The 72,089-nt window shown below is 36.1% G+C and overlaps 1 protein-coding gene across 1 annotated transcript; it reads left to right on the top strand.

Annotated features, from left to right (window-relative positions):
• Positions 1-39,182: 39,182 nt before the first annotated feature.
• Positions 39,183-40,490, top strand: LOC131033498 (phospholipase A1-Igamma1, chloroplastic-like). The gene has a single exon (XM_057964728.2). It carries the CDS (start codon positions 39,183-39,185, stop codon positions 40,488-40,490), a length of 1,308 nt encoding a protein of 435 aa, XP_057820711.2.
• The last annotated feature ends 31,599 nt before the right edge of the window (positions 40,491-72,089 follow it).

The following is a 72,089-nucleotide window of genomic DNA, read 5'->3' on the forward strand; positions in this document are numbered from 1 at the left end:
TTGGTGCTTCGTTGGGATATAGGCCTCAATTGCACTTGCGCAACTATGAAGGGTAGCTCCTCACGGGAAGACTTACTAAACACCTTGTTCATAGTGGCCAAAAACCTTCTAGTCATTGGTGTAGGAGGTCGAACCTCCGAAGCCACCCATATTTTTACGGCCCTTAGTAGAGACACAAAGTTCTCCATTAGGAGTTTTCATGGGAATTGATGCTTGGCTGCCCCAGAGAAGTGAGTGCCATGGAGGGGAGCTAGTGGGGTCAAGCATCTAAGTGTCTACTCTGGGTAAGCATAGCTGGGAAACCAATTGGGATCCAATGACTATTGTCCTTGCTAGCCCTAAGAGTGTTGTACATGAGCACTAGTGTCTTTGAGATAATATGCATTTGATCATTGTGTTTTCTTTGTTTGATACATACTTGCCAAGAGTAGACTAAAAACGCCTCACTATTCCCAAACACTTTGCAAAAACACTTGTCAAGACACAAACAATTATCCAAGTCCCTACCCACCAAGTCCAAAATTGCGTCAAAACTTTGTCCATTCCATGTCTCATAAGCCCAAGTGAGAAACTAAGATTCATCCTTTAAAACACCAATTATCATCAAAATCAAGGTGGTCGTGTCCCTTCATACAACTTGCCATTTGAATCGATCCTCTATTGAGTCATGTTCATGCCAAGAACAACCTAGTCATCAAGTTTGTTCTAAATCATCACTATCACACCTCCTCAAAATTCCTAAGGACTTAGCACATCAAATCAATCTCCCACCACTATCAAATCAATTATCAAAATTCAAATCCAATCATCCTTTAATCCAATTAAACCTCACATTAAGGTTGCATACCTTGTGAAGTTCCATCTAGACCTCATCGCTAATCAATTGGCTCTTGTGCTTGAAGAAGAATCCTCTCCAAGTATCTTTTGCCTAATTCTTTTTGAGTCGATCAAGACTGTTAACTCACACCTTTACTTTGCTTAGGGTCATTAGTCAACCCTTGGTGGAAGAGAGGCTTTTTAATCATCATTCCAAGATCTAAATTCTACCCAACTTGGTCAATACTTTGCTTGTGGTTTCATCCACCACTTGAAATCCTCATCAAAGGACTAAGGTGTTAATTATAATCAAATCCAGGCTCTAATCCAAGAACCCCACCAATCAACAAAATCTCTTGCCATCAAAGACAAAATCCAAACAAATTCCACAAACATCTTGCTAAGTCCTTTCATCAAAGATTTCCTCCCCCGAGCCTTTCTAAGGTTATTCATGTATGGTGACAACTCGATCCCAAAAGAAAAAGATGGTTGAACAACAATATGGCATGCTGGACATTAGTGTCCTATATGAAGATCCCACGTAAGATCCTACACAAAGTGGGCAACCTAGCAATCAAGATCAAAGACAAAATCCTAACATGGTTAGCCAAGATGAACTCTCCCCAGAAGTGCAAACTTTCCTAGCAGACTCTTATAACCAAGAGATGATTGAAAAGTTCATCCAACACAATCGTACTACACTTCTAAAGACTCTCCTTGAAAATGGAGCTCAACTTCCACCTGAATTTGATAAATCCACTCTCGGCCAACAACCACAAGGAGACCTTGCTCCCACACAAAATGCTGCACCTATTATTCAAACTCAATCAATTGCAACCCCACAAATCATCCAGACTCAATCAATGCCACCCATGGCACCTCCCACCGTAGTCTCCATCCAACCTCCTTCCTCTTTACCATCTATAACACTGTCAAATCCAATCTCATCTATTCTCCAATACGCTTCTATACCACCTCCTTCCATTCAACTACATATTTCTATTCCACAAACTTCCCTTCCTGTCAACAATGTCGCAAATTTTATCTGAGCCATACTCAATCCCATCACAACAGTTTGTGGACCACAACCAACTATCACCCAAGTCCCTGCCACATCGGTCATCACATCTCATGTTCTGCCTCCTCATCATATAAATACATTGGTGGTGGTGCACCTTCCTTGACTCATCCAATTCTTGGGGCAAATACAATTCATCATTATCAAAATGCACAACAAGACCTCATCAAGGAAATTCAAGACATGATAAATATCATCAAGGGCATGAAAGAAGAGACTAACAAGAGGAAACCTTACTCATTTGAGGAATTTTGTCCTTGTCCTTACGACCTGTCTATATTAGTTGCACCTTACCCTCTAGGATTTGAGATCCCTAAATTCACCAAGTATGAGGGAAATGGAGACCCCCGTGACCATGTCTGGGAATTTCACATCTTATGTCAAGAAGTCTCCTATAGTGACCTATATCTTCGCAGACTCTTTCCCAAGAGTCTCACAGGAGATGCCTTGGCATGGTTCTCATCTCTACCATGAGGCTCCATTGTCTCCTCTCCGAACTTGGTCAAAAAATTTGTAGCTCACTATGCCTACAACATGGCTAATGACGTTTCCATGATGGACCTATGTAACACAAAACAAAGGCTCGAAAAGACTTTTGCCAACTTCTTACAAAGATGGTGACATCTTATAAAGAAATTCCAGTGGGACATGTCAGAGCAACATCAAATTGAATTATTTCAAAAGAACTTGGTACCCAAACTTTCAAGACCTTTGATGTCCCAATGTATTAAATCCTTCCAAAAATTGACTGATAAGGGCCTCGCTCTCAAACGTGCCTTGTTGGAGGAAGGAACCTTGAAACATTACTAGAAATCAACACAAAGTTCTTCCTCTTATCATAATGACAAGCCAAAATTCTGGTCTAAAAACAAAAATGTGGTCAATGATGGTGTAACTGATGCAAAGTGGGTCTAAACCGTGGCTGCTCCCCCAAAATCCACCACCAGTAATCATCAATTCAATAATCAAAACAATCAAAATCAATCCCAAAAGCCTCACAACAATGTCTCAGTCCAGGGATAACACCCCGATCAAATAATAGGACTCCAAGAAATTTCACTCCTCTTACTAAGCCTATTGAAATGGTATTTCAAAAACTTGTCCAAGCAGGTGCAATGGTTTTTCTGATCACTCACCCGTTCGACCCCAATCAACCCAAAACTAGATGGTATAATGAGAATGAGTATTGCGAGTATCATCGTATCAAGGTACATGACACACGAAAGTGCATGAAGCTAAAAATCTACATACAAGATCTCATTGATAGGGGTGAGATTGAAGTAGCAAATGCAAAACCTGGTAATAATAATGAAAAACTTAAAATGTACCAGGAACCCTTCCCAAAGCATGATAAAGGAAAAGGCTCATCATCTAATGCAATGGGTTATGACTACACCAATCACATAACCAACTTTGACTCTTTAGTAGGTTGCATCGAGCCCGCAGACAACCATGTTAATGTCATAACTATCCAAGGAGTTAACCCTACCCCTCCCCAAAGTAGAACAAATCCAGCTAGGATAGTCATTCAAGGTGCCATGCCTTCTACCTCCCATCCCCAAAATGACTGTAATGTAACCACACGCCAAGGTAAAGTCACTATCCAAGGAGTTCCTCCCCCACCAAACCCCCCACCCATGTCTTCCACCTGCCAATATGAACTCCTCGACCAACTTGGGAAGACCCTTGCATAGATTTCCATTCTTGAACTTCTCAAGACTTCCCTTGTACATAAGAAAATTTTCAAACAAGCCCTCCTTGAGTCCCACGTTCCTGATAACATCAATGCTACTCAATTCCAAGCTCTCATTGGAAACCTTGCTGCCCAACAACACCTTGTATTTACCTCGAAAAATGCTCCTACAGATGAAGATCACAACAAACCTTTGTACATTGAAGCCCTTATCCAAAAACACAAGGTTAAACATATTTTGATAGATGGTAGATCCAAACTTAATCTATGTACATACAAATTAATAAAACAATTAGAACTTTCTAAGGACTTGGTAGACACATCAGAAAGGATCACCATAAAAGCATATGATGATGCAGAAAGAGTTTTGAAGGGCATGATCACCTTACCTCTTCAAGTGGGCCCGATCACTGTTGAAACCCCTTTCCAAGTACTAGATCTTGATCTCCCCTATAACATTCTACTTGGATGACCATGGATTCACTCCTTGCAGGACGTGCCCTCCACCTATCACCAATGCATCAAATTCCCTTGTAATGGAGGAGAGATCACTATCAAAGGTGATCCCCAACCTTTTCAATATTGCAAACTCTTAGAGGGGAAGCATCCATATCATTGCCCACTAAATAGACCCTTGCCAATGCCTCCATCTGACACATCAAATGTTGCCTCCACTTCATCCCAATCAGATACCCAAATCAAAATCTTGGATAATGGTTGTGGAGAGTACAAATTGGAGGACGCCTTATTAATAGGCAACCTCCCCCTCTCTCCTAAGTCATTTGGCAAACTGAAAGAGCTCAAAAATGACCCAAAACCAGTCATGCACTGCCAAAACACTACCTTCCAACAATGGGGTGCACTTGATGAGGAGAGCCTTGAAGCAGATGTCTCTTCATGGTTGTACTAGGAATAAGATGAAGATCCAACAAAAATATCCAAAACGATGTACCCAAAAGTATCAGCCATAGTTGAAAAAATGGGTTACAAAGGGCACAACCTAGGACTAGAGGAGAAAGGAAGAAAAGCACCCGTAAATCCTATCTCCTACAAATACAACAGAGGCTTGGGGTACACTCTTTAGATATCGAAAGTGCTAACAAAGATGAGTTCCACAAAATTCCTTATGAATACGAAAATGATATCTTCTTTGAAAATCACATCAATACCATTACCCCCATAACCCCTTCCACTTCACACGAGCTACATCTTGTCCATCCCAAACTCATAGACTGGGCCCAACAAGATAAATGCATGTTAGACAGCTACGCCGATGATAATGCTCTCATTACTCTCCCGATGGTGTGAAATCTTGAAGATTGTAATAGAGGAGAGGATATTCAACTTCATGAAAAAGGATACTTTGGTAGTCAGGTCAATTCCCTTAGCTGCAAAAAACATGACTCCTTAGGTGAAAACCTCTCTGAGGCACCTTTGGATGAGCAAAAAATAAAAACAAAGGGCGTATCTGAAAGTGAAAACCTAGAAAAGGCACTTGATGATGAGGGACTTGACCTCCCTACCATTGGCTACCTTCCACAGGATAGATCGAATTTACTGATAGAAGAAACAAATAGCATCAACATGAGCACCGAAGTCATCCCACAAAATGTGCTCATTGCTAAGTCCCTCATGAAAAAGGAGAAACAAGATTTCATCAACTTCCTTATAGAGGTAAAAATCAATTTTGAATGGTCCTATGCTGATATGCCAGGGCTGGATCCTGCCTTGGTGGTTCACAAACTTGCTATCCGCCCATATGCAAAACCTGTAAAACAAAAATTACACAAAATGCACCCGCATATTGCTCTCTTGGTCAAGGTGGAACTCTAGAAGATGTTAGATGTAGAATTCATCAAACCAATAGACTATGCTAAATGGGTCTCCAACATTGTACCTGTGGACAAACCCACCGGGGGCATCCATATCTGCATAGATTTCCGAGATCTAAATAAAGCTTGTCTCAAAGATGATTTCCCGCTCCCCAATATAGATATGATTGTGGACCTTATAGCAGGACATGAGATGCTATTGCTTATGGATGGATTTTCCGGATACAACCAAATCAGGATCACAGATGAGGATTAGCATAAAACTGCATTCAGAACACCATGGGGTACCCTTTGTTACTGAGTCATACCTTTTGCCCTAAAAAATGCGAGAACTACATATCAACATGCCATGACAACAACTTTTCATGATCTCTTACATAAAATTATGGAGGACTATATGGATGATCAGCTAGGAAAATCTAAGACAAGGCAAGAACACATCCCCATCCTAAAGAAGATCTTTAAAAGACTAGAAAAATACAAATTATGCCTGAATCCCAAAAAGTGTATGTTTGGAGTCACATTGGGAAAACTATTAGGATTCATTGTTTCCCGCAGAGGCATCGAGGTTGATCCTGCAAAGGTAAAAGCTATCATGGAAATGCCTCCCCCAAAAACTCTCAGACAACTATGCAGTCTCCAAGGGAAACTCCAATCTATTAGATGCTTTATTTCACAACTAGCAAATAAGTGCCATCCATTTGCACAACTCCTGCGCAAGGACATGAAATTCAAATGGGACTGCTTATGCCAAAAGGCCTTTGAGAAACTAAAAGAATACCTAGCATCACCTCCAGTGTTGATGCCTCCTACTCCTAGAAAACCCCTTATTTTGTATATATGTGCTACTGCAGTGGCACTAGGGGCATTACTGGCGCAAACAGATCATCAAGGGAAGGAGCATGCCAACCACTACATCAGTCAGACGCTAGTGGGGTATGAATTAAATTATACCCCCATTGAAAGAGCATGCTTGGCATTGGTGTTTAGCACACAGAAGCTCCAACACTATATGCTAAACAACAAAACAAAACTAATTGCTAAGATTGATCCACTTAAATATCTCTTTTCAAAAGCTGCTCTCACTGGCGGAACCGCTAAATGGGTCATGCTCTTAAGAGAGTTTGACATTGAATATATGGATAGAAAGGAAATCAAGGGACAAGTCATCGTAGATCAATTGGCTGAAGTTCCACTTCCAGGTGACCATCCTCTTCTCACAGAATTACTAGATGGGTTCATTATGACGGTTACTACATCCTCCACATGGCAATTGTACTTTGATGGCCCTTGCACCCAAAATGGATCTGAGGCAGGATTATTATTGATCACACCTCAAGGAGATGGTATTCCAAAATCATATAAGATAGCCTTTGCATGTACCAACAACATAGCAGAATACGAGGCACTCATCACAAGTTTGTGCTTGGCTATCTAGTGGAAAATAAAGGAATTACAAGTATATGGCGATTCCCAGCTCATCATAAAACAAGTCAATGATTAGTACCAGACAAAAGATGATAAACTCCTTCCCTACCATACCATGGTCGAAGATCTTAAACAACATTTCAGGACAATCAAGTTTGATCAAATCCCACGAACAAACAACAGGGCTGCAGATGCAATGGCCACCATTGGGTCCCTCCTTCAAATGCCAGCACACAGTCAGAAGTGCGAGTTCTTGGTTGAGAAATTGTTTATACCAGCATATGACCTACCAGATTCTAAAATGGTGTGTGTTTTCATTGGTCCCGAGTCACTTGGTACCAAAAAACCTTCGTTTTCCTCAAACACAACACCATTCCCCCACATCTCACCATAACACAACAACAAACATTCATTCACCGATGTGCTTTTTACACCATTCTTGGAGACACCCTATTCAGAAGGCATTTTGACGGTTCCCTCCTAAGGTGTTTAGATAAACAAGAAGAATAATGGGCATTACATGAAGTACATGAGGGCATCTGTGGGGCACACTCAAGTGGGCTCACATTGGCTAAATTTTTTTTGAGAACAGGATACTATTGGCCTAAAATTGAAGTAGATGCATATAAGTATGTGAAGAAATGCATCCCTTTCCAACAAAATGGCGACAATATTCATGTACCATCACAAGAATTGCAGCCATTTATTACACCATGGCCCTTCTTGCAGTGGGGGCTCGATCTCATTGGGAAAATTTACCCTCCATCTTCCAACGGACATAAATTCATTATCACCACCATCGAGTATTTCACCAAGTGGGTAGAGGCTATCCCTCTTATTTTTACCATTGGCAAGCCAATATCTAAATTCATCCTGAACTACCTAATCTGCCGATATGACATCCCAAAAGTTATCATTACAGATAATGGCAGACAATTTAAAAACTAGGATGTTAAAGAACACTGCCTCGCAGTGGGGGCTCGATCTCATTGGGAAAATTCACCCTCCATCTTCCAACGGACATAAATTCATTATCACCACCATCAAGTATTTCACCAAGTGGGTAGAGGCTATCCCTCTTATTTTTACCACTGGCAAGCAAATATCTAAATTCATCCTGAACTACCTAATCTACCGATATGGCATCCCAAAAGTTATCATTATAGATAATGGCAGACAATTTAAAAACTAGGATGTCAAAGAACTCTGCCAAAAATTCAACATCCAACATCGCTTTTCCACTCCATATTACCCCCAAGGCAATGGCCAAGCTGAGGCTTCTAATAAAACCCTAATAAAAATCCTCAAAAAGATAGTCAATGAAGCTAGTTGTGATTGGCATCTCTAACTCCATCCCTCTTTGTGGGCATACTGCACCTCCAACCACACCCCCACAGGCGCAACCCGTTATTCCTTGGTCTTCGGCTCCGAAGCCATCCTTCCCCTTGAGATCAAGATCCCCTCTCTAAGGGTATCACTACAAAATATCTTACCAGATGAAGAATACAGAATTGGCCACTTACAAGAGCTAGAATTGTTAGATGAAAGGCACCTCAAGGCCTTGAATCATCTTCGGGTATATCAAAACCATCTGTGCATGAGTTATCACAAAAAAGTCAGAACCCGAGAATTCCAAATTGGTGATCTTGTCCTCATGGAGAATCAAAAAAATCTACAAGAAAGAGAAAAGAAAGGCATGTTTGAGCCTAATTGGCTCAGACCATATATAATCATAACAAAATATGGATCTTATCAGTTGCCTACTCCTGAAGGCGATCCTTTGTATGATCCACTGAATATCATGCACCTCAAAATATTTTATGCCTAGTCCTTAGAAAGTCTTCAATTGTGAAAAATATAAAAAAAAAACAAAAAAAAAACAATTCATCCATAAGTGAAAACCACTTTGTGGTGCTATGGACAATTAACTTGGTGAAAACCTCCATGCAAGCACCAAGGTAAATAACCGAATCCATTGTCTATCAGGTCGACACTGCAAATTACTTGCCATCTAGTCCTCCCATTTGCAACATTCCTTCTCTTCCGCCTCCCAATAAAACACGCGTATGATGATGAGTCTTTGCTTGAGTCATGAACAAGGAATGGCCCATTAAATTGAGCTTCTATGTCTTTCTGTGAGCTTCAAGATGTCTTGAGAAACAATCCCAAGTCTGCAAGTCACTCTTCAAAAAACCATAAAATCACTTGCCTAAATCCACAAGTCCACTTTGCCCTAGGGATGATTCCTTCCCTTGCCTAGCAATCTAGTCCTTCATCCTAGTCCTACTCTTGGAAAGAGGTATTATTTGGTCAACAAAGAAGTGATTGTTAGATTTTGTTGGATCTTTTCATTTAGACTTGCATCTTTTGCCCTATGGCTGCAACTATTTACAACTGCCTGGATTTGCCATATCCAGGTATGTTACAAATAGGCACATATTGGGGCATATTTTTCATAGAATGGCATGATTTGGATCTCTCTTCTATAAACCGACAACCTACTATTAGTTTTTTTCAACACTTACCTTCTCATGTACAAGAGCTATCGGTGTGTTTGAGGGTCTCCTTGCACATACCCACAACTTCGTACTAGTGTTTCTTAACACTTGCATAGCTGTGTGTAAGGAATTCCCATTTATCTGAGAGTCATTCCACGCCTTGGGTTTCTCATGGCATCCCTATAATCAGTGGTGCAAGTCACCCAAGGCAATATCAAACTAGGTTAGCTCTCCACATTTATTGTGCACAAAATCTCACCATCATTCCATAAAAATCCTAAACTCAATAATCCCATGGAGTTTTCAATTTCCCCTATTTCCCATTTATTCCATATTCTTCTATCTAAGATCATTGTGTTATTATTTGCATATTTTCTCTTTGTATTATCCATTGACATCATATAGAGTGCATTACTTATTTCATTTAGATAGTCATTTTTTTTCACAAAATTTTTTAGATTGCATCATAAATCATTTCACATCTAGGAATCCATCACACATTTCCATATATACATAAAGCATAAAAAATCACTCCTCCTGCATCCAAAAACATGTCAGCAACACAATCATAAACATACATGTATAAAAAATCCACGGGCATCACAAATAAGTTAGCATAACACATCCATAATTGCATCCATATTGACATCATAAGAAAAATAAAAAGAATCCATCACAATAAAGGCTACACATCATCTATCACCAATCAAATCATGTATATATATATAAAGAGGACAATGTGTCTATCATGATACAATGATTGCCCCGAAGGGTCAAAATATAATACACAAGAAAAATAAGGAGCTAGCTCTCCCCTCCCATCTCTCCCCCCCCCCCCCCTCTGTTGTACCTCCCCCACTTGATCCTCCTTCTCCCCTTGATGGTGGCTGAAAACCCACTGATCCCCTTATCTATTGACTATGGGTCCTGTGAGACTGCACACTCTTAATGTGTGAGACTGCTCGATGTCCTGTAGGCACTGCTCCTTGATATAGCCCCCTATAATACTACACCTCTCGGGATGACCTCTCCACCCTCTCCTGCTACTGCATACTAGCAGAAAATATCTGCGCCAATTCTGCATGAACCAATGCCTAGCAGGCTGCATCCCTCTCCCCCCACTGCCATGTCGCATCCGCCTCTACCCTCTGCACTCTGGTCTGTAACCCCTCTAACTCAACATCTTGCCGACAAAGAGAATCTTGTAGTCTTGCTATGGTTGTCCCTGTCTGGGCCTCCTCTAGCATCCTCTTTGCCTCCTCCCCCTTCACCCTCAAGGCATCCACCTCTGTCCTGGCATTATGGAGACTCTCTATCAGATCAACTATCTCCCATCTCAACCACTCCACCTCTGCCCCCGTGCTCTCCATCTGAGCCCTCTCTACTTGTAGCTCATCCTCCACTGAATGAAGCCTCGCTCTATAGGTATCCCGCTCCTGCTGAACACGGTCAAAATTCACCTGCAACACTCCTCCCCTCTCCTCTACCTTTGTCTCAAGGATATCCATAGGAACAACCTCCTCTCCCTCACCAACTGCAGCCTCCTCTCTCTCGCTAACTGCGACCTCCACAACCTCTCCATCTCTCTCCCTCTGCTCCTAATCCCTCCTCCGCACAACCCAGACTCTCCTCTGCTGTCTGCCCACACCATGCTCTACGTGAACCACAACTCTCTCTCCTGGGCCATCATCCTCCCCACCCACCACCTGATCAACCCTTGGCTGTAACTCCTCATCATCCAAAAATCTAGGAATGGTAAGCTACACTGGCAAGTATCCCTCCCACCAGCTCTTGTAACAACCTGTCATGCCTGGATCCTCCCCTGCCCCCATCCGCTCATCCCAGACTGTGAAATTTTGTCTGAAAGCTCGTCCGCCCCTCCAAGGGACTCCCTGTAGGCCCCCAATACCTCACCTCTTGTGTAATCCGGGGATACACTGGAATATCCCTGACTATATCCTATATCTATTCAAGTTGCCGAGCCACCCTGAATGGAGCATAATGCTCCATGATATACACAGATATCCCAAAAATCCACATCTCGACTCCTACCTAGTGTAGCTGCCAGTCATCCCTCCACCACTCACATCCCAAAAATGGTCTCCACGTGAACTACACCAGCTCATCCGAGATCCTCCTCCAATACCACATGGATGCTATCTATGTGTAGTGTAGTAGTCCTCTATACCTGTCTACAAATGACCATCATGGCCACCTATCTTGTACCCCCAGTGGTTGAGTCACTGCAATATGCTCCCAAGCCCAGATGTGTAAGAGTGTGACCCTAGCAGATAAATTGACATACTCCGTGTAAACCACTAGATGCATGTCATGATACAACTAGGATATCATCGCCGACTCCCATGCATACTGCTGACCATCATGCAGCATGAAGTACAAACATCTGCTCCACCCAAGAGGAAATCCATGGCTGCCCAAATCTAGAATGGTCCACCCACTCAGGAATCCGCAAATCACCAAAACCAATCAAGGAATATGCCGAACACCCATCGCCCGACCTAAGTGCATCCTGCTCCTGTCTAACATAAATGGCATCTCAAACTCGCACACCTCTTGCAGATAAAAATCAGCTACATCCAACTGATACTCAAGGATCACACCAAGAACGGGGATCTTCAAGATCCTCCAAACATCTAACAAAGTGACTATGGCCTCTCTAGTCGACAAACAAAAGGTGTTATACTGGCTATCCCACCTATCCACCAATGCTATCATCATTGCAGTTTGTGCTCATATCTTCGGCCACTTGCCTACGTAATGCAACCCTAGCACAGCTAGCACCTCCAGTTCATCACAGGCTAACTCATGATATAGACTCATCGTGGCAGGCCAATGGTCTCTCGAAGCTAGTGGTCCCCTCTCCACCTACGTCCATTACACCAAATCATTAATTTCACTTCTCAAAACCCCCTTGACCTCTGGAGCCAACCATACCCTTCCCCCCATTCCAAAATTCTAAGCTAAAATTGCATTTTCACTCATCTCAGATGCACACGCTGATTTACCAGGGGCTCACGCCAAGACCATGACGTTCACGCTATTTTGCAGGCGCTTGCACCAGCAGAGAAACCCCTTCCCTCTTTTGCCCCCCTCCTGGGCCCATTAATACAAGCACCTGCATAATCCCTTGGGCACCCGCGCTGAAGTGCGAGTGCCCATGTCAAAGCGAAACCGCTCATGCAGAAGCGTGAGTAGCCGCATTGATTTCCCAATTCCCCTCTCAAAAACCCCTATTCTAACGAACCCTATGTAAGCGCCTGCGCTTATCACTAGTGCTCGTGTTGGCCTATGGTCATGCACACTGAAACAACGATCAGCGTGAGAGCCTCACCTAATCTTGACCCCTATTTTTATCCCTAAAACTTACTCAAAATTAAAAATTTCAAAAGAGGGATAGTCCTACTCACCGGTGGTCCATAGTGTGTTGGTCGGTCGAATCGTCGGATCCTCTCAGCGCGATGATCATGAACTGGAATGCAGTCCATCTCTCCTTCTCCTCTTCTTCGCTCTTAGTGGCTCCAAGGCTTGTGTGTAACAATGACCCCTCATTGGGCCTGTTGTGGCTTATATGGGTCCCCGTGAGGGCCCATTTTCCTCCGCGGTCTCACATCTCCTATTCTTCTCTCCAAATTCTTCATGACTGCTTCATATTTCTTCCTCGCCTATCTCTTCCACCAAAAATTCTTCTTCCTTTTTTTTTTTGAGAATTTATCATCCCTTTAATAAATTTTTTTTCGAGGGGGCATACACCTCCCATGCTTTACGCAGGGGCATTGTTTTCATCTTCTATCTTCTACACATCGCCAAAATTGCCACTGCGTAAAAGAGGAGCAAAATGTAGACACTTAAATATAATTATTTTAATTATTTTTAGTTCCTCACATAATTAATTAATTAATTATGTTAATTCAAATTCTCCTCAATATTAATTAATTACAATTAATATTGTCACTATAGTATGTAATTGATTTATTTAATAAATCAATCTCTCTTTATTCTTCTAAAAATTAAATCCTCACAAATCTTCCTCTTAGCTAATTAATTTCAATTCATTAGTTAACCTACATGATTCCTACAAGTCATCTTCCCAATTCATCATTAACCTAATAAAGTCTTCTAGAAATTCCCTAAACTCACTTAACCTTATTCTTCTAATTTTTAATTCCCTCCACTCATTCTCTCTCCTAGTCAATTCCTCCTACAATTTCTATCCCACCTAATCTTTTCTCTAATCCCCCTCCTTATGAGTTGCTAGTGGCTAATCATCATGATTAGCCACAAAGTCAACTCCTTGTCGCTTCCATCCAACCACTAGTTTTAAATGCTCTTTTCGTAGGTGAATGTGAGATTTTCAAAATCCCACATTCCTCTAGGCATCTCCTCTCTCAAGGAATTTTTAATTCCTTCTTATTCCTCCAATCCCCATAATCATCCCTTTTTGGAGAATTTAGAATTCCTTCTCCCCATTCTTCAAGGAATGTCACATCCCTTGCTCTTCTCAAGGCACATTGGGAAGTCTTCCCAATGCACCTTGAGGAGTGTGGAGAAAAGAAATGTCTTTAAGGCATATCTCTTGGTCTCCACACCCTCTCTTGGGCCTTGTGTGTTCTCACAAGAAATCCTAGCCCTTCATCTAGAATCCATCTTAGCCATCCATTCTTCCTCTCCTCTTCCTATAAATTGAGGACTCCATCCCTTCATTTTTCATCTCCAAGTTTAGTAATCTTATGCTGCTAATTTGAGCCTAGAAAATTCATCTTAGTACCCTTATCATGTAAAAATCATCTCCCATCCATACTTGATCATCTCATCTTTATCATCCTCAAGATCCATCTCATTTGTGCACAACTTTGGAGAGCCATCCACATCAAGCTAGAAAATAGGAGCACATCAAGTGGAGCATTATTAAGGGGTGCCTTCACTTCATCAAGCTCAATCCGAAGGAGAAGTTATAAGGTTTGTGAGGTATATGCATCTCATTCTTGTTTTTGTGTGATTCAAATTACATCGTTTGATTTCATATGTTTTTATGATTGATTTGCATGATTTGCTAACTATTCTACCTCATCAATCTTTTCCCCTCTTCAGATTTATTTCAAATTTTGATCAAGTAGATGGAAAATAATGGATTATGTTAATTCAAAGTGATTACCTAGCAAGCTTATCATTATTTAAGGGCCCATCCAAAAACTATTAGTCATTTCTTGTGTTCTCAAACGTAAAAGTCTACTAAAATGAACGTTTCTTTGTATTAACTTCTTCACTGACTTGGGAGATCCATTGGATGTGTTAGAGGAGCGGATTATTTATTATTTCTCTTTGGTTTCATCCATTTTCATTCATTTTTTACAAAGTTAGAGAAGTTTTAGTAAAAACTGCCAATACCCTAAACTAGGGTAACCCGAGACAGTAAGAAAATTGTTTGGGGGTCATTCCCACGTTGAAAATCCTTGTCAAGAAGTTGTAAGAACTGAAATTTGGGTGTCTCAGTTTGTCAGGATAGTATTTTGATGGTAAGTTGAGTTGTGAATGAAAAGATTAGGCTTTGGAAGGTTGGAGAAGGGATAGTGGGGTGTGTGAAGATAACCCAAACTTGTTCCTAGCTCTGCACCCAAATTAGAAAGTTTCCTTCTTTCTACAAGCATTTCAACTTCTTCCTCAACATACATGAAATCGAACTTCAATGTACACAAAGTATAAAGGAAAGTGTGAGTTGTCTAAAATTCCTCACGCAAATATTATGCAAATCTGAAGATCCAATGAATGAATTAAGGTGAAGATTCAACAATTCCTCACTATGCAAATCCGAAATTAAGGTGAAGAATCTACCTCCAATGGTGAGTGTGCCCTTTGATCTTTCTAGGCGTTGAACTCGACACGGACACCTGTGTGGGATTGAATGCAAAAATGACTTTCCCTTTTTTTTTTTTTAAAGTAATGCCTATTATCGTCGGAATTTCGATGAATGTGGGCACTGTTTTGAAAAAAAATAAAAAATTTCATTACTAATGCCTTCTCTGTCAAAACCAATAGTAAAATTACCATCGGAATTCCGACGAATTCGGGCATTTTTTCAAAAAAAAATCAAATCTGGTCACAATATACCTTCTCCACCAGAAACCTCCATCGGAATTCTAGACCAAATGTATTAGTGAAAGCCAAGATGGGCTACCATTGACTTCTGCCTCATTTGCCTATGCTCCCTATTTTGAATCTCAAGTGACATTTGTAGTCTTCATAGTGTAGATGGAATCACAAATTTCTTACCTTCTCGACTGCTATTTCTGAGTCTAAAGTGGCTTATTTTTCTTGGTGTATTCTTTTCCAAGGCTTTCCCTTGGGTTCTCATCTCAAGCATATGGGGGTGCCAAACACTCATTGTCCCTTTTGTGGGTTTCCTGAGACCCATATGCATCTCTTCTAGTTCTACAGAAGAGATCAACAACTGTAGACCCAGATCTATGATATTTTTGAGGCCTCTTTGACCTGAGCCTTTCTCTTGTCATATGGTTCTATTGGGAGATTTCCCTCGGCTTCCTTTCAAATTCTCAAAAATATGGCATGCCTTCAGGATGGAAATCCTCTTCTGTTTATGGAAAGGTAGAAATGTTATTTTATTTTCTCACAACTCTCTTGATATTCATGTTCCTTTGCATGATAAAGCTTGTATATGTAATAATATGATGTTATAGATTCAAGTGCAAGATAATAAAGTGGCTATTGAAGTGGACCACTTGCAATTGCTTCTAGAGCATTGGGGTAATGCCCTTTGTACAATTTCTAGGATTCTGCCAAACTCTTCTACCTCTGGCAATTGTTCACTGACCTGTAGTCATTGGTGAAGTCACGACTCTTCCATTTGTGGTTCTTACACACCTCGCTCTCAGTATTCTCACCGCCACTCTGGCGAAGGGAGAGAATTTTTGTGTCACTGCTCTGCCTCTCCATCTTGGTGTGGCTCTTATTCTGGGTGGCCTATAGGTGATGGAGCTTCTTTGGCTCTAGGTGGTTCTAGTTGGTGAGAGTCTAATTAGCCCAATTCTTCTAAAGGGTTTCCCCGACTTGCTCTTGCAATTTCTCAAGTGAGAGAAGATAAAGATTAAAAAGAAGAGGATTCTGAGGATGGGTGGTCTCTTCTAGACTCGCCCTCTGACGCCACTGATGTATGGGGTAAAGAAGATGACATGGATCCGCCTCCTCCTTCTGCAGCTACTACTTTATCCGCTTTGGCTATTTTGAATGTTTCTAGATTTCTGGGCTAGGCTTTTTTTTTTGCTATTTCCGGGCTATGCCCATGTGACTCTCGGGGAGTGACTCTTTCCTCCCACCTTTTTTGTGAATAGTTTACTCTCTTATACTTATTTTAATGGAATTCCCAATTCATCAAAAAAAGTTATGATACAAATTTATTACACAAAATACTTGTATGTAGAAGAAGAAATATTTCTCTTTTGTGATCCCTTTTGAAATCATATTCCCCTAATGAGGTGATTTATTATTTTTATTACATTTAGTAGTAAAGGTCCATTATTTACTACATCACATTTTTAAAGAAAAAATGAATTTTGTAAACTAAAGTCATTTTGAATGTTATAATCTTGAGCCAAGACCATATGAAGAATGTCATGGTTTTGTAATTTTACATTCAAAAATATAAAAGGAGAAAGTATATCCATTACTTAGTTTATGTCATTTTTTTATCTTTTTATGCGTATGATTTCCCATTCACAAGGTTGGGGAATTTTCTTTGAAGTCCTACACCTATAATAATCTAGAGTTACATGTGAAAATTTGTGAGAAAGTTATTGTGTTTAATTATTATTTTAGGAAATGAACATTATTTAAAGTTAATTACTTATGTAGTATAGGGTTCATATATCCAAAAATGTATCTTAGATGTTCGTCAAATAAGTAAATGGATTAGTGAAATGGCCACTAGCAAAACCCTATATGTGTACAAAGAAATGGAGACATTGATGGGAAAGACATTAAATTGAATCATGTAAAAATATGCCTCATATTTAACCTATATGGTTGAGTACATGAGGAAATATGTGCAAAATAGGAATGTATTGAGAGAGTGAGAGTAGAAAGAGGTGAAAGTGTGAGAAATATTTTGCATGAGGGAAACTTAGGGATTTAGGAATGAAAATCTAAGTATAAAGATACAAAAATGTCCAAACCTATGTTGGATATTATTGTAAGTATTCTTCAAATATGTGCTTGAGATATAATTGAGAGATATGTTATCATTGATGTTGACATATTTCTTTGTCTTTCATAGTGATGCAGTGAAGTTTAGTGAGTTGGTTTGTTTAGCATGTTGATGATCAGAGTTTGTGAATTAAAGGGTTTTTAGAGGGATGTCTGTAGTTGACTCAGTTCAATATGTAGAGGTCTGCATGAAGATTTGAGTGAGTTATGAGTATCTGTGTTGTGGCTAGTTTTTTTGTTGATCAGTGATGATAGAGTGTTACTATTTTGATGTGGATTTCTCTATGTTATAATAACTTTATCTATGGATTTGGAGATATGTTTGGGACAATGATTTGTGTCCTCAACTCAAGTGGTTCATGGTTTGAAGCTCCACAAGTGATGTCTTCAGGTTGACAGTCATTACAGTTTGTGTTCTTGAGATTCGATATAGAGATAACAATGATTCTAGTAATCAAAGGTGGTATGGATGTTTCTATGGCAACTCATAATTCTTGTGGATGTTTGTAGATCACCTCCCTTTTGTGTTGGTGGTCCGCATTGATCGCTATGCTCATAATTGATCATTTTTCTCTGGCATGTTTGTGTTCTTCATATTTATGGCCGACCTAATACTTGTAGTGTGTTGCCGATGTTCGATGCATAATTATTGTAGGTATAGTATGTTTGAAGTGGTAGAGTTGGGTCCATTATATATTTCTTAGCCGACATTGCTTGGTCGGCATGTGATATTGTAGTGTGTGTGATTATATTTTTGTAATTAGGTGGTGAGTGCTAAGTTGACCTTGATGACCTTCACAAGGTTGATGCCATGTATAAATAAATATAATATCTTTGTAATTGATTGTGTGTATGGATGAGAATCATAATGTATGTGCAGAAAATGCATACATCTTTTGGATGAAGAGAAGTAGTGTGAGAAGAAGTGAGCTTTTATTTGCTTAACTGAAACTCTACCAAGCATTAAGGAGATGTTATTTACCAGTTCATGATCTTCTAGATGCGATCTGAATCTGTTTGTAAGATAGTGATTCTTCCTTGGGTTGTAGTGTTGCAAGGTGTGCACTCTTGGTTTCCTTGTGTTGTGCAATGGAGTTCTTGGGTTTGTGACATGGCTTAACTACCTCCTATTGATTCTATAAATTTAGTTGTTGTATTGGGAATTAACAAGTTTACATTTGGTGCAATGACATCCACACTTGTAACAAGTGGTATCAGAGCTTGGTCATAGGTTCAAACCCCTCTCTTGCACTAGGGGGATTATAGCAAGGTGTGTGCCCTTGGTCTCCTTGTGTTGTGAAACACAACGCTTGGGTTTGTGACATGGCTTAACCACCTCATGTGGATTGTATAAGTCTAGTGGTTGTATCAGGAATTAATAGGTTGATCTTTTGGTGCAACGAAAACCACACTTGTACCATGTAGCCCTTGTTGTTTTAGAATAGTGAACTCTAGGAAGTGTGCCTAAATGCATGTGCATTCCCCATTGTGATATTTCTAATACTTCTAACAAAGTATCTTCATATTGTGGGTAGGTTCCCACCGTAGTGTTTTTGCTTGAGCAGGTTTTCCACATTAAAAATATTTGTGTTATGTGTGTTATTGATCTGTTTTTGATCTATCCTTTCATGCTAAATTATCAGATCCGAGAATAAGTTTAAATTGTATAAGTTTGTGACACAACTGATTCACCTCATTCCCTCTTAGTTGTCTTCCTAGAATCAGAGCTATTTCATCAACCTGTATATTATAGGCTGGTAAAATAGTATTTGGATGAGTTAAATTGCTACTATAAATTCCCAAGATATGCAAAATGATATCACCACATTAATTTTTAAATAATTAAATTTAATCATGTCAAACATATCACCTATTTCACCTGAATGGTTAGGTGCATGAGGGGATAAGTGACAATTAGGAATTTATTGATAGTGCATGAGTAGAAAGAGGAGAAAAATGTCATAAATTTAACACGTGAGGGATACATATGGATTTAAAGATCAATGTCTAAGTAGATGGATGGAAAATATTTATAGCCTTGGCTGAAGAGAATTGGTAGGATGGTGAGATTAATTATCTCAAACTGTGAAGGGAAAGGAAGAAGAAATTAGAAGAAATTTCAATGGTCAAGAGGGGACACGACAGTTAGGAAGAAGAATATGGAGAGTGTGTTGGTAGGGTCTTGAGCAAGATAAGTAGAAAAATCCATAATTTTACAAAATATAATAAAAAGAAGAAAATAAGCATGGGGAATTAAGCTTCAATACTAGGTAAGTGAATAGGAATAAGATAAAAATTTAAACTTATTGAATATGACATCATGAATGATAAAAAATTAATATTATAATAGTGAAGGATAAAGATTCTTGGATGCCTAATACAAAATCGAGTTAGGATTTCAATTTCTCTTGGGTGATCCCAAAATAATGGGTTAAACTATTTGACCAAAATTGACATTGAAATTAGTATTTTGTAGTAGGTCTTCACTTTCTAACACTTCTAGTAGATAAACCATTAAGAATTTGAAGATGAATAAAATGCTAATCTCTAAGATTTTTTGTTTGGATTCTATAATTTTTTTTTTTTAAATTAGAAATAAATTGTGCATATTTTTCTGTAACTTTTAAAAACTTATTTTTTAATTAGAACTTTTATTAACTTACTTTTTTATAGTAATCAACATTTTTAGTAGTGATGTTTATGACGTCATGCATAACATTTTTTATAGAAAGAAGACAATTATAATTTTTAAAATATAGACTTGTAACACCAATATCTAGTGTGTGTATATGCTTTCATATTTTTTTTAATATTGCATTTTTTTTTAAAGTTAATTTTGGAGAGTCAGAGTAATTATAGTTTGGATAGAGGTGTATGTTTTCATGTATAAATTTTTTGTATGCATTTGAATTGACTTGTATATCTATTGAAATGATGATATTAATATCAAGTCAAATGATATTTTTTTACATTTTTATCTCATTTTTCCTATTTTTCCATATGTGTGAAACAAGGGCATTAATGTTTGATAAAAAACATACAATTCAAAAGAAATAAAAGATAAATATAATTTAGTCCTTATTATACTATTTCCAAACAATAAAATTTTGAATATATATAGAGGAGACTCTATTGCAGGTATGACTTAAGACTAGACAGGTTCTATGCAAGGGGTTTTGATCTAAACGGATTTAAGGTAACTCTCTTCAATTATTTCCTTCAAATGGGACCACTTAAGACTTAAATCATTGTAGTTTCTTTAAAAATATGTGATTTTAGGAAATAATCAAGATGTATCAAGTTTGTAACCTTTTATTTTGGGATTACCCTCCAATTTATATATGATTTCTAAAGGAATGCAAGGATTAGGCTCTCAATATGTATGATAATATTTTATTGATTAAGATGATATCGTAAATTCTTATAATAGTTTAGGCTTCATGAGTGCAACATAATATCAAGACAAAGATGAAGGACAAGAATTTTTTTTTATTAAAGGATCAAACACGTTTTGAAGGGAACTTAAACACTATATGCAAAATGTTACCTTCATAAAAACATTAGTATAATAGAGCTAGAATGGCAACCAACCAAAAGACGGAGGAAAGAGACCAAACAACAAACAAGGCACCAAGCCACGACTAGAAAAATCACAAGAAAAAAGGTTACTTAAGGTTGTTTAAACATTCAAAACCCTCAGCCTCGTGCTCAGATACCTCTTGAGAAAGATGGACTCTGCTATAGGTACATGGCCCTCTACCCTCTTCAACACTAGTATAGTTACTTTTGTCCTCCAAATTGATGAACTAAGGATTACATTGGTGTTGAAGGAACACAAATGGATCACTAAGAGGAGGGATGAATTGATGGTAACTCAAAAACTTGAACTTTCTAAAAATTAAATCTCTAATAACAAAGATCAAGCAACTATGAGTAAAGATACTAAATAAATCTACACACATACATAGAAGGAAAATCCATAACACCAAATATACGAGAAAAATGCAATGTGGGAAAAACCTCAGTGAGAAATGCTACTAGACTCTTCTACTCTAATCCAATCTCACAATGGAAATAATTTGATTACAAATTTTATCGGCACCAACCTATAGGAGCACCAACACTTGAAGTTTATGGGCACCTACCCTTAATCTGAGCACCCACTCATATTATTATAGTAAATTAATAACAACAAAAATTTGAATAGCTCATTACAAATGATGTTTTTAAATACGCTATATTTTCCACACCTGAAATTGAATCTTCTCTTTCCTTCTTACAAGATTTGTCTTCTACTTTTTGATCTTCTACAACAACTCACTTCACTCTATCTTGTCTTTGCACCTACTCTGATCTGATCTTTTCTCTCTAACTCATTATCTTCTATTCTCTGCACACAACATTCCTAATATCTTCTCTGATTAGAATTCTTTCTCTGCACACTCTCTGTGTACATCCCTCTGTGTTATCTACAGTGATCTTTTATCCTACACTTAAGTCTCTTTCTCTGTTTGATTTGAGGTCTCTGCTCTCTATTTCACTTGATGTGAATTACACACAGTGATGTCTAGACATACTCTCTCTATTCTTCACAATTTGATCTCATTTTCAAATTTATTAACACTCCTTACAAAACATTACTTTTTGCTAACATGTATCCTCTTTTTATATTTTTCATTCACCTCCATAAGGCCAACTCAAAGATAGATCATCACAAATCAATAAGAAATAGTTTGCATAGATTTTACTAAACATGATCTGCACAATTTCTGAGGTTGTGTTAGAATCATTCATACAGTATGTTTATACTTTGATCTTATCATCTATCAATCTATATTTTTATGAAAATGAATCAACCAATTGTCAAATCAAGTCCCAAGACATTTCGTTAATGCGCCAACCTAAGACTTCTACAATTTGGATTGTTTCTGAGTTGGTCTTGTGACCTTCTTTTGTATCGATATTTGGTGCAATACATAATTCTTTCTCAACCAATCAACCGACACCTGCAAAATGTTTAGACTACACACCTTCTTCCTCCTTATCATCCAGTGAGATCATCTCTCTTCAAACTTTTTTGCTGCGGGTTGATGAAGCATTGTGAAAAACACACAGTTTTATCTACTACGCAAGAAATATCATTTTTACGAAGACATCTCATGTGTTATAAGAAAAATATTCATATCTCTATAACACCAAGGGTTAGCAAGAACAGAAATGCATTTTTCCGAAAACAAAGTCACATCAAAAAAAAAACTTTATCGATGTCACCCAAGGGTGTCGAGGAGACTTGCTAGATCTATCACCAAAATTCAAACTCACACTAAAACCCTTGGTGATAAACATGATGTGATTTGCAATTACTGTTATATTGGTGTGACCCAAAGGTTTCAAGGAGACTTGTTGGATCTCTCACCAAAATACAAAGTCACACTGAAATTCTTGGTGATAAACATGATGTGATTTGCAATTACTGTTATACTTCGTCAGAGTCAAGCCAGTTCACCTAGTGAACACTCCATACTTATCCAACTTACTTGCATTGTTCTCACTATTCTTTAGTGGTTCTTTACTCAACCCGTGCCAACCAAAATAACAACAATTTTGTCATTTTGACCTTCATCTAGACTCCATCATCATGCATCTCTATCTAGTGTATTACTTCAATTGCAGATAATACGATGGGATTATTGTACAACAACATACAACACCTTGCCTTTCTCCTCTACTTCCTCTGAGACACTCAGCACCCTGCATCTCCATCCCATGCATTACTTCAATTGTTGACATCAATGACAATCTAATGCCAATAATATTCCCCTTTGACAACAAGGGCAAAGGGCGGGGCAACCAACTAGACACCTCACTAACCATGCATCTTCTCTCCCTTTTGATTTCTTGTCTCAACTGATGACATGCCCCCTATGACAATTTGCATTGTGCATATGGTTGCAATCACAACAATTTTATTATATAAAATTTTGTTGCACCTATGCATTTGAAACACCTACTATCATTTTGTTGATCCTGTTAATGATCATCTCCCATTGAGAACCATACTACCACACAGGTTCAAGTAAATATAATTTGAAGCTATGAACTCCTCCTTAACCAAAAACCTCTATGAGCCTTTAAGTGCTAAAGGAGGGAGGGACAACAACCAACCTCAGTCTTAGATATTCAAAAGTGTCCTTGAGCAGAGGTTTTGTAAATATATTAGCCACTTTCTCACCCATGCTTACATATTCAACATTGACTTCCTTGACAACTATCTTCTTCCTCAAGAAATGATACTTAATTTCTATATGTTTTGTCCTTGATTGCATGACAGGGTTCTTGGAGATGTTGCTTGCACTTGAACTGTCACATTTCATGGATATTGGATCTGCATACTCTACCTGGATGTCCTTGAGTGTTTTCTTCATCCATAGAACTTGTGAACAACATGTAGTAGCATCTATGCACTCTGATTCAGCAGTAGATAAAGTGATGGATTCTTTTTTCTTATTGTGCCATGAGACTATTCTACCACCATGGAAGAAAGAACCACCACTAGTGATCTTCCGCTCATCAATACATCCTGCCTAATCAGCATGTATGTATGATTCTAAGCTGAAATCACCATTCTTTGGATACCATAGACCATAATCAAGTGTACCCTGCAGATATTTGAATATTCTTCTAACAACATTTACATCAGATTGTTTTGGAGCAGCTTGAAATCTAGCTACCATGCACACATCTTGCACTATATCAGGTCTAGAGGTAGTTAGATACAATAAAGTTCCAATCATTGATCTATATAGAGTTTGATCTCCACTAGCTGACTCATCATTTTTACTTAGTTTGCATCCTGTAAGCATTGGCACATTTACTAGTTTCCAATCATCCATTTGAAATCTTCTCAACATGTCTTTTGCATACTTATTTTGGGAAATGAATATACCTTTATTCAACTGTGATATTTCCAGTCCAAGGAAGTAGGACAACTCTTCAAGAATTGACATCTCAAATTCTGATTGCATTTGATCAAAAAATTCTTTGCACAAACTATCTTTATTTCCAGTGAAGATAATATCATCTACATAAAAAACAACTTTAATCATGAGATTACCTTCAGTTTTAATGTATAAGTTGTTGTCAACACATCCCTTCTTGAAACATTGCTTATATAAATACTTGTCTAGCTTACAATACCATTCTCTAGGTGCCTACTTAATCCCATACAAATATTTTCTCAACCTACATACAAAGTCTTCATTCTCATATAATTGAAAACCTTTAGGTTTTTCTATGTACACCTCTTCTTCAAGATAAGCATTTAAGAAGGCAGATTTTACATCCATTTGATATACCTTATATCCCTTATATGCTGAGAATGATAAGAACATTATGTTGGCAATTGACAGTCTATTGGTTGGTTTCATTATGTTGTCATTGATGGCAACATGATTTTGGGTTCCAGCTTCATATGGTGTACCGATAGGCACTTCATAGACTCTACACTGACACTGACCCTAGCACTGACAAGATAGAAGATTTCTTTAGTCACCAACAATAAAGGCTGACATGGTATAATAAAGGATATTAGTATTACACCTTGGATCCAACATCCTCAACTTGGTTTAATGCTTATTCATCTATGTTATATGGTTGACATGTAATATGATATTTTATATATCCTTGTAAGCCAACATAAGGCAAAAATTTGTATAGGGTATACAGGGGAGATTGATTAGATAACTTTTGATAGGGATGGATGAGATTATGGATGTAATATAATATGAAACATATCAGAGAGACTGTATGGGAGGAATTCATTGTAAGTGTTATTCCAGTATTGAGGTTTCGGGTTTTAACTGGAACAAACAGATCTTAAACCAGAACTGCATTCTGGCATAGGAGATGCTATACTAAGCAGTTCACACTTCTCTAAATTGTTGTTTGAATCATTATGTAGTCAGTGAGGCTCCTATTGTGATGAGTAGTGTGCTCTAGATTGTAAGCCTTCCTGTAAGTGCAGGACCATCTTATATTGTAATATCTCTTCATATGGCCAGTGAATTGATATTGTGGGTCACAAATCCTGTCGCGATTTTTCCTCATTGAGGTTTTCCACGTATAAATCTGTGTGTTATGGTTCTCATTTATGTGTTTGGATTATTGGTTGCATTACTTCTTTCAATTCTATTTATACAGGTATACCAATTGGTGTATGAATGTTTTGTTAAGGCTAAAATCTTCTATTCTGGTATAACACTAATTCACCCCCCCCTCTTAGTGTTATTGGTTTCCAACAATTGTTATCAAAGACTTGTGTCTCAGAGGAAGTTTAACAGCTTGAGGAAGATCCTGAAACCGAAATCATTGAATATGGCTTTGGAGAAGTAGCTTGAGATGGCACTTGAAGATTATGATACTGAAAGATTAACAAACTTAAAGCTACAAGATCAGTTGAATTTTGCTAAAGAATTTATTCTTGTTCTATAAGAGAGACTATCATTTGTTCAAGCTAGGAGGAAGGAAGTTTTGCAAAATCAGGATGATGAAGAGAAAAATGCACTTAAGGAACAATGTAAGAAATTGAGTCAGGAGAACATGGTTATCAAGAAAGAAATGCAAACTGTGACTATGAGGTTGTTCAAAGATATTGAGGGTCGAAAGAAAAAGGAAGAAATCTTGATGTATCCCTAAAGAACAAATTTGAAGAATGTGGTAGGTTGACTCATGAAAATGAGTTATTAAGGTCTAATCTGGTACAATCCTGGAGCAATGAGAAAGAGGTTGAGAGACAAATGACAATACTAAGAGATGACTTAACTGTTGGAAGTGAGTACAAAGAAAAATTCAAGATCAGCTCAACACAACTTGATGAGTTAGTGAAGAGATAAAGGCAGATTGGAGATTCTAGTGGACTTGGATTTGAGCAAGGACAGAGTTTTGGTACTGCTAATGAAGATCAAAACCATAAGGCACCGGTAAGGGAATTCAATGCTTATAAATTCAATGGTAGATGTTTTGTTTGGAATAAATTTGGTCACATGGCTAGGCAATGTAGAAACAGAGCAAATCAGAACCCTGATTCTACTCCTGGTAAATGTTCAAAATTCAATAATATTGGTCATAAGATAAAAGATTATGAAATGAATGTAAAATGCTATGCTTGTGGAAAATTTGGACATATGGCTAATAAGTGCAAGTCAAGAAATTTCACCGGTTTTAGCAAGGCAATTCAAAAGAACAATGTTACATGTTATGCATGCAATGAAGCTGGACATATTGCTAAGTTTTGCAGAAGCAGAAATCCACCGGTTGGCAATGGAGGATCAAATGATAAAGGCAAAGAGAAGGTTAGTGAAATCCAACAAGATCATTCTAAGAGATGGGTTAGGAAGCCTGAAGAGCAATCATCAAATGGGAATGTCCTATTTACCTATCTGACAAAAGAGGTTGCTCCTGCACCGATAGTGAGCTCATCTAGTAACTAAGGCAGATGCCTTAGAGGTAGGCAAATTTGATGGAAGATGATACATATGCCCCTAGAGAAGATTCTGGAAGATGTTCCAGATATTGGAGTGGATTATCTGTAATTGATATATTCAAAGTGAGATCTAGTATCATTCATCGGCAATCATTTATGTCAACAGAAAATTAGGGTTTTCTCAATGGATAAAAGGTCGATTACACTTCATTATTATTCACCCAAAATTTAGAGTGATCTTAGAGAGATTCAAAGTGACTTAGTGTAATTAGAAGCTATTCAAAGGTGATCAGATTTCTTCTTGAGCGATCACACCAACATCTGGAAGGATTTGTTAGAGGTTTTCACCGACAACGTTTTAAAGGAAGATTCAGTGGGAGCATTTTCTTGCATCTCGGAGGGAGTGGTATATGTGGAAGATGTTAGGTCCTATATTTATTATCATATAGCTGACGTAGGCACTTCGAATATCAAGGGGATGTATATGAATGAACTCATGGGAGAATCTGGTAAAATCAAACTGGAATATAAACACATCGAAGATCTAGGGTTCACTGGTATTCTAGATATTCTGAAGTTTGAGGATGAGATTATTAGATATGTATTGAGTAGAGTACATGGAGAATTAATATGGCTATACCGACCCTATAAAATCGCTAAGGAAGCCATTCAGGAAATTACTATTTTGCCATCGGTAGGGCAACATCTAGATAAGAAAGTATCAAATGACTTTGTAAGGAAGATCATAGGTGCCACATCAGACAAGAGACCGATGAAGATGAGTACCATCATCAACATCGATATCATATTTGGAGGCATGGTTATAGGCTACAAGGTAACTCAGTCTAACCGAATAAATTTAGTTTCAATTTCATGTATTTTGGCCGCTTATAGGATGATGAGAGAAAGTATCAAGTTTGATCTTCATGACTAGATGCTTGAGGAGTTATTGATCAATTCAGGGAATATTAAAGGTGAGAAGAAGGGCACCTTCCGATATGGAAATTTGTTAGTATGCTTAATATTATACTCTTTGAATGATACCCCTAGTTCTGGAAGGAAGCAATGGGGTTTTGACATTCCGGTAGGAAGAAAACTTAAACAATCAATTGCTACATTGGGAAGTCTTAGAGATGATAAGGTATGGGGTTACTTCAAATCTTTTCAGAAAGCTATGAGGTCTAGAATAAGGATACCTGATCAAATAGTAGAGAAATACTCTACCGACATTTGTTTTATGATCAAGAAGGATGTGACTCTCATGGAGGCAATCAAGCCCCAAAAGATTTGGATAGAGGAAATGGGATATGAGGTTGATGCATTAATTCTGGATGCATATGCAAAAATTATGATAGATGCAGAAATAGATGAAGCAGAAAAACCCTGTGGAACAACACAACAAAAGACTTTTGAGGTTGAAACTGAGTTCAACTGGAAGAAGAGGGAGAAAAATGAAGGTAAGGCAAGCAATTTTGTATAGGAAGTTTCTAAGGACATTAAGGCACTCATTTATGTTGTCCTAGAGAAAGGGAGAAAGAGGAAGGATCTGGTAGTTCACATTGAACCTGTGACTGAAGATTCTAAGACTGATGATGAGACACCATTAGCATTCTAAAGGGTTGTGAGGAAGATACCGAAAGAACCTAAAGTGGAAGGAAAGATTCAACCGGTTAGGAAAGTCACCGTAAAATTACCGGCATAGAAGCAGGCACCCAAGGCTACACAATCAGCTACATCTAGTACTACTATAAGGAGGAAGAAGAGTGACACTGATCTCGCACCAGAGACTAGTAATGCAACAATTATTTTTCCTAAGACTTGAGCTAAAATTGTAGATATTGTAGATGAAATAACTAAGGATGGGATGCTAAATAATGTCAAGTGTTATTATGATATATTTGAATATGATGAACAACGAGAGGCAGAGGAAGAAATTCTTCTATATCTAGATATCTATAAGAAAGCATTAATTGAAATAGACAATCAAATACCGACAGAGCTATACAACATGTTAGATGCTTGAAGGTTATCTACAATGCAAGAAGACAAACACATTAATATGCAAGAATTTTTATCTATTTGTGTTTCTATAACTCCAGATGATATGGAGAAGACAATTGAGGCTACAGATAGGAAAGTATTCAACAACAAGCATAGAATAACTAGCCTGATGTTAGGAAGGATGAATGAGATAATAAAGGAAGCACATAAGGGTTGGATAAAATTTTTGGGAGAGCATAGAGGATTCTTCACTTCACCAAAGACAAAGAATTATACTATAGATACACTGGTTGAAGGGAAAGGTGAAGAAATTATGGGTACTCCATCCTCAGTTTTGAAGAATATCAAGATAGTGGACATTGAACCATCGGTTAACACAAATGCATAGACAAATACACAAACACTGGTTACTACATAGAACATTATACAGGATACTAACATTAAGGATAGTTGTCCTCTGGATACTGATGTACAGGTTGAGGATACTATTCCTCTAGAGGAACCGATAGTTGCACAGACTGCACCAAGTGGCGAAGCCACCGGTGCAAGTGAGGAGGTAATAAAAGTTAAATCACTAGAGAAAATAGGGAAATATGGTAAAGAACCAGTTGTTGGAACATCATTATTGACAATTGACACTTCTCTAGTGGAAAAGAAAAACATCACAAAGATGAGTCCCACAGAACTGATGAAGGAGGGAACCACAAACAAAGGGATTATAGTTCAATCCATAATTGTTTTGCACAAATTGGTCCTGGAATGTAAGATTGAGAATGAAGTGATCCCTTTCGGTAAGCTTAAGATAATAATAAAACAAATCTCTAAATATTTTCAATCATTACAGCAGATCTCTAACCAACTAGCATTTGAAAAATTCACTTTGGCTAAGAGAGCCGCTTTTGATCAGATCATTGATAGAGAGAAGAAATATATTAAGGAGAAGTTAATTCTGATAGAAAATTCTTTGAAGCAAGGTACTAACATATTCAAGGTATATTGCAATACAAATATTCTTACAACAAAAGTAGATGAAAAGATAAAAGAGGTATGACACAAAATTGCTAATATTGCTAACTCTTTTGATGAACTAGTTTCATTGACAACATCTATTGATGGACAAATTGTGACTTTGGAGAATCAAATTTCTTCTCTTGAAAAGGAAAGAGATAAGATCATTCGGAGATCCAGAAGTCTCAGAGGTTTGGTAAGTCCAATATTGGATTCACTTGGTGTTCTTAAGAGGGAATGCATGGATATGCTTGGTAAGCCCACACTGACAAAAGTTAATGAGAAGGAATCACTTGCATATTTATTGAGTGGACTTGTATTTATCTCTGACACATTCAAAACTTGTTGGGATACTTATGTGGAGTTATTGGAGAAAGCTTACCCGAAAATCTTTAAATTGGTCAAGCTGTGGTAAGACATTTTTGGAGGTATTCAGTGTACAGTTATCATTCTTTGACATTACTTTTACATTTTTTTTAGGCAGTAATGTCAAAGGGGGAGTAGTATACATGTGAAATAGAATGAAGGGTTGCATACATTAGGGGGAGTTATAGATTTTTCAGAGTATTGGAGCATTTTGCATATTCAGCTCAAAGGGAGCAGGGCAGGATGAAACTGACAGTTGAAACCATGACCATTTTTCACACAAGTGTCGTTATCAATGCCAAAGGAGGAGATTTTTTGCAATTGATACTCTATTGGTTGGTTTCATTATTTTTTCATTGATGGCAAAATGATTTTGGGTTTCGGCTTCATATGGTGTACTGACAGGCACTTCACAGACTCTACACCGACACCGGCAGGATAGAAGATTTCTTTAGTCACCAACAATGTAGGACAACATGGTATAGTAAAGGATATCATTATTACATCTTGGATCTGACATTGGCAACTTGGTTTAATTCTTATTCATTTATGTTATATGGCCGACATGTAATATAATATTTTATATATCCTTGTAAGTCGACATAAGGCATAAATTTGTATAGGGTATATAGGGGAGATTGATTAGATCACTTTTGATAAGGATGGATGAGGTTATGGATGTAATGTAATATGAAACATATCAGAGAAACTATATATGCGAGGAATTCATTGTAAGGGTCATTCTGGTATTCAGGTTTAGGGTTTTAACCAGAACAGATAGAGCTTACACCAGAACTGTATTCTAGAATAGGAGATGCTATACTAAGTAGTTCACACTTCTCTGGATTGTTGTTTCAATTATTATGCAGTCAGTGAGGCTCCTATTGTGATTAGTAGTGTTCTCTAGGTTGTAAGCCTTCCTGCAAGTGCATGCCTATCATATATTGTAATATCTCTTCATATGGCCAATGAATTGATATTGTGGGTAACAAATCCCATCATGGTTTTTCCTCATTGAGATTTTCCACGTATAAATTTGTGTGGTATGGTTCTCATTTATGTGTTTGGCTTATTGGTTGCATTACTTCTTTCAATTTTATTTATACCAGTATACCGGTTGGTGTATGAATGTTTTGTTAAGGCTAAAATCTTCTATTCTGATATAACACTGATTCACCCCCCTCTCAGTGTTATTGGTTTCCAAAACATTCTAATTGCTTCAAGTCTTGTAACTGGTGCAAATGTCACTTCAAAACCTATTCCTTCAAATTGAGAATTTCCCTTGCATACCAATATGGCTTTGTTTCTTATGAGCTTATCTTCCTCATTCATCTTGTTCCTACACACCCATTTATTCCCAATTGCATTCTTATTAGCAGTTATAGGAACCAGTTCCCATGTCTTGTTCTTTTCTATCTGCTGCAGGTCTTCTTTCATATATTTTATCCACTTCTCATTGTTACTGGCTTCAACATAATTCTTTGGTTCCATTTTAGTCACCAGGTATAAATTTACTTGCTTATTGAAGGGCATTTCTTTATTGGATAAGTATTCACCATTAGAGCATTGACCAACATCAAATCCAACACCCTATATATCCTTGGAGTGCTTCTATTTGTTCAACATTTTATCCGATTCATCAGTGTTGCCTTCATACTTGATTCTTACCTTAAGTTTATCTTTGCACTTTTCAAGTTCCTTTCTAAGATTCATAATTTCTTCTTGCATCTTTTGATACTCCTTTTCCTTACTCTCTAAATCTGATTTGGATACCTTATACATTTTATTAGCTTCATCTAATTATGTTCTCAAATCTGAAATGTTTTTCTCAAACTCCTCAAGACATTTGTTTAATCTATCTTATTCTTCAGTAGCAACATGCTTAACCTTTTCGTATTCTTTCCTTACCATTTTGAGTTCTTCAAGTGCAGTCATAAGTTCACCTTCAATATCTATGCCAACTTCTTTTTCCTCTTCTTCATCACACAACTCTTCTCGTCCCATGAAAAGATTGACGTCTTTTTCATATTCACTGTAGCATTCATTAGAGACACTTTCTTCATCTGTAGCATCATCCTCAAATGTGTAAAGATTGTTCATCCTTCTTAAATTTCTTCTCTTTGGTTTGTAGGATTTCTTCATCTTCTCTGTACCAAAAGCTTTCATATTTTGCTTCTCATCTTCTCCTTTGTTTCATATGGACATTTAGAAGCAAAGTGTCCTATCTTACAATTGAAACACTTGAAGGGGAGCTTACCTTTGTATTTTCCTGATTGTTGGCTATAGAAGCATCTGAGTCATCTTCCTCCACATTGATAATGTCTTATTTTCCTTTCTTTGTAGTATTGAAAGAAGCTTCTCTTTTTGAGATTTTCACTGCCAATTATCCTCATCTCATAGGATGATAAGGAACCAAATAAATCATCCATGGATATTTTATTAGATCTTTAGCTTCTTCTATTACAGAGACCTTTGTGTCACATGATCTTAGCACCTTTTTGATAGTGACTTCATCTTTGACTTCCTCTCCAAGTCCTCTTATAACACTCATAATCTCATCCACTCTTTGTAGATAATCTGCTATCTTTTCCTCTTGTTTCCTTTATAAGCTTTCAAATTGAGCCCTTAGATTCTACAATTTGGCTTCTTTGACTTTGGTATCTCCTTCATATACTTTTTGTATCTAATCCCATGTTTCCTTTATTGAAGTTTAGTGCAATACTTTGACAAACTCTGTATCAGACAAATGACTTAAGATTGCATTCTTAGCTTTGGCATTGTTCTCATGTTTCGTTTTAGCATCAAGGTTGGTAGGAGGAACTTGAAGAACAATATAACCATTTTTTACTGACATACAGACATCAAAGCCTAGAGAGGATAAGTAAGTTTCCATTCTTATGCTCCAGAAGGGATAGTTAGTGCCATCAAACATAGGTGCTTTAGAGGAGGATTCATTCCTAGCCATTGTGTTCACAAGACAGGATCTACCCAAGCTAGAGAAATATTTACTACAAGGGAACCTAGGGCTTTGATACCAATTGAAGGAACACAAATGCATCACGAAGAGCGGGGGACGAATTAGTGGTATCTCAAAAACTTGAAATTTCTAAAAATTAAATCTGTAATAATGAAGATCAAGAAACTATGAGTAAAGATACTAAATAAATTTCCACACACACATAGAAAGAAAACCCAATGTGAGAAAAACCTCGGTGAGAAATGTTGCTAGAGTTTTTTTCTCTAATCTAGCCTCACAATGGAAAGAGTTTGATTACAAAGTTTATGGGAACCAACCCCTGAATTTTATGGGCACCAACCCAAAGCAGCACCTACCTCTGATCTGAGCAACCACTCAGATGATTATACTAAAGTAATAATAGCTACAAATTGAATAGCTCATTACAAATGATGTTTTGTAACACGACGTATTTTCCACACCTGAAACTAAATCTTCTTTTTTCTTCTTACAAGGTTGTCTTCTACTTTCTGATATTCTGCAACAACTCACTCCACTCTATCTTGTCTTTGCACCTGCTCTTCTGATATCTATTCTAATCAGATCTCTTCTCTTTGACTCATTCTCTTCTATTATCTGTACACAACATTCCTGATCTTTGCTCTAATTAGACTTCTTTCTTTACACACTCTGATCTCTATACTCTGCACTTTGATAATTTATCCTGCACTTAAGTCTCTCTTTCCTTGTTCCCAGGTCTCCACTCTCCATTTCACTTCATGTGAATTACACGTACTGATGTCTACACATAGTCTTTGTTCTTCATGCTCTAATCTCATTTCTGAATTCATTAACACTCCTTGCAATAACATTACTTATTTCCAACATGTATCCTCTTTTTATAATTTTCATTCACCTCCATAAGGTCATCTCAAAGATAGATTATCACAGATCAACAAGAAATAATTTGTAGCGATTTTACAAAACATGATATGCACAATTTTCTAGGCTGTGTTAGAATCATTCATACAATCTCTTTATACTTTTATCTTATCATCTAAATCTTTATTTTGACCAAAATGAGTTAGCCATTTTTCAAATCAAGTCCCAAGAGATTCTGTTAATGCACCAACCTTTGACTTCCAAAATCTGGATCATTTTTAGTCGATATTGTGACCTGCTTCTATGTCAGTATTTGGTGCAATACACATCACTTTCTCAACCGATCAACCAAAACCTACGTGATGGTGGGACTATGCACCTTCTTCCTCCTTATTATCCCACGAGATCATGTCTTTCTTCAGAATTTCTTGTTGCAGGTTGATGGGGCATTGTCCAAAACATGTTGTTTAATCTACTATGCAAGAAATATCATTTTCACCAACACATCTCATGTGTTATAGAGAAAAGATTCATATAGCTATAACAGCAAGGGTCAACAAGAACATAAATGTGTTTTGCTGAAAAGCAAAGTCACATCAAAAAGGAAATCTTTATCGGTGTTACCGAAGGGTGTCGAGCAAACTTGTTGGATATCTTGCCGGAATACAAAGTCACACCAAAATCCTTGGTGATAAACATGACGTGATTTGCAATTACTATTATATTGGTGTGACCCAAGGGTGTTGATGAGTCTTGCTGGATCTCTCATCGAAATACAAAGTCACACTCAAAATATTTGGTGATAAACATGATGTGATTTGCAATTACTGTTATACTTCATCAGAGTCAAGCGAGTTTGTCCAATGAACACTCCATACTTATCCAACTTAGTTGCATTGTTCTCACTATTCTTTACTCAATCTGTACCAACCAAAAACAACAATAATTCTATTATTTTGACCCTCATATGGAGTATTCATCATCACGCATATCTATCTAGTCCATTACTTCAATTGTGGATAACATGATATGATTATTGTACATCAACATACAACACCTTTCCTTTGTCCTCTACTTCCTCTAAGACACTCATCACCCTGCATCTTTGTCCCATGCATTACTTAAATTTTTGATATCAATGACAATCTAATGCCAACAGGTGTACCTGCTAGTGTATGTAGAAATCTATTGCTGGTGCCGGTAACTGCTGGTTGGTTGCCAGATGGTTGCCAGTTGGTTGCCATCAATGACAACATCAACTATTCTCATAAGAGTGTAGAATGCCAACATCTCTTTCACTTAGCAATATGAGGAAGGTAGGCATTCTTGTTCTCCTTCCCTTCTTTTGGTAGAAGATGTTATGTTTGTTCAAAAGACTTCTCTTGGAGGTAGATTTATTTGAGAAAAGATCTCTTATTCTCCAAGGATTCACATTACACTTATTGCAAGATATCTCTTTTTATACTATCTTATCATTTCTTGGAAGAGTATTTCCTCTTTAGCTTGGATGTATGAACATTGTTTCCTAGAAGGATATCTCCTTGGTGATGAAGGTGGGTATCCCTGTTTCTAGTTTCCTTAAGACATCAGCATAGAGCTATGTTGACATCTTAAGGGGGGCATACATATCACACTCTTTGTACTATATTGTACTACATTTTCTCATGTCTTAAATAGGGTGTTCATTCTCCACACTAGAGAAAATAAACTCTTACAGATGATGCTTCATGACCTAAAATAGATTCAGTATTTATATATTCCTTATATGAGCTGCACATTCTTGAAACTAGAGCAAACAAACGCTTGCACAAGATGTCCTCAAAAGAAGTAATATATTTGTCTTACACGGGGTTACACATTCTTGAAACTAGAGTAAACAAACTCATACACAAGATGTTCCCGATACTAGACACACATTTGTATTTTCATTTCATGTCTTATAGAAGTTGTTGCATGCTCGAAACCAGAAAAAACAAACTCTTGTATAGGATGCTTAACACCTAAAACCAGACAATTGCATATACATCAAGATGAGTGGAACTTGCAAAACACAGATAGACTATTCCTACTCTCCTCCCTAACATGGATCACCTATCAAATCACATCTAGCCGATGACATCCATGTCCTCTCTCACTCTTCTTCTCATGGATCACCTAAAAAAACATAACTAGAGTGTGATATCCATGTCTTCCCTTTCTTCTCATCATGAGCTCATAGCTTTTCTATTTTTAGTTCATGGTTTAATACACGATCTTTCTCTTTTATGTGATCACTTTATGTTCTTGTGATGGCCTTTCGACAATTATATTGGGGTTGACACATTTTGATTTTTGAGATCTCTTTGGCTTGTTCACCTCAGGTGTTGTTTTGGTTTTTAGCTTTCCTATTGTGTCCCTTTTTCCTTTGTTCCTCATTTGCCTTTTTCTTTGCCTTGTTGTGTGTTTTCTTGCATGCGATTGTGTGAGATAAGATCCTAAAATTTGGGGCTTGGTTCCTCAAAATTAGTGATGTCTTATACTCCTTGTGATCTCACTCCTAATTGCTCCTCTTTTTCATCTTTCATCTACTTTAGCATGAGTATATGCATAGCTCATACTCTAATTAAAGTGGGGCCTAAAAGTAGCATCGTAAATTATCATTGATCCAATTTACACCTCACGTTTTTGCCCCTACTTTAGTATGTCCTATACTGATCTTGTTTCTAGGTCCATTTGTGCCTATTCTCTAGCTTTGTGGCCATGAACAACCTTTTGTGGGTTCTACCATGGGATACCTGCACTATTTTGGCATTGTTTTGGTCCTGATTGTGGTTGGACTAGGACACGGAACACCCTAGTCTAAACCATGGTGCCCCAAAATGCCATCACCCCACTCAATCTGACCCAATTTGAAATGGGGTGGGGGCTATATCTCATCGGTAAGATTTGATCCTTGTGGCTCCACATAACCATTAGAGTTCAGCCTCATTGATAATTTACCTAGAATCCCTATATAAAGACATTATATCAATTCATTTTAAATCTAAGTGTCTGTCTACAAGAAATATAATATTTGTTCATCCATGAAGCATTCATTATCAACCATTTTTAGAGATCTTCAAGGCTACATATTCTTCCTTCAACCATCGTGGATCAAAATTACATCAATCTTATGCAAGCATGTGGATGATTAAGCTTTTGTGTTTGTCATGCCATTTCATACAAAAGTTGTGATTACATTCAAAGAGAAAATCATCATCATCAACAATTGTAGATCTGACGAAAATCTATTCAACATTTATTTCAGTATTTACATTATTTCATTCAAGGTTATTTTCTAAACTAGGGTTTTAGTTAGGCAAACCCCTATTCCTAACAATTTCCCCTTTCCTTTTATGTTAAGGAAATAGGTATAGAGTTGCATTCTAGAGGGTTGACATTATTCACAGAGACAAATAGGTTTAGCTTTCGGTGACAAGAAATTTAGAGGACCATGGCAAATTGATGCTACCCGGTCCTATAAAATCAAGTCAAAATTTTAAGAACAGATTCGTTTTATCTTATTTTTCTTAGATCGAGGTTGTTTTCTCTTGACGACATATGTAACTCACTGTTTCCATCAAATCACTTCAATTATTACCTATTTTGCCCTAATCAAAAGAGTCTAGAATCTGATCAAAATCTTGGTGTATTAAAGCTAGATCTATTAGATTCCTCTCCTCCTTAATGTAATGGTTAATTAGGTAATTAAGTGGTTTATTATCTTAATTTAACCCTTACCCTAATTTTCCACCATTACATTATCCAAGGCCATAAATAGGTCCAGACACATTCATAAATATAAATTTTTACTATTTTTAGTTCAACATTAGTTAACAATCTTTCTCTTTTGGTTACTAGAGTTCAACATTGGTCTTCTAGAGGTAATCGAAGATAAACAAGAATTGGTGGTATTGGTCATGATAGCGATGGATAAGATCAATTCTTTTTCTCTATGAATATAGGATCTAGTAGAAACAATGAAATGGAAGCATGTGCTCTTCTTTTTGCCTTGTTGAAAGCTTTTGAATAGCGTTGGAATTTTTTTATTTATGAAATAGATTCTAGGATTTTAGTTTCTCTCTTGATCAACAAGAATCACAAGGGTTCTTGGCATTTGGCCTCTTTGGTTAATCAAATTCACTATATTTCTTCGAACATCGTTTCAATCTCCTTTATTCCTATTCCTTGTAAATAGAATGTTAATATAGATTCTTCTACTAAATAGACATTAAAGGCTACGAGACGATGGGAGGTTTTTTTATTGGACTTTCCCATCTAGTAATCAGATTACTTAGTTTGTGCATCTTATCCAAGATGATAAAGGTTGATCTTTGTAATAATTATACTAGAATTGTGATTTTTCTTTGTTTTGAAGTTTTTCGTGGTCGTAATGTAAGAACCCTTATTGAAACTTCTTTATCTTACTTGATAGCCATGACTGTTTCAAAATCCCTTATAATTCTTTTGAACATCTTATTTAATATATTTTAGTCCTTCGACGTCACTCGGTCATTAGTCACCTAGAGGACGAAAGTAATTTCCGGGAACCATCATTTATACTAGAATACCAAGTAACGCGCGAGCGGAGAATTTTTCCGTATTACTCGGCTGGATAATCCCGTAAGTATAGAAGGCAGGTCAAACTTTTAGATTTTGCCTAGTCATAAAGTGCATTCCTGGGACAACAACAGATTCAATTTCCCTTCTGTTGATTGATTTCACCACCATCACTTCACTGTCTATATATACGCTACTTTTCTTGCAACATTTTATCGTCTAAGTTCCATCTCCCTCAATCAAATCTATTTCCAACCCTAAACAATTTTATCCTATAAAGCAAACGCTTCCATTCCTGACAAACTGTTCATTGTGCTCTTTTGAGAAAATATGGCCCCATTTCCTTTACCCACCCTAACAGTCACCAATAGCAGCATAGAAAGAAGCCAGCCTCAGTTGTGTGATATATGGAGAGATATTCAGGGTGCTAACAATTGGAATGGTTTTCTGGATCCCATGAATCCTATTCTCAAAGGTGAAGCACTCAGATATGGTGATTTTGCACAGCTTTGCTATGATGCATTCGATGGTGAAAGTTATTCCAAATACTACGGTACATGTAAGCAGTCTAAAAGAGATCTATTCAACAAGATGGGTATGTCTGGATGCGGCTATGAGGTCACTAAATATATATACGCAAATACAACTGGATTAAGCCGTTTCTTTGGTGAGAAATCTAAAGGTAAATATTTTTGGATTGGTTTTATTGCAGTTTCTACAGATCCAAAAGAGATTAAGAGGCTTGGACGACGTGACATAGTAATTGCATGGAGAGGAACCCAGACATTTCAAGAATGGATGCAAGATCTTCACGATTTTCTTGTACCCACAAGCCTATCCTACAAAAGTGACGGACACCACTATCATCAACCACATGGCATACGAATAGAGAGAGGATTTCGGCTCTGCTATACTTCAACCATTGGTGAACATGAAAATTCTCAAGGAAAGATGACCACCATGACCACAAGAGATTTGCTAATTGAAGAGGTAAATCGATTGCTCAAAGTTTATGAGAATGATATTGCCAATTTAAGCATAACTTTTTGTGGGCACAGCTTGGGAGCTGCTCTTGCTACTTTTAGTGCATATGATGTCAAACAAATGCTAAATAATAACCACTTGCATGATATTCCTGTAACGGTGTTTTCCTTCGCCTCTCCAAGAGTAGGAAATCTTGCGTTCGCCAAACAGGTGGAGAAAATTGGTGTTAAGGTTTTGAGATTCGTCAACAAACGGGATGTGGTCCCTCAAGTTCCTGGAGTTTTTATGAACGAGAAAATGGGGTGGCTGAGCAAATTGTTGAATTGGCTTCCATGGACATACTTTCATGTTGGCGTGGAGGTTTCCTTAGCGAACAACTCTCCTCATCTTGACCACACTTGCAATCTTGCTTATCTTCATAATTTGGAGGTTTATCTTCATTTGCTTGACGGCTATGTTGGACGTAACAAGCCATATTGTTCTTCTGGAAGAGATGTTGCTCTTGTCAATAAGAAGTGCGACATAATCACTGAAAAGCTTGGGATTCCTCCACATTGGTGGCAACTAGAGAACAAGGGTCTCATCAAAGGTACAGATGGGAAATGGCGACAACCTACAAGATCAATAAAGATAGCTGATAGCGACGAGGAGTAAGCTCGTGTGAAGAATTGAAGGTTTTTCTTTGCCAATTGTCTGCTATTCATGTTTATATTTGTATTTAAGATTTTTTAGTTTTTTCGTTTCTTAAAAATTATTTTGAGATTTGATTATTTAATAAAATCAAATTGTAATTTGTATCAAAATAAATGTAATCTATATTAAGGTAAATAAGATTAATGAATGTTTGTCTAGATATATATTTTGATAAATAGGGTTGAATTATTTATTATTTTTTAATGTTAATTTTTGTTAAGGAAGTTGGATAACTATTCATTTATTTTTATATGAATACAATTTACATTTGATATTGAGTGGTTGGATATGATTCTAAATTTAATGTCTATATGAAATAATGTGATTCAAAATATAATTACATTTCAAATAAAATATTATAAAATTAAAAAAGACTTATATACTAGTTGGTATTTAATTGTACATTTTTTCCTTGGATATCAAAATGGCACCAATTTATAGATATCTAAATTATGTTTATATATATAGAGTTAGACTTCTGAAAAGTTACCTATGGATAAATGTAGTATAGACCATATCAATTAGGACTTTACTTTGCTGCTTATAAATAAAGATTGGAAGGTTTAAAAAGAGGATATCTAGCAATATTATTAGTTTGACAAGCTTAAAAAAATAGATATTATTATGACTTTACTTTATTGTGTTTTTCATGCTCATAATTATGAATCTAAGGAGACTCAATTTATGATAAATATATATCTCATTGTTGGAATCAAGGAACACTGAGAAGAGGGGTGAATTAGTGTTCTGCAATTTTTAACATTCTTAAACTATCCTTTAAACTACTTAATGCAAATGAATAAAAGTATAATGCAAAAACAAAAAGAAAATAACCACACACCATAACACTAGGATTTTTACGTTGAAACCCGCATAAGGGAAAAACCACAGTAGGGTTGAGACCCACAATATTAATATACGTTGTTAGAAGTGTAATAATATTACATGAGGAGAATTCACATGCATTCAGGCACATTGCCTAGACCTCATTGTTCAAATTACAATAAGGGTTGCAACTTTGGAAGGCTCACTACCTTATAGATGATTACAGATAATAATTGGAATATTTAAATTGATAAACAAAATCTACAAATGCCAAAAATAGTTTTGGTTAAGCACAAATCACATAGTCTTACCTTTCTCTACCACACTGCTCTATTCTAATATTCTGCAGTATTCCAGACCTCAAATCTTTCAATTGCACACTTGAAATTGCACATAATTGCTCATATACACTTCACATATATTTACTAATCTTCAAAATTATCAAATCAATCAATCTTATACATCTACAATATCAATTTAGGTCTATAATGTCGACCCAAAAATGGATAACACACAAATGAAACGTGTTGCCCATGTCGGCTCAATCCAATCCAAAACAACCATGCAGACATAAAAAAAGTGTCCACACACTTCCCACATGTTGGCTTAACATTCTTGAATAGACAAAAAATCACCATAATTACTCTGTACGATCTACACAATGAATATCCACATGTTACTACCGGTGAACACTATTCTATCAGAATCCTGAATACCAGACCTTCAAACTCACTCAAAACTCAACAAGAGAGGCCATAAACTTGGAATAAGGCATATTAAACATCCATAATAGTTATTTGAGATCCACAACACCAAATACCCAACACAACTAAACAACTAACCAAATTATTGTACATTACCAAATATTGTTCTATCTCACCAGATCTCATTGGACCTTACTCTCTCCTCTGATATGAATGAACCATAAATTGCAGATTCTATATTTGACTCAAGTTTCTATCAATGATAACATCTAAACAGTAGTGCAATCTCTCTTGCCAACAATCTCCCCATTTGGCATTGATGGCAACACTTAGTGGAAAATGACAAAGTGTTGGACCAAAACCAAAATGATGTATACTGCAATAAGAATCTATCAATGAGAATCCAAGAATCAACAAATCCTCCTAAAACAACATTTTTTACTCCTGTACACTCCCCTTTTGGCATCAACGACAAAAGTAGGATCTCAAAAATAAAAAATACAAGCCAAAAATGCTATTTACATATGTACACACAATACTTACATATTCACAAATATTTGAAGATGTTTGCATGAGAATTCTTCAAAGTACCCAAGTGGCTATCCCAACCCTTCTTCAGATTCTCTAAGATAGTTATAAGGTTGCTAAAAAGGTAGGTTTGCACCTTTGCAGTATTTAGCTCTTCCTGATCATTGTTAGTCAGAGTATATTGAGTATCCTTCAAGGCACTAAGCATAATATCCAACTTAGGAGTAATGCAACTCTGAAGTTCCCCAACTCTTCCAATTATTCTCTCCCTTTCATGATTCAAGGTTATGATTTTCTCAAGCAATGATATCACTTGATCTTGATGACTTCTCAAAGAACCTAACAGAGGATCAACCGCTTGACATATGTGTGCTAGCTCATCTTCATGCGCCTTAGATTTCCTATCAAAGTCCTCAGTGAAACTTTTCATGGATAAACATAATCTATAGAAGTTTCCACTTTCTAATAATGCATCCTTCAGACTCTTCACACGGGTATCTAAAGTGACTCTATCCTTGGCAATCATCTTCTTCAATGTTCTAAGCCTCTTAGTATTAAACTCATTCTGCACTTTTTCTTTGGTAGATTTCTCAAAATATTGAAAGTGACTATCCACAGAGTTGATTAGACTCTTCAACTACCCTGATGGTGTTTCTGAAGTATCCTTTTGAAATGAAGGCATTAATTTCTCAAAAATATTAGTTTCCAGGGTTAACAACATAATGTCCTTAGTGTGTGATTTCAAAAGATCTTCAATGGCCTTTGCGTGAGCAAATGATGCAAGTTGAAGCTTTTGGATTGGAGACAAAGAAGAAAGGTTAATAGAACCCTGCATAAATTTTAGGTCATCAATTATTTTCTTTCCCTTCACTCTCTACGGTGTCTTTTGCCTCAATCTCGAGTTCAATGTTAACCTCCACCTTCTCCTTTTGTGCAATCTTCTCAGTATTTTCTTCCTTCTCAAGAACTAGAGGGTTAACTGTATCAACTGGAGGATTATCATCCTTGTCCTTACCTTCATCTACTTTTCCTGCATGCTCTTCACCCTTATCAACTGCATCCTCAACTCTAACTTCTTCTTGCACATTAACCTCTACTTGCCCAAATTTCTGAACTTCTGAGATAAAATTATCATTTATTGTCTTCTTAGTTTCCCGAGATAGCATGTTCTGCTCTCCCGGATGAGATTCTTCTTGCCCTTTTACCTGATTAACTTCTTATTGATTCTAAAGTAATATTTTTGTTAAAATTTTCTCAGTTTCTTTTGCAACCTTATCAATTTTCCCAAACATGATTTTATTCACTCTTTACTTACTCTTGAACTCATTCTTTTATAACTTAAGTAATCTTTCTATCTCTTAGAAATTACTGAACGTAGATTAAGTAATACATATTCTTTCAATCTCTCATCTTCTTTGTTTGTCGTTTGTCTTGTACCATCCAAAATTTCATACAATCTCTTGGGTATGACTGCCATTAGTTCAATTTGAGCTTTACTATATGCATTCAAATACTCTACAGTTGCTTCCTCTAAAGTTTTTTTGCCGGATTCATCAAAATTTTCATACCATTTTGATAATGGCTTCAAGTTACCATTCTTCACCACCTCATTCATATACTGATCTAAAGACATAGGAGGTTTAACTTCAGGTTTTCCTTTTTTTAATACCTCATCCATTTTAGATGGCTTATATTTCTTACCATCTTTGGCTCCACCGGATGGTTTCTCCTTAGTGATCTTGGCAGTCTTAGCAGCTTTGGCTTTAGCCTCCTTGATTGCTTGATCAGATTCAGTTTCCCCATCATCTAGTCACAAATCTAACTAACTTCCTTTTCTTCTCACCACCATTGGATAGATTGATAGATGGTTTTGTCTTGCTTGCAAGCTTCTATGAATAAGAGGAGAGAGAAACACTTCTTGACTACCTTGGCTTAGGAGTAGATGCTTCTGGTACTTTCTTCTCTACCTTAATAGTTTTCTCCTCAAAAAGGATATTCTCCTCTCTTTCTTTTCTGACCACTTCCTTAGTTATTCCCATGCTCTTTGCAAGAGCCTCAACTTCTTTCGGGACTTTCTTCTCAATCACCAGTTTCTTCAATTGCTGATGTAGCTTTAAGCTCTTTTCTGCATAAGTCTCAAATATTTCCTCCTTGGGATCAACCGGTTTGCTCAACATATGTTGTGGTTAAAGTTCCAATATGTATTCTTCCACCTTATATCCCATATGCATAATCCATACCATTTGGGGCTCCATAAATTCCATTAAGCATTGATCGGTATCCACGGTTAAACAAATTGTGTCTTGATCTTTTTTCATTATAGACTTAGGGATTATTTCCCTCTCATGCATTTCCTTCTAGAAATTATTTAAATATTCCCATAAATTCTTATTTTGGACCTTAGAGTCACCAAAATTATATAACTATTCCCAGATTTGAGCTCTTACCAGCCTGTCAAAGGCCCATTGTACCTTCCCAACACCCAAAACATCATTCATAAAGTAGAAAAAAAAATATAGAAGCAATGTACCATACTTGAAAGGATGTTTCTTTTTCTCTTTGATCTTCTTCAAATTCTTTATTATCTCACTCGAGAATAGTTCACAAAGATCATACCAGAGACGAAATTCTACCCGATGGATTAATAGATCTTATATTCGATTACCATATAGGAAAATTTGATGTAATGCTCCATGACGTCATTGAGAGTCATTGCCCATTTATCAAATCTCAGTTCGGTTGCATTTGTCACAATATCATTCTTTACAACCTTCAAAGATGGCAACTCTCTAGATGCACATAGACCTGCACAACTTTAATAATAGCCTTTGTGATCTTGTGGGGCTTGTTCAACCACATAAACTCATCGCGCATTCTTCTCAATTTGTATCAGATCCATTCGGGTTCATAGAGTATCGAGAATCTATTAAACTGCATGAAACCCTTGTCTTCTAACCCTTGAAAAATAGGTTTTAGCATCAAATTATTATTAGACAGTTGATTGTTGTATAGATTCAGCATGTATGAGCTTACCAATTCCTCAATGAGATATTGCATGTTAACCTTAACATCTTTAATATGCAAGACATCGTAGGGCATAGATGAAAATGCATTTTTTGGATCATATTCCATAAAGATAAATGGATGATGTTTGAAATTTAGTCTTGTATGCTCACTTATGTCTGCAACAAGAGGGGTAGCAACACCAAATCTAGCCATTTCAAAAATCACAAATTTTAAACTTGATTTATTCTACCGATAAGTACCTTGATCACCAGATTAGGGTTTCTTTGCCAAATCGCCTGAGATATCTTTTCAAGCTTCAATCACTAAATTTTTTTCTTTAAAGCTCTCCAAACCTCTTCTCTTTAATCGTATAGTGAGAAATGAAGTGGTGAAATTGCTTTTTATCTTTAGAAAACCTAACTTTTCATTATAATAAATACACTTTTCCCTAATACTTCTGGATACTTTTCATTTCACAAAAATCTTCTTTGGACCTTCAAATCTGCTTGAATTCTTCTAGAAATCCATCAAAAACATCTCTCATCATCACATAGACCTCTACAACCTATTGGAATATGGCACAAATCTCAGATAGGGGGTTTGAAATATTTTCATGATAGCTTTCCCCAAGGTCAGATGCCTTAGTTTAGTTATTGGATGAGGTTCTAGCACTGGAATCAGGTGCAGATCCACTTCCTACATCATCATTTCTCTTTTTAACTCATGTCTTTTTCATCTGATCTTTGATCTCTTCAACTTTCTCTTTTCCCTTCTCATCTGGTTTCACATTCTTATTCTTGTCTTTCAAACCTCTTCTATTCACATTTTTGCTTCTGTAGTACTTTGCAATGTGATTGAGTTTATTGCAAGCATAGCAAACAACATTTCATTGCATAGGTCAGAAATTCATCTGATTTCTTCTTGATCTGAACTGATTAGCAACATGTCCAAACATACCACATGCATAACATCTGACATTTCTCCTATTTTGAAAGTTATTCATCATACTTATGCATTCGTTTGACTTGTGACCATACTTGTTGCATTTAAAACATTGACTGCTAAAAGATGGACCATAATTGATCATTCTATTTCTGTATTGACTAGCCATATGAGAAAATTTATTGCAAACAAAATAGTTACCATTGAATTTATGAGCATTAGGTTGCCTTACCGAAAGCCTTCTTTAATTGTTCTTTTGTTGTGCTGATTTAGAGCTGTCACTTTCTCAAATCCAAGACCTTGAGTATCATTGGGAATCTTTTGGCTTGCAAGCATCTCAATGAGCTTGGCTGAGTTGATCTAGAAATTCTCCTTGTACTCGTTTGCAACATCAAGATCATATCTACGAAGAAAATTTGCCTTTCAAGATCTTCCTCATGTTGTTTCGAGTCTTGTAGGTCAAGCTTTAGTTGTCCATTCTCATTCTCAAGTCTGCAACATTCTTCAGATTTGTCTTTCAAGGACTAAGCAAGCTTCTGCTCATTCTTCTCCCTTTCCTCAATCTCCTTTTTTCAATCTCATGACAATAGCTTCCATCTCATTCTTCTGGACAACATTAGCTCTAACAAGTCTATCAAATTCTTCTATCTTTTCCTTCAGGGATTTTTCATGAATTCTTTGACTTTCTTTCTCTTTCAGCTTATCAATAAGTTCCTTTCTCTTTTCACTTGACTTATTCAACTAACCTTTCAATGATTCAATGAATTTCTCATCATCCTTAAGGTTTTATTTTACTTGTCATACCTTATCTTGGGCTTGATCAAGATTGTCAAGTGTTACAAAATCCATTGATTCACTTTCCTGGATCCTCCTCAAGTTGTTAGGCTTCTTCTGAGGAACTAGGCTCTGGTACCAATTGTTGGAATCAAGGAACACTAATAGGGGGGGGGGATGAATTAGTGTTCTACAATTTTTGACATTATGAAATTATCCTTTAAACCACGTAATGCAAATGAATAAAGGTAGAGTGCAGAAACACAAAGAAAATAAACACAACACCATAGCTCTAGGATTTTTATATAGAAACTTGATTAACGGAACAACCACAGTGGGATTGAGACCCACAATATTAATATACCTTGGTAGAAGTATAATAATATTACATGAGGGGAATGCACATGCGTTCACACACATTACCTAGAGCTTAGTGCTCAAATTATGATAAGGGCTACAACCCTAGAAGGCTCACTGCATTACAGATGATTACAGATAATAATTGGAATGTTTTAACTAATAAACAACATCTATAAATGCAAAAAATAGTTTTGGTTAAGCACAATTCACATAATCTTACTCTTCTCTGCTACACTACTATGTTCTGATATTCTGCTATATTTCAGAGCTCAAATCTTTCAGTTGCGCACTTGAAATTGCTCACAATCTCTCATACATACTTCACATATATCTATCGATTTCCAAAATGATCAAATCAATCAATCTTATATATTCGCAACATCAATTACATCTATTTCATGTCAGCCCAAAAATGTATAACACACAAATGAAATGTGTTACCTAAGTCGACTTACTCCGATCTAAAAAAACCATGCGGACCAAAACAAACCGTTCACATGCTTCCTACATGTCATCTTAACATCCTCAAACATGGAAACAATCACCAAAATTACTCTGCATGATCCACACAATGAATATCCACATGTTAGTACCGATGAACATTGTTCTACCAGAAACTTGAATACCAGACCTTCCAACTCACTCAAAACTCAACACTGGAGGCCATAAACCTAGAATAAGGCATATTACATGTCCACAATGCTTCTTTGAGATTTGAAACACCAAATACTCAACACAATTGAACCACCAACCAAATTACTATACATTACCAGATACATTGATCTATCTCACCGAACTTCAATGGACCTTACTCCCTCTTTCAGTATGAATGAATCATGAACTACGGATTGGATATCTTACTCAAGATGCCATCAATGAAAATATATGAACAATAATGTAGTGTTTGTTTCCAACACTCATGTAATTTTTAGTATAAGACACTATTTGATTTTTTAAAACTAAAACATATATGATATTATATGATTATTATATTTTTTAATGTAAATTAATCTTTAAGACAATTATACGATGGCTTCAACATTATGCTCTTTTAATTATGAATACTAATTTCACAACTATAATTAATTTATATTTGGCACTCAAGTTACGTTACCTACGGATGATTATAATAAGTACTATATCAATTTGCTGATTATAAAGAGATGTTGGAAGGTTTAAAAAGAGGATGTATAACAATTTTATTTGTTTGAAAGGCTAAAAGATTAGCTATTATTATGAGTTTAATTTATTGTGTTTTTCATGACTATAATTATTAATCTAAACAACTAGGATTCATAATAAATGTACATCTCATGCAATTTTAGTATAAGAAACTATTTGATTGTTTAATTTTTTAATTTAAAAATTAGTGTTATATGATTATTATAATTTATATAATGTTTTATTTAGGATAATAATGAGATGGCTTCAAGATTATGCTCTTTTAATTATCAATATTAATTTCATTAATATAACTAATTTATATTTAATAATTAAATGGTTGAAATTATTTAATATTTAAATATGTATATTTAGTCTTAAATGTGATTATTATTATAAATCTTAAAGATTTACATACAATTGTCTATAAAATAATAGATTTTTCATACCATGAGGATATATTGTGAAGAATCTAACTATAAAGAAACATTCAAAATGTATTTTAGCTCAAACAAAGTATATGGACTCTTAAGGAAGGTTTATTAGTTTGTAGAGAGACTAATTAGAAAATACAATTTTATAAGTTTTCCCAAACTACAAAATCCTTTGGACACCATAAATCATGGACTTCAACTTAAGATTATCTATACCATAGTATACTATTGATTCAATGTTTGTACTAAGAGATAAATTATCATTATTTGAAGATTTCACGTATTCTAAAAGATATGTAATACATTTTTTAGCCTTATATTTCTTTGAATATGTATAGGTGCATATTATATGTATGATCATCTTGTTAGATTGACATGCCAATTTTAATTGTCATTTCAAAAGTGTAAGGCCCAACCTTATGGGTATTAGTTAATATTATATTGTCCCTTGGTGGTTTCAATTAGTGTTTCTTAGTATAGTCAAATTCATCAAAAATATAAGTATATCCTAAGTGAAAACTTGTGATGTGCATTTCATGAAGTATTATAAGTATTATAATTATTATAAGTGATGTGTGTTATGTGAGACATTCAAGTATAATGTAAATCATGTTGTGAATTGATTCAATTTAATCAATTCTTTGTGTATGGTTCAATCATAGAAAGAGTTATTCATTCACTATTGTTGCTACATCAATACTTTTGTACAACAACAAAAAATGAGGAAAATTACTTAACGATCTATCAAAACAAATTTTGCATCTATTATTTTCTATTTGTAACCTATTTTTATATAAAAGTAAAAAATTTATAGGTTTTGGTATATGTGTCATATTCTTGTTTCATTAATTGAATGGATATGATGTCATTAATTATTAGTGTGTATGTCCTAGTTATTATTCTCATTTATGATGTCTACCTTCATAATGAAAGTTCAACTTTATCTTAAAATGAAATTTTAAATTTATATCTTAAAATTTTACATATTTGTTTCTATGAGTGGATATAAGATCATAGCTTAGGAATGAAGAATAAGATTTTATATTTTAATTGCACATTATTGGGAACCATAAGTATAGTCTTGTTATAGTCCTTATAGGAGAGATAAGTATGTAGATTTTTGTTTCTAGTTTGGAGGTCTAAGGGATTTGAGATTGTGATGAGTGTGTTTAATATCTAGGTTTAATGATAGAAAAATATTGAGTTTTATTGTAATATCAAAAATATTATCCTTTGTAGTTAATGTGACAAATGGAATTTTTCCTCCATGTCATCGGAGGTTAGGATCTGCCATTGTGTCCTTTTGTCCACTCAAACCATCCATGTTAGCTCTGGCCAAAGAATTACCAACTTTGCAAACCTCTATCACCTTTGAGAACACAGGCGTGATGCAGAGATGTCTGTGCGGTGCTCTAACATCCTGCGAATCTAATAGTTTGCAGGTGGTTGTTTGAGCATTATACCTGTGCCCAAAAGAAATTATAATGCCTTTGCATGTGCCCACCGACATTCGAATTCCTTCCTGGGCCTTTATCTTTCACTTTGGAGGCATTTTGAGGGGATTCTTTTGCATGTTTGGAAAAGCTTCTTGCAGGTTGAGCTCTTGGAGACCCTTTTAGATAGCATACTATCAACACCACCATTGTTGCAGCGTTACCAAGCATCCCAAGCACACCATTCCAAACACTCCTGAGAATTCCAATCTCCGTTCATCATAGGGGAGCTATCTTAATCCTCTCTCTTACATATTTATCAACTTTATTTCTAATTTCATGTTGCATTGTTATTCTATTTATAATTTATCTTTCCTGTGGCTTTCTTGCATTGTCCATCGAGGTGGAAATACCAAAATGGGGGTCCGACTTTGGTAGGCTCCAAAACACAACCCCCAACATTTTCCTTTCTTGCATGTGTGTAGGTACATTTTCGTGAAGAGGAGATTGACTTGTGGGAGGCTTCATAGCATGGACCTTTTGTTTGTCTATTTCTTTCCCTTTTCTCCTTCCATTCTATTTTGGTTATTTCGTATATCGCATTTACTAGTTTAGTTTCACTATATTCTGTACTTTAATTGCATCGTAATCACACTTAGAGCTTTCTGTATGAAATTTGTACCTCATCTGTATAGGATGACAACACACGGTGCTAGTGTCCCAGATCTACGTGCTTGTCCCGAGGATGACAACGCGTTGTGCTAGTGTCCCAGATTCGTGTTCTTGTCTCGAGGATAGAGGCTCTATAGAGTCGTCCAAAGATGCTTCTTGGGTGTCTGTCACTTCTCGCGTAAATCTATTATCCCCTAGCTCATCTTAGCACCAGTTCATAGAGGTAATTGGAAGGACAATGTTTCCTCAAAGATCCATCATTCTTGAGGTGGAAAATTCTCTCTGTTACATTTTGGTGAACTCAACATGAACCAGGATTATCTTTTCACTATTTGCTTTTCACTTTGTTTAAATGCATTTAATCTCTTAAATTTTCAAAGTTTTAAAAATTTGAAAACTATCTTAAAAAAAGAATGAAGGAAAATAAAAAACAACAAAACTTTCATTCGCATTTAGTTTAAATTTTTGTATATTCCATTCATCATTTAAAATCAACTTTATCATTCGGTGTCCCTGTAGTGTGGTCTTGAATGTCATGTGGCTTGTCTATGATCTTTACGACTCAGACTACAATAGAAGACATAGTCAGGAGGTCATCCAAGTGGAGTTTTCCCTCTAGTCGTTACATTCCTCCTCTACTCGGCACTATGTAGGTTGGGCATGCATCCTTTCCGAATGCGATTTTGACCTCTCATAGTCTGAAATCTATTTGAACTAGAGAGCTTTCTCCTTCAAATTTACAACCTGACTCTGCTACGAGTTCTACCCCATCTTCCCCTCCTGTGATCGATCACGATTTTTCTGTCACTGTATACTTTGAGAAGATCACTATGTTGGAGTAGAATTTGAGAGACTTTGAGGGTTTCTTGAATAGAGAGAATGTCCTCCAACAGGCCAGGAATATCATAGGTACCTTGAAAGACATGTTAATCTTTGACAAGAGATGCTTGAAGATGTTGAGGGCTTTGTCAATGATTTTTAAAAGTCATGTGCCCCTGGCGGATACACCCCCTTTGGATAATTAGTGTGATTCTTTTAGTTCCTAGGTTAGTGTCAGTATTCTGAACCTGGGCACACACATGGTGGACTCCACCATACCTAGTGTTAGCACTTCACTCATTGGTTTGGGCTACATAGGCATGGCTAGTAGCTCAACCTCTGTTGATGCTCAGGTTTCAGTAATTAGTACTAGCACTATATCTTCTAGTAGCACTGGTCCTTCTAGAGGTTCTAGTGGAGGTGGGCCACATCTATTCTGGCTCTAAAAGGGCATACAACACAACTAACACATAATGTTACTCCCACCTTTTTTATCGTAGATTTTCGATTGGATGGTGGAGATTGCATAACACATCGCTATTAGTCTCACAGATTTGTCCATTTTGGAGCCATAATAGATGCATCTTGTGGAGGTGGTGGCAGGTTTGGCCTACCTCCACCTTCTCCACCTTCTAATCCTATCTTGAATACAATCTTAGAGAATATGGGGCAGTTGAAGTTGCAACTAACAAACTTAGCCTCTGCCTCTGGTCAATCATCTATGCCTATGTATTATAGGAAGAGTATCCTTGACATTACCATCCTGAATACTATCCTTCCAACTACTGTTGAATTCCTAAAGTTTGATAGGTTCAATGGTGATGGGGACCCAAACATGCATATAGATTCCTTCATGACTATGTGTAGTGACTATCATAGTCTAGATTTTGTCTTGCTGAAACTGTTCTCGTGTTCCCTTAAGGGGATAGCATTAGAATGGTATAGTTCATTACCTGACAATTCTATTCATACCGTCGATCATTTTATGGATCTTTTCCTTAAATAGTTTCAGGTGAACATTGGTAGAAAGTTCACTATCGTTGAACTTATTTATTTCAATATATCAAGCTATCTCAACCAAGATCCCCTTTGCCCTACTAGACAATGATCTGCAGAGGATGTTTATCGGCAATATGAAACCAACATTGAGGGAGAAACTATCTCTTAACTAATATCATAAATTCACTAACATGTGCTCTTCTCTCACTGACTACCATAACATTGTGTCATAGTTCAAAAATATTTCTTCGAACCCTCATGGTGGCTCCTTTGTAGGCATGACCACAGATGGGTCCCGGAAGAATAAGGTTGTCGCTAATGTTTCGGCTATTCCTCTGATTGCTGCAACACAAGCTTCGTAACATAATAGAGTCTTCACTAAGGTGAATGACTCCTACTTGAGCATAATGCAATGGTTGATGAAAGACAACCTTATTAACCTTCCGAAAATAAAACCATTGTCTGATAGTCGGCCTTATCTGTGTTAGTATGATGGTTTGAAGTTTTATCATTATGATCGTGTGCCTAGTCATGACATTGAGCAATGTTATTGTCTTCAATATATTATCCAAGATCACATTGCCAGTGGTGCAATAAAGGTTGATGCACAGAAGCACAAATCAAACAAGTCTACTGATAAAACCAACATCGACTTGTAGATTTATACCAATACTTTCCCTCCACATTAGAGAAACTTTATATTTGCATCATACCCTTCTTCAGATGATGGTCCATATGTGAACATGGTCACTATCACCCCTATTATCCTACCTCTATCCCAGAAGAGGAAGGTATCTAGCTTGGCCTTGTTATTTAATCCTCTGGATGCCTCGTATTACGAAGAGCCTAATCCTCTTTATGTCACTGCCAAGTTGAATGGTCAAACACTCACAGGTGTGATGGTTGACCCATTTAGTAGAGTCGATGTTATCATAGAGAAAAATCTCTTTATGAATGGATAGCATAGACCGATGTATGATGAGTGTCGCACAGCTTTGAGGATGCATGATGGGTTCTCTATCCGCCCCTTAGGTAGTATCACCTTGATGGTGCTCGTAGGACCTAAGGCGATGTCCTCTGTATTTATTATCATTCTCGAATAACACCTCTTCCAAGTTAAGCTTGGCATTCCTTGGCTGATTGCTATGGAACCAATCCCCTCGGTTGTGCACAAATGTCTCAAATTTACCCATGAAGGTAGGATGCATGTCATCCAGGACACTGAATATCAACTCCTGATTGCTTGTGGGGATTTTTTGTTGGACCACTTTTGGCCTACTTTGGTGGGGCCCATGCTTCCCCATGATGATTTGATGATCTCTCTTATTATTAGTATAAAATATGGGAGTTGGCCCCTACATCTGTGCAACCTAATGTTTCGTTGCCACCTCCTTCATCGACCTCTCCTCAATCGATTTGGGTCTTGGAGCGGGTAGTGCCTCATGTCTCATAATCATCGGGGGTCAAGTCTAAGCCTGCTCCCTCAAATAGACCTCTACATCATCCTAGGACCGTACGACCTCTAGCAGTGTTTGTTGTTCCTGCGAATGTGCCCAACATAGCCAAGATAAAGATACCCATGCTAGAAAATTCCAAGGCCTGCCCTCCCTTCGAGCTCTCGCTCATGGTTGATATTCCTCAGCCCTCTCATTATGCGAAAAGGGAGAACTCTTCTCTTGTCCCTTCATCACAACCTGTGCCAGCACCCTCTATTCCTCTAGCCGCTACTCGAGTGAAACAAGGTTGGGTACCTATTATTGTGGATGTGGTGCCTCTCTAGGATGTGCATCTTGTCTCCTCAGTTAGGCCTTATCTGATCCTTGAAACAATTGTTGAGCCCTCTCCTATGGAGTACAATGCTCCTGAATCCTCTCAAGCTTTAGTTGGTGGTCTTCATCTCCATCAGAATCAGCGTGCGTGTGATTGTAAACACATTTGATGGGCCCAAGCTCGAGAGCATGATGTTGACCTACAGTCCGCTAGTGTCGATATGACACCCAACGTTGTTATTTTAGAGCTTATTCCTTTGTTGCTCCCATCTCTGCACCTATTTCTTCCTTGCTTCCTGCTACTTTAGGGACTTTCAACCTCCCTCTAAATGAGTGCAATTTTTCATCGGTGCTTCTTTGGAACCACCTCTTATTACTTCTTTGTCGGACATGCCTCCCTTGTCTTAGCCCCTTAACATGGCACATACGCAGGTCATGCCTAGTGCAACTTTGTCTACCCCACCCACTTCGGCACCTTTCCAGCATCTGAGTTTTCCTAGGGTCCTTCATCCTGCTACGTTTGATAGGAGGCCTGAAACTCTTATCCCATGTAAACGCAAGTTTGAGAAGGGCCCTATTCCATAGTTTCGATGATGCAAGTCTTCATAGGTATGTTCTTCATCACTGCCTTTTCATATCTCAATGCCTGTTTCTTTGCCTCTTTCTGTTTGTATGATTGAGAAGGCTCCGCCTTCTCTTGAGTTTTTCACTGCCCCTCTTCTAGAGGCCAACAGTTTGGTTCTTGTTTCATCTTCTCCAAGTGATTCACCTTTTTCCTCCACAAATGCCTGCATGTTTGGCTCCTTGGAGGACATCCTGGCCTTGTCTACAATCTTAACACAATTGTTGATTCTCGCCTCCTCTGAGCTTGTAGATGAAGACGTCGCTGTTGCTTTGTCTCTTTCTCTCACTATTGGTGAGGGGCCTTGTGCGGCCCTGCAAAAGTTCCTCTCCAAACTCGCCCCCTTTCTCCCTGTGACCTCAATTGGGAGGAGGAAGCTCTTCTGGAGGATGATGATTTCTTATAATATGATCCCCTCCTTAGGTCTGATCGTTAGGACTTTTATCTTTCATCTACATTTTCTTGCATGTGTGTGTGATTGTGTTCCCCCGTGCTTGCTTTATCTATTTTTTCCCTCCCAAAGGATCAAGGTCACTCCATAGGTACTTAGATATGGGAGGTTGACTATTTTTATCCATTGTGCTCTCTTAAAGGACCTGAGTTACTATGTAGGTTCTTGAATATAAGGGATTTCATGTTGTACACATTCCTCTATTTGTAAACCTCTTTCTTCTATTTTTTCGTATCTTACTTTTGGACATTCAGGGAAGATACAAAGCATTGGGGGCATTCTGTTCATTCTTTCATGTTGACCCAAATTTTTATTTTTCTCTTTGTCTTCATGTTCTCTTCTTCAGATCTGAGAAATTTGGCACTATGACAATGCACCTATCTCATAGTGATACTATATATCTTTTTGACACTTCTATAGGTTCTGATGCCAAACTATCATATCTCCCTGTCCTCTTGCATTGCATATTTTGATGTTGTGGACATGTATGTGTCACTGTCTACTAGTGGAATTCCATGAAAACATCTCGTTATGTTGACGTGCCACAACTCCTCTTCTTCTTAGATGACATGCCTTCCATGCATATCATTCTAAGGGGGGGCCATCATATCTACATTTTATCTTTTAGCTCTTGTATCAGTTTCCTTTGTGAAGTTTCTTTGTCATGTTTGCCTAGGTGACAGCCAAACCAATTGATCTTTTTCTTTTCCAAGATCACCTAGGTGGGGGCAAAGCCACTTGATATTTTCTGGAAAGATTTCCTATATGGGGGCCAAACCATTCTTTACTTATATCTCTCTTGTTTGCCTTAGTAGGGACCAATCTACTATTTACCAAATTTATTTTCTCTATCACATGGCTATCTACCGTGTCGCTACACATATTGGAAAATCCATCTTTATCTGCATAATTGCATGGCTATCTAGCATGTCCCTACCCACGCCGACAAAATATATCTATCTTATTGGCCTATCGTATGGTTATATATGCTGGCATATCACACCATATCGTATGATGATCTAGCATAACACATCTTTCTACCCATATTGACATATCTTATATCAATAGCAACCAATTATCTCATATCTTTCCGTAACTAGGGGTTTTCCTCCAGACCGAGGTTTGTTTCTGTTATACTATCTTATATATTTCTTTATCTTATCATCCATCATGGTAGTATGTATCTAGTGTGATTGAGATGTACCAAATAGCATCATCTGTACCAAATCTTGAAACCATCTCATTGGGGGAAACATCGTCTGATCAACAGAAAATTGTCTCCCTATCACAACAGTTATTTCTCTATATCTTCCTCTACTTTAGCTTCGCATACCTTAGCAAAGGAATTCTTTCTAAAGTGGGGACAAAATATAATATCAAAAATAGTATCCTTTGTAGTTAATGTGACAAATGGCATTTTTCCTCCATGTCATCAGAGGCCAGGATCCACCATCATGTCCTTTTGTCCACTCAAACCATCCATGTTGGCTATGGCCAAAGCATTACCAACTTTGCCAATCTGTCACCTTCAGGGACACAGGCGTGATGTGAAGTTGTCTGCATAGCACGCTAGCATGCCATGAAGCTGACATTATGTAGGTGGTCATTTGAGCATTAACCCTACATGCAAAAGAAATTGTAACACCTCTACATGTACCTAGTGACATCTGAATTCCTTCCTGGGCCTTTATCTTTCAGTTTGGAGACATTTTGAGGGGATTCTTTGGAAAGTTTGGCAATCTTCTTGTAGGTTGAGCTCTTGGAGACCATTTTAGACAGCATACTATCAACACCACCACTATTGCAGCATTACCAAGCATCCCGAGCACACCATTCCAAGCACTCCTAAGCATTCCAATCTTCATTCATCATAGGGGAGTTCTTAATCCTCTCTCTTGCATATTTATCAACTTTATTTCTAATTTCACATTGTATTGTTATTCTCTTTATTATTTATCTTTCACATGGCTTACTTGGGTTGTCTGTGGAGGTGAAAACACCAAAACAAGGGGCTAACTTAGGCAGGCTCAAAAAACAACCTCCAACATTTTCCTTTCTTGCATGTGTGTAGGTACATTTTCGTGAAGAGGAGATTGACTTGCGAGAGGCTTCATAGCATGGACCTTTTTTTTGATCTATTTATTTCCCTTTTCTCCTTCCATTCTATTTTGGTTATTTTGCATATTGTATTTACTAGTTTAGTTTCATCATTTTCTTTACATTTAGTGCATCGTAATCACACTTAGAGCTTTCTGTACTAACTTTATATCTGTGTGCTCGTCACGAGGACAGAGGCTCTATGAAATCATCCAGAGTTGCTTCTTGGGTGTCTGACACTTCTCACATAATTTTTTTATCCCCTGGCTCATCTTAGCGCTAATTCTAAGAGCTAATTGGGAGGACAATTTGACCTCAAGGATCCATCATCCTTGAGGTGGAAAACTCTCTCCATTACATTTATAAATAACAATAAATAAAAAAATAGAAAACTAACACAATAAGACAGATCTTGATATAAGCTATAGAGATGAACTAGGATCTACAATCTATAGCTAAATGTGCTAGACTAGTGTTTTGGGCACCCTAGTCCCGGTGGTGTCCAAATTGAGTAAACAAAGAAAAAGTGACATCAAGAGGTTTTGTAGTTCTATCTCCCAAAAATCTAGCTAAAAAGTGTTAGACACGTGTGTTGTGCTCCCTAGTCCAAGGGCTTTTACCTATTCCAAATCTAGGAATGTTTGTTACTATCTCCTCTTGCACCTATATAAACCTACACACATGGGAACGAGGAGGAATGGTTATGTTTTATGATGAGGTTGTATTTTGTCCATTTTTATAACCTTTCCACTAGACTTTAATAAGTTATTATGTCATATATGTTGTAAAACTTTGTTATAGGTTGACTCTTCATATTACCTAAACTTTATATGAGCATATTAATATGTCTATTTAAATGGATGATGAGATAATATACATATATCTTTTAATATCTTATATCTAAGGAATGAGTGCTTTTTAGTTATATCTAAGGAAGGAATATTGAGTTTATTATGTTCATTAGGTGTTTTATGCCTTCCTTACCTGTTAGTTATATCTTATATCTAAGGAATGAGTGCTTATTAGTTATAGATTGAGTCATTAGAATGGAGACTACATATGAGTGGACAAATAGAACCTACAAAGGTTCATGCGATTAATGTTGTTAACATCTCATTTTAGAGTACAATCTTGTAAGAATTATGTAAGAATTTTGAATGAGAATGATAATATGTTTACTAAAGTAATTATCTAATTTAGTTGATCATTAAAGGAGTATTTTAGCAAAGGGATCCACTTTAGGTGATCAAACTTGAAGTTTAGTTTATGCATTTTAATTAGATAGCTTGAATTAATTCTTAGATTTCATGTAATAAGATTGGGAATTTAGTTATGATTGTTATCTTCCAGTATCTCACTATTCCTTTTATTAAAGATAGTGTTGTAATGTCATAAATTACACCCCGAGCAATTTCACATCATATAAGCACCTTCACTTTAGGCCGATTGGAGTCATTATTCATCTTCTTGTCCTTTTGTTCACATGGATTGCCTTTTCATCTTATAATTTAGCCTTTTCCCAACCATGATGACAATTTGACTTATGAACATTACTGGGCCATAGAGACATCTAAACACCGCACAAGCATCCCACAAATATGTTAGTCTTTAGGTAGTAGTTCGAGTGTTAGACCTATGCCTAGAAGAGTTCATAATGCCTCTATCTATGTTCACTAATGTTAGGGTTCTTTCTTGGACTCTATATCTTAATCATTTGAGATTGTTTTGGGACTTCTTGACCATTTGGAAAATTTTGGGAGCTCTAGGCATTTTATTCTTTGTTTTTCATACATTTTTTCAGAATTTGATATCCACCATTATAACAATATTTGGAGAGTTTTGGTGCTTTAATTAATTTGTTTGGGTGATTGCTCCTTGAGTTTTGAAGTGGATTTATCTCTCTTTGTTCATTTAGACATGAATTGTTTTTATCAAGCATACCTATTATTGTGATTATTTACTTGTCTATTAATCATTTTCTTCTTTATCCATGCCTATTATCTTGGTTGTCTGTGGAGGTGGAAACACAAAAATGAGGGTCTAACTCAGGTAGAGCTCTTAACATAGCCCCAACAATTTTTCTCTTACTTGTGTGTAGGTCATTATCAAAAGAGGGACACTTGCTTTGTTGAAGGCTTTAATCATGGACCGATTGTAAGGTTTATTCACCTTTTCTTAATTCCCTTTAAATTATCATTATTTCATACCAAGTCTTTTTATTCATCTTAATTCTTTTAGTTCCATAATTATTTTATATTCACATTCACTATACAACTTCTATTCTTTGTCTATAGAGGATGTTAATGCACTGTGGTGGTGCCCTAGTTCTGCACACTCATCTTGAGAACAAAGCCTTAGCAGAGGTCATCTAGAGGTTTTTGTGGCTTGTCTATTTAGTTTTATAGTTTCTATCCCCAGGCTCACTAGAGTGCCAGTAAAGTGAGGTAGAGAAAATGTTATTTTGTTCCTTGAATTTTATCAGTTCGGTAGTCAAAAATATCATTACTCTATATTTTGGTGAATTTGATGTGAATTAGTTTCTTTTTTAAATTTCTCATTGGTATGTTGTCATAATTTAAAAGAAAGTCAAATATATATAATGTAATATACATAAATTTTAACTAAATTACTTTATCATTAAGTGTTGTATAACCCTTACAGTACCATCATAGAGTAGTTGAAGTGTTCTAGAGCTTATCTATGACCTTTACAACCCAAATTTCTATAAGGGATTTTGTATGAAGGACTATTAGGAAGAGAATTCCTCTGAATCGTTATAGTCTTCATAGGCCAGGTCTAATGTTTAATGAACTACTTCTCTATCCGTATGACTTCGTGACTTCTCACCTTGTTAGGACCATTATGATGAAGGGTCTCTCTCCATCTAGTTCATAATCTAACTCTTAGAATAATACCCTGACAAACTCTCCCCTATCTTATCCTCCTACTAGTGATCATGACTTCAATGTCACTTGTGAGTTCAATTGGATTCATATGTTAGAGGAGAACTTGGGAGATTTTAAAGGGTTCTTGAACTGATAAAATATTCTCCCTCGGGCTAGAAATATCATAAACACTTTAAGATATATTTTGATTTATATAGAAGAGGCTTGGAGATGTTGAGGGCATTATATTTGATTGTTAAGAGTCATGTGCCCCTAGTAGGTAATCCTCCCTAGGATAATTAGTTTGACACCTATAGTTCTTAAATTTGTGTTGACATACTTGGGATGATAGTACACATTGTTGACTTAGGACCAACTATCCCTAGCATCAATGCTTCTACCATTCCCCTAGGTTACACTAGTATGTCTATCATATCCACTATCACTTCCACTATAGCTCATACCACTTTTATTAGTGCCAATTTTTCTACTAGTACTATCCTTGGTGGTGGTACTATTCCTCATGTTAGTTCTAGTGGAGGTGGTGGCATGTGTGGTTCTCCTCCACCTCCTACTCTACCTTCAAATCCTATTTTGAATACCATATTGTATAACATTGGTCAATTGTAGCAACAACTCACAAATCTTGTATACATCTCTAGCCAATCTTCTTTACTTGCTTATTATCACAATAGCCTACTTCATTTGACCATCCTTAACACTACCATTCCCCAAGGGGCTAAAGAATTGAAATTTGATTGATTCAATGGATATGGTGAACCTAATGGGTGTATCACCTTATTCATGGCCATGTGTAGTGATTACCATAGTTTGGATTTTGTCTTTCTTATAATTTTATCGCCTTCCCTCAAGGGAACTAAGTTATAATGGTATATATCATTACTTAATCATTTCATTTAGACATTTGACCAGCATATGGACTTGTTTCTCAAATAGTTCCAATCCAACATTGGTAATAGGGTCACCATTGTAGACCTTCTTCATTTTAAACAAAAGTCGAATGAGAAGGTTACAAATTTTATTTCAAGATACCAATATATCTCTACCAAGATCCCCTTTTCCTTGCCAAATAGTCACTTGCAAAGAATGTTTATCAAAAATCTATAGCTGACATTGAGTGAAAATTTGTCTCTTAATTGGTAACAAAACTTTTCTAATTTGTATTCTACACTTAACAATTACCACCATACAATGACTCAATTCAGAGAGTCTTCTTCAAACTTTCATACTCTAGTGATTTTGTGGGCATGTTCATGGAAGGGTCTAGGAAAAGAAAAGTTGTGGCTAATATGATAGATAGACAATATATAGTTATCACATATGAACTACAACGTAATAGGGTCTTCAAAAAATTGAATGGCTTTTATCTGAGCATAATGCCAAAAAAATTAAAAGATAACTTTCTAACCCTCCTAGAGATTATACCTCTACCTAACAATAGACCATACCCTCATTCATATGATAGTTTAAAATTCTATCAATATCATTATGCTCTTAGGCATCAAACGAAATAATTTTATTGTCTTAGACATAAAGTCCAAGACCACATTGAAATTGGATCTATTAAGGTGGGTGAAAGAAAACATAAGTCCAATGTATATGTAGATAAAATAAATAGTGAATTGCATATTTATATGAATCCTTTTCCACCACACTCATCTAACTTCATCTTTGCATCATCTATAGATCCAACATCAAATGAAAGCCCTTATATTAACATGGTCAGTATCACTCCACTATCGCCTCCCAACCAAAAGATCAAGTTATCTAATATATCATTCACTCTTCTCGATGCCCCATATTATGGACAACTTACTCCTTTGTACATCCCTACAAAGTTCAATTTGTCAATCCATTATGGGTGTAATGGTTGATCCTTTGTGTAGATTCAATGTCATCATAGAGAAAAAATTGTTTGTAAATGGATGGCATAGGCCAAGATATGATGATTGTCATGGTACATTGAGAATGCATTATGGTTTGTCTATTTCTCCTTTGAGTAGTATCACCTTAATGTTTCTTGTGGATCACAAGGCTATTTCAACTATGCTCATCATCATTATTGGATCAGACCTCTTTCGTACAAAAATAGGTATTCCCTGGCTGGTAGCTATGGATGCAATTTCTTCGATGATTAAAAAGAGTGTAAAATATCCTCATGAGGGTTCAATGCATGTCATTTAGGATATGGGATATCGACCATAGGTATCCCATGGGGATTGTTTACTAGATCATTTTTGGCCTTCTTCAATTAAGCCTATGCTTCCCCATGGTGACTTGATGTATATAGCTTATTATCAATATAAAATGAGGGAGTCTTCTCCTAAAACAACTTTGCTTGGCTATTTGTTGACTCTTCCTCAATCAACTTTTGTTCCATCCATTCCTATATTGGAGTGGGTAGTACCTTCTGCCCCTTCTTTTTCAAGGGTTGGGGTTAAGCATATTCCTCCAAGTAGACCTCCTTGTCTGCGTAGGACTACATAACCTCTACATAACTTCAGACAGGCCATCAGGGCAGTTGAGGAGTCTAATCAACTCCGTGGACAGTCACTTTGAATCTTTTGATAAATCTGTTGAGGAGAAAGTGTGGAGTGGGTGTAATACTAAAAGGCTCTGAACATTGAAGAATGATTGCCAAGGAGAGAGTCACTTTAGATTCTTATTTATAAATCAATCCTATCTTTGAAAAGGTTCACTGAAGACAGTGAGAAGAAATCTAAGGAGCATAAGGATGAGTTATCCTATATATCTTAGTCGGTTGATCCTCTATCAATTTCCTTGAGAAACCATGAAATCAAGTCATATCATTGCTTGAGAAAATCAAAAGCTTGAATCATGATAGGGAGAGAATAATTGGAAGAGTTGGAGAAATTCGGAGTTGCATTACTCCTAAGTTGGATGTTATGTTCAGTGCTCTCAAGGATACTCAAAATGCTCTATCTAACAGTGATCCTAAAGAACTAAAGATTGTAGAGGAGCAAACCTACCTTTTCAGTGGTCCTATATAACCACGTTGTATAGTATGAAAAAGGGTTGGGATAGTCACTTGGGTACATTGAAGAATTCTTATGCTGACATCTTCAAATTTTTGTGAATATGTAAGGATTGTGTGTACATATGTAAATAGCATTCTTGGCTTAATTTTTTAATTTCTGGGACCCTACATTTTCCATTGATATCAAAGGAGGAGTGTAGATGAGTGACAAATGTTGATCTTAGGGGGATTTGATGATTCTTGGAGTCTGATTGATATATACTTGTTGCAGTGTACATTATTTTGGTTTTGGTTTGACACTTAGTCATTTTTAACTAAGTGTTGCCATCAATGCGAAAGGGGGAGATTGTTGGCAAGAGACACTATATTGTTGTTTAGATGTTGTCATTGATGGAAACTAGAGTTAGATATTCAATCCAAAGATCATGATTTATTCATACCAGAAGAGAGATTAAGGTCCGATGAGGTCCGATGAGGTCTGATGAGATAGAACAGTGTATTCGACTATGTACAATAGTTAGGTTGGAAGATCATTTGTCTTGAATTATTTATGTTTTGGATCTTGAAGAAGCATTGTGGATGTAAAATATGCCTCATTCAAATTTTATGGCCTAAAGTATTGAGTTTTGAGTGAGTTGGAAGATCCGGTATACAGGTTTTTGGTAAGAATGGTGTTCATCAGTAGTAACGTGTGGATATTAATTGTGCAGATCATGCAGGGTAATTTTTGTCACTATTTGTGTGTTCTAGGATGTTAAGGCAACATGTGGGAAGTGTGTGGACAATTTTTTTTGGTCATCATGATTGTTTTGGATCAGATTGAATCGACTTGGGTAACAAGTTTCATTTGTGTGTTATGCATTTTTGGGCCGATGAGAGGAATACCTAAATTGATGTTGTGGATATATAAGACTGGTTGATTTGATCATTTTTATATTGATAGTTATGTGTGAGGTGTTTATGAGTGATTGTGCCCAATTTCAAGTGCGTAATTGAAATATTTGAGCTCCAGAATATAGTAGAGTATCTGAACAAAGTAATGTAGCAGAGAAGAGTAAGAATATGTGATTTGTACTTAACTAGAACTATTTTTGGCATTTGTAGATGTATTTTCTAGTTTAGACATTCCAATTATTATCTATAATCATTTGTAAGGAAATGTGCCTTCGAACATTGTATCCCTTATTGTAATTTGAGCAATGAGCTCCAGGCAGTGTGCTTGAATGCATGTAAATTCCCATGATGTAATATTATTATACTTCTAACAAAGTATATTAATACTGTGGGTCTCAATCCCATTGTGTTTTTTCCCTTAACCAGGTTTTCACGTAAATATCTTGGTGCTATGGTGTTGTGGTTATTTTCTTTGTGTTTCTACACTCTCCTTTTATTCATTTGCATTAAGTGGATAAAGAATCACATTAAGGATGTTAAAAATTGCAGAACGTTGATTCACCCCCCTCTCAGTGTTCCTTGATTCCAACAATGCTCTCCTAGAAGATTTGAGTTAATCTGTAGGTGCTCCAAAATGTAAGGAATTCTCTATTGCACACCTTCTTCTATTTGTTAATCTGTTTCTTCTCTTTGTCATATCTTGCTTTTCAACATTTGGGGATGATGCAAAGCTTTGGGGGCATTTATGCCTTCTTACATGTTGACCTAAATTTTTACTTTATCATAGTTTTCATTTCTCCCTCTTCAAATTTGAGAACTTTTACATTGTGATGAAACACACATCTGGAGCTATACTATTTCTTTTTATCTTACTGCTATGGGTTCTAATGCCACATAATCGGATCCCCAGGTGTGATCTTGTATTTTTTTGGGTCAATGTTGTGGGTCTTATGTGTCATTCACTTAGGTTGACATTATACATATAAGCATCTCATAATGTTGACGTTCCACAATATTTCTTCTCCTTAGAATGATATACCTTTCCTGCATACCGTTCTAAGGGGGGGCTATCATATTTACAAATGTGAATTTGTATTGGCATCTTGTTTTCCTTGGTGGGGGCCAAACCACTTGATCTATTTATCTTGTCACCTTTTGTGGGAGCCAATCTAGTACTTATCAAATCAATCTATGGCCGCTATATCATATGGCCATCTAGCATAACACAACTTTCTACCCATACTAACAAAATCTTGTAAATTAGTATTCCATCATATGGCTATGTAGCATAATACAACTTTCTACCCATACTGGCATTATCTTGTATCTTTCATAAAAGGTTTTCTCCTCCATTAAGTGAGGTTTATTTCTAAATTTCATGCACCCCATGTAATTTCACGCCACTTAAGCACCTCTGCATTAAGACGATTCGAGTCATTCTTCATTTCCTTATCATTTTGTCTACATGGACTGCCTTGTTAGCTTAGAAGTTGACCTTTACTTGACCATGCTAACCATTTGACTTATGGACACTAGTGCACCATGGAGACATTAATGCACCACGCAAGTGTCCCGTGATTGACACTTTGTAGGTGGTTGTTTGAGCATTATGCTTGTGACTGGAAGAGTTTGTAATACCTCTATTTCCAACCATCAGCATCGAGATTCTTTCTTGGACTCTATATCTTACTCATTTGAGATTATTTTGGAACTTTTTGATCATTTAGAGAATTTTGGTAGCTCTTGGCATTCTATTCTTCATCTTTAATATTTTTTTCTAGCATTTGAAGTCCACCATTATCAAAATATTTGGAGAGATCTTGGTGCTTAACTTTAGTCCTTTGAGGGATTGATACTTGAGTGTTAAAGGGGATTTATCTCTCTCTTTGTTCATTAACACATCCATTGTTTCTATCAAGTATATTAATTATTGTGATTATTTACTTGTCTCTTTGTCATTTTATCCTTTATCCATGGCTATGATCTTGGATGTCCATGGAGGTGAAAACATTGAAATGGGGGTCTGACTAAGCCAAATGTCCTTACACAACCCCAAAACTTTTCCTCTTTCTTGTGTGTAGGTTCATTATCAAGAGACGAATATTTACTTCACTGGGGGCTTCAATCGTGGACCGGTTGTAAGATTTATTCAAATTTTCTTGTTTCCCTTTAAATTACTATTTTTTCATACCAAGTTATTTTGTTCAGTGTCATACTTCCAGTTTAGTAATTCTATCACATCCACATTCATCCTATGGCTTATGTACTCTATTCGTACAAGATATTAGCGTGTTGCATTTGTGTCCCAATTTTGTGCACTTGACTTAAAAACAAAGACTTAGCAGAGTGTGTCCAAAGGCTTTTATGGCTTATCTATTTAGTTTTATAGTTTGTATCTTTTGTCTCACCAAAGTTCCTATAAAGTGAGGCAGATTGAAGGTTGTTTTGGTGCTGGAATTTCATCACTTCAAGAGTAACAAATCCCATTCAACAACAAGTGTAAGTGTTATTTATGGATACTTTTGTTATAATCATTTTTTTTGTCATGTTCTAGTTTCACTTGTATACAAGTTGCTTGGATTTACTACCCAAATCCATCCTCACATAAATGTTCATACAAATTTACAATGATTTTTTAGGCATCGACCTATATTAATTTCAATGTAGGCATGGACACCAATTTCTAATCACTTTTGTAGACACCAACCTAAAAAAGACACCAATTTTTAAATGCAAAAAAAGAAAACACTAACTCAAAAAAATGAGGAGCCAACCTAACACAAAAGGAAAAGATATGCTATGTAGGCCTTCCAAACTCTGCACCATCTATCTAATTTCATCCACTCCTAAGAAAATTTCACGTGCATATAATATATGCATCTTAGTTCACACACTTCAAAATATAACTTGCACAACTTTTTGCACTTCAATCATAGTAACTCTACTATTAGTTATTCATTGGAATATAACTTGTTTAATTTTTAAGGTTCCAGATTCATACTAGGAAGCAAATCTCTCTCTGCAATTATTTAGATCAAGTATCTATTCCACTCCAAGTTCCCTGCAACTTACTTTGATGCATGAACAAAGGTGGTCGATTTCCAGGTATGTATATGGTTGCAAATACGGAAGGTACGCCTTTTTGAACCATAACTTATTCTCATCTGAACTATGTTATGTCAAATTAATTATTCCTCTATATTTTATGTATATATGAGGACCTATGTTTCAAATTTTGAATTCATACGATATCGTTTGATATGTTTTATGAGGATAATCTAAATACAATTTCTTCAAATTTGCAATATACAACTTCAAAATTTTGTCAAAATGATTATAGTAGAATACTAATAAATTTCCTTTTGCAGGAGTATCACGCTGAATGAATTATGAAAGCCATTTTATTTATATTTTATAATTATTTTTCTTGAGTATAATATTAATTAGGAAGTGTTTAATTTTGAATATTATATTTTTCCTCCAATTAATATTATAGTATTTAAATTATTTGTGTTACATGAAATTATATGATGCTTTTAAAACTAACACAATTTTTGAGCTTGTATAATGTGCAGGATTATTACAAAAAAGAAATAAAAGATTTTACATTTGAGAAAATCAAATGATCAAATACTTTATAGTTGGTAGAAGGAAGTAAAAATTTTTTATCTCAAAAGGTGAAATATTAAATCATTTTTTTTAAATAAATGATTGGGATACATTGGGGACCGAAGAGTAAAAGCCATTAAGTATCGGCATAAGCATTTGAGAGCCCTCTCGATCCCCCATAGGGTGGCCATTGTTGTACAATGGGTTGACAATGAACAATATATTCATTAATAAACAACATATACATGTTTCCTTAATAACCTATTGAGTGCTCAAGCTGAAGTATTATATATACATAATGCTGTGAGCTTTTAGAGCACCAGCAAGAAAATGATTGGGGTGACAACAGCAAAAGTTCATTCACGTTTTTGCAATTCAGGCCAGTTTTTGGGTTTGAATAAGAGTTTTAAATGGTGATTTTTGTCTCTCAACAGAGGCCCAAACCATCCACCCTACCTTGAAGGCCATTTTTACAAGATTTTTGATATTTTTGGAGTGTCGGTAAGCTCAAAAATGGCCCAGATTTGAAAGTGACGGCCTGCAACATTTCAGTAAAAAATATATATTGTTTTATCCTTAACAAAATGATTTTTTATTTGTTAGTATATCTTACTATATTTCTTTTTTTTGTGGAGGATATTACACATGGGAAAAATTAAATTTCTAGGCACATTAAGGAGCATGGAGTATATCTTAAGCAAGTGTATTTTTTTTTTGTGCACGATGTTACACATGGGAAAAATTAAATTTCTAGGCACATTAAGGAGCATGGAGTATATCTTAAGCAAGTATATTTTTTATTTACAATAAGATTACATTTTGCATATAAATAAATGATTTTAAAATATATTTTTACAAAAGGGCAAGGAGAGGGAGTTGAACACTCAACCTATCAACCTGACCTTCCTAACTACCCATACTTACCCTCCCCTTTTACCAATTGCTCTATTGTATTATTTGAAAATGTTTGTTAGGGTAAATTAGTATGGATAATCATTTGCAAATATTTCCACAATTCCCAAGGTAATGTATTTTTATCAAGTGGAGGTAGGTATGTTTTAATCATTTGGTTTTTATTATTTTAAAGGTAAAAGTGATTTTAAAAGATTATTAATTAATATTTTTCCTTTGAATTTATTTTTTCCTAAAAATAAATGATCTCAAATATTATTTACGCAATATTTTACATTCTGGGATTTTTCAAATATTATATGAAATGATTTGTATTTCTTTATAGATTTATTTTTTCAATCACTTAATTATTCATTTGGGGAACATTTTTTGCCCTTATTTTATTATATCCTTATGAAGGTTAATTGAACATATTTTCTTAGGGCAAAATATTCTAACATTTTATTATTTAAATTCCTTATTAGGTCCCTTACGTGTGTAGGATAGGATGACAAATTATTTCTACTAAGTGCATATTAAGGAAGTTTTTTTTACCTATAAGCTTTAAATAATTTTTCATTTTAATTATTATAATGGGTAAAAATACTTTGATAAAGAATAGCCTTTTTTATAATGTTTGATGGTGAAATTCTAACGTTTTTATCTTGAATCATCTTTAAAGTATTATTGATGAAAAAGATTATTATATCAAGGATAAGTGATTATTAGCATTCAATAGTTAATTTTTTACTTTTTTGGAAAAGAGGTAATTAGAATAATATTCTTGCTTTTGGAAATGGTTAAAGCGAGAGCAAAAAAAAATTTCAAAACATTATTGATCTAATATCTTCATTGGGATGTTTTATTCTAAAAAGGTTACTCAAAGGAAATTTCATTTATTTTTCGAGCTTTATATTAATTATTATGATATCATATTTTTTAGGAACACTTTACCCTAATTATGTGCAAAGGTTATATATCCCTTTAGGGGAAAGTATTCTTATTTGCATAGGGAAGATTTTATCAATGATTTTAAATATATCTCTAGAAAGTAAAAAATATGAGTTATCAAGTTATTTGATTTTCTTATGTTTTGTGCAAGATATTTTATTCTTTAGCTTACACGGACACAGGAAGTATCCTTTACTTAATTTTTAATATTTTGATATTGCCATTCATCATTCGCAAAAGCATTTTGGTAAATAAAGACTTGTTTACAACATTTGACATGATAGTATTTTGACATTATCCTTTTGAGAAATTATAAAGGGATATATTTTATCATAAGGAAAATTACATTTTGCAAGTGCTCTTACCATGAATAATGTTTTTAACTAATGATGACCTAATTGTTGATTGTAACTAGGGTATAGGGGTTCGGATTGCCATAAGGCAACTTCCGAACTCCTTTAGGACTGGGTCCTACCCTAAACGTGGCCCTATCCTAAATCCACGCTAATACATAACAATTAAATATTAGCATCAAACAACATTAGTGCCTAAAATATAAGGAGGCCTACTTCAAGAAAGGGCCGACCTAAATAAAGAAAAGAGGCATATAAATAAAGATCACTCTGCAAGACAATATCATAAAAGTTCAATTAAATCAGAATGCAAATTAGCTCTACTGGGCAAACCTAAGGAAGAGGGCGAATTATTCAGTTTGGTGTAATATTGTCCAAGGGGACATAGCATATCTTAAGGCAAGTCATTGAAGCATACAAGGATAGATCTGATATGTCAAGATCAGATTCGAGCTAAGTATTGTACTGTTATTTAGAGGAGAATATACAATCTGACCTGTGGGTCTTTCATGCTGGGTTTTTCCTCCTTGGAGGTTTTCCCAGGGTATGCTTGTTTGTCTTCTATCATATTTCTGATTTATGTTGTCTTACTAAGTTCTGCAAATTTGATTACAATCTAGGGCACAATTTAATGCATGTTGATTCACTAAACTACTGTAAATCTAATAAAAACCAGGGCATAATTGAATAAGATAAATCTGATTATCATACCTAGGGTTTAAATTAACACTAATATATTTTAACATTACCTTATTATTATTTTCTTGTAAATATTTTCACCCTAAGTGAATAAATGATACATGTATGTATTAGGGTTGATTTTATGCGGTATCAAAGTATGAATTTTTGCAAAAGTATTTTTCTGGAGGGTTAAATATTTGGATCAAAGTGAATTACGATCAAATTTTACGTATCTGAAAAGATGTAGTTTTTAATGTAAAACTTAATCAAAGGTAAGTCATGATCTATTTTCTATTTAAGGAACTTGACTGGTTCAATTTATATGTAGGAACTTTTATCAAATTTTGTAAATGAGGAGCTTAAGCAAGAGCGGAAGTGGAATTTTATCAAAGTGAAAGATTATAAAGAATATTAATAAAGCTTTATTTAGTGTGTATTTTAGGGATTCAAATGTAATTATCTCTATAAACCAAAGGGTGTGTCCTTTGGAAAAATAATTGTTTGTAACTCCCTCCTATATGCAAAAGGGTGTGTCCTTTCACATATGTCTTTTAGATCAGGTATTTATAGGGAGCCTTTTTCAATTAAAAAAGAGAAACAATTCACAATCTGTCAGACTGCCAATAGGGGCTATGGGATGTCTATATTGGAGAAGTCTGTAGGAATGGAAGTATCATTTTG

Source organism: Cryptomeria japonica, chromosome 9, assembly GCF_030272615.1.
Source record: "Cryptomeria japonica chromosome 9, Sugi_1.0, whole genome shotgun sequence".
Taxonomy (NCBI): domain Eukaryota; kingdom Viridiplantae; phylum Streptophyta; class Pinopsida; order Cupressales; family Cupressaceae; genus Cryptomeria; species Cryptomeria japonica.

Bases quoted from the DNA above. Each gene is read 5' to 3' on its own strand.
- LOC131033498 (XM_057964728.2), top strand. From the start codon at position 39,183: ATGGCCCCATTTCCTTTACCCACCCTAACAGTCACCAATAGCAGCATA.